The sequence below is a fragment of the Episyrphus balteatus genome, chromosome 3 (assembly GCF_945859705.1).
Source record: "Episyrphus balteatus chromosome 3, idEpiBalt1.1, whole genome shotgun sequence".
NCBI classification, from domain to species: domain Eukaryota; kingdom Metazoa; phylum Arthropoda; class Insecta; order Diptera; family Syrphidae; genus Episyrphus; species Episyrphus balteatus.
The window spans coordinates 99,311,650-99,363,050 of record NC_079136.1 but is presented as its reverse complement, the minus strand read 5'-3'; the positions used below and the strand labels follow the sequence as shown (position 1 = coordinate 99,363,050).

Genomic DNA, 51,401 nt, shown 5'->3' with positions numbered 1-51,401 from the left:
AACTTTTACGAAAGCTGCTTGAAGAAGGGAAAACCTACTTGGAAATTCAAGGTTATATAAGGATGCTCCCCTACAATGGTAGCCAATGCAATAAACTCAACGAAAAACCCGAAACGTGCGGTAGAAAAAGAAAAAAGACCGTCGTAGATGACAGGCGTATTGTCCAGATGAGCCTTCTGCATCGTCGTTTCAAATCCAGAAGGCTTTAAGCCTGGATTGCAGTGCAGTGAACATTCGGAGGCGACTGTTAGAGACTAATTTGTACGCTTGAAGTTCACATAAAGTACCGCTGTTAACAAAGAAATATGTTAAAATACTAAAATTTTCGACCCTCCATGTTTAACTTTTTCCGTCGTATACTTTGGAACATATTCCGTATTGGGTGGACGTCGGACGTATTCTGGAGATCCAGTACCACCAAAGAGGACAAATTTGCTCGCATCAGTAAACAATATGTTACGCTATTACTTCGCTGGCCAGTTTATGTAATCTTTTACAAACTGGATACGCTTTTTAACATGTTTCACAGAACTTTTCGTGGACTTCAAGCGTACAAATTAGTCTCTAACAGTCGCCTCCGAATGTTCACTGCACTGCAATCCAGGCTTAAAGCCTTCTGGATTCGAAACGACGATGCTGAAGGCTCAGCTTTGCTCATCTGGACAGTACGCCTGTCATCTACGACGGTCTTTTTTCTTTTTCTACCGCGCGTTTGGGGTTTTTCGTTGAGTTTATTGCATTGGCTACCATTGCAGGGGAGCATCCTCATAAGACCTTGAATTTCCAAGTAGGTTTTCCCTTCTTCAAGCAGCTTTCGTAAAAGTTTCCGCTATCCGAACTGAAGTGTTTTGCACTTCGAACTTTAAATAGATTAAAACCGAAACAAATCGTTTTTTGTTGAAAAATTGTTCCTATTATATGAGTACTTACTTTTAAACCAAAAATAAATATTCTATGTTATAAACCGCTTTTAAATTCTTCAAAAATAACTTTAACTACTATTATTTTGAACAGGTCAAATTAGAAAGAACAACCAAAAGTCAATGAAAAATTATTTGGAACCTTCTTTTTCATTTTAAAACTATGATACATTTATTAGTAATTGACCGTTACAAACTTTGACATCAAAGAAACTAAATTTTTAACCGTAGAAGCACCGTAATTATAAAAAATGTTATTTTGATGCAGGCACTACTATTATTTTGAACACAGCTGTACATCTTTATCATTTTTGTATATCTATTGAATATGCTGAAAATGGTCATTAATATCTTTTCAAATACTTTCAGTAAATAAGGACATTAGTGACGATAAAGACAAACTTTTTACTTGATGATAATGGTCATTCTCATTATCATTAATAATCTCTTAAGATTGTCTCATTTTCAGTAATTAGAGGCATTTTTTAAAGAAACAAACTTTCTCTTCAAGAAAATTATTAATAACAGGTTTTTATTTAACGTCGTCGATGAAAGTTTTTATTTAAAAAAAAATTCTTCTGAATTTAATTTAGCTTACCTATTATTATTTGAAATTCATTAATAATTTTATCAATAGTTTCTGATAAAATATAATTCCAATCTAATTTATTTCGACTTAATAACGAAGAAAAAATAACAAAAATAATAAATAATTTTACTAGATTCTCTCATATGCAAAAATATATTTAATGTCTTTTGTATCGATTTAGTAGCTTCTCTTTAATACCATCTTCTAATCTTCATTAACTGGAATACTGGAAACCTAATTAACCAATTAATTTGACACAGCCTATACACCCAAAAACCAAAGAGACCATACAAAACAGAAAATAAATAAAAATTATGCTAAGGATTATGGGGGAATACATAATAATCCAATGAAATTCCTTATTTATCTAAAAAAGTTTATTACCCCGTAATAATCTTGTAATTATATGGACTCTTTGAGTTTGGGGTCATTTAGATCTTAATGATATTCATCAGCAAATTATTTTTTTTTATTTTAAGGATTATTATTAAATTGTGTGTTATTTGACATAGGTTAAGAGAAGTGGCTGTTAGGAAAAAAAATTAGTGAGATTATTTGAATCAGCGAATTTAAAAAAGTACAAGTACAAATTCTTAATTTTGGGAAAAGCGAAAAAATACTGTTTTACAGAGAATTTATTCAAGTTTTGTATAATAATGTATGGAAGGAAATCCCTCAATATTTTTGTGAAAATAAATTAAATTGTATTGGGTTTAAAAGCCTAAAAGGCGGTCTTTGTACCGTTCTCACTCTTAATCGACAATGAGATATTAAAATTCGTATTAAATCCCAAGTGTGGCGCCCTGTTGAAGCTTAATAAAAAAAATAATACTGTAGAACTCCAGTCTTCTAGATAAGCAGTCAGTCACTACATAAATGCACTGTAGTGATGAACCCATAAGAAATTCAAATTGATTCACGCCTCTTTATTACCTACCAACTTTAAAATCGCACTTATTAATAGAGATAGAATTATATAATTTCTAAACGGCCCTAAGCTTGACACCTTGTTGACTCTTTCCTAACTTCTTGATTTATATGTTTTTGTTATGCCAACATTCATTTGTTGTAAATATATTTCTAAAAGCTGAAATGGTACCTCTTAAATGTCTAAGGAAGTCGTCAATAAAATGTTTCCATTTTAAATGAATCAAAATGTAATGGTTAATATTTTAAATAAATACGAGTATCAAGTGGAAACATAAAAATAAATAACCTTAAGTAAAGGAAGGCACTGTAATAATTGACCATAAGACCATATCCTTTCAGAGAGTTTGAACATCAGGGAGGGCGGATAAAAGGCAATAAAATTATTAAGAACTAGTCTCTTGATAAAAACATTTCAACCAGGGCTGCCACCTAACTCCTTTAGCAGTAGATCTACTGCATTTAAGACCAAATGAATATCTACTGCGCAGCAAAACGAATCTACTCCCCTATTAAAAATTTTAATAGTACCTAACCAAAGTTTGATTGTTGTCCATTTCAAAATTTTAAATACTGAACCACGTTCACTCACTCTAAATGTATTCTCTAAAAAATTCAAATGCAGCCCTATCGTGAGTTTTACGTGAACAAAATTCCAAACGAAAAATTTAATTTCACTTGTTACTTGTGAGTTCCGGACGAAAAGCTGTTCATGTTCGGGAAACTAGCCGTATTTTCAAATCTTTTCAGGTAATTTGAGAAGTTACCGATATCTTTTTGCTCAGTTTTATTTTGGCTACTGGTGAAAAGTGCAACTCGCAATATTTGTTAAGATTTCGGGCGAACAAAATGATGTGAAATGACGTGGAACCGAAGATAAAGCTGTTTTGTATTTTTTACTGTTGAGCTAATTTTTTAATTTGTGTTGAAGTAAAGTATATATCTGTGATTTGAATGTTGTTTGTATATTTAAAAATCTACTGCGGTATATTGCAATCTACTGCGCTTTTTCTTAAAATATACTGCGCTCAATTATCTTTGGGGTGGCAGCACTGATTTCAACGCTTGATATGAATAAATTCATCCATCGCTATCGCCCTTCTATAATTCGAAACACGCGAATATCATTATGTTTATCTTTTATGGACTAAATTGTCATTAAATTAACTTCCGCATTGTAATAAACTTAGTAGTCCATCAAGGAATTGGCTATTCACCGTGAAATAAAAATTCCTGCGGGCATTTCCCTTACATTGTAAATTACGTGTGCGGATGAAATTTCATTTTTATAAAGATAAAGTAAGAAAGAAAAAAAATTTAATGCATAAAGTAATTGGTTTTAAGAAGAAGTTTGCTGATTAGTGATGTCCTGCAGAACATTAAGATATTTGAAGAAATGTTAAGGTGAAGAAACATTTAGTGAACATAAGAATCGTCTGGGAGTTCAGCAAATACAAAAATCTAATCAATCTTAAAAAATCTAGTAGACAAAATTTTTTTTTGTAGAAAATGAGTTGATGTACAAAATTTGCACATTAACAACATTTTCAGCATTTTTAGCGGTTTAAATTTTCAACAGTTTACGTTTTTTTTTTGAAAAAATTATATCTCCTAAATAAACACTCTCAGGTTCATTTACATGTTTAATTGTATGATCTACAAGTTTTGTAAATGATACTTTTCGATAGTTTTTACCGTTTGAATGTTATTCGCTAAAAATCGATATTTTCGACATTTTACATTGAATAACCATATTTCAAAAACCTTCACTCTGATTTATTCCTAACTTTATCTTTTTTTTATAAATTTTGCTTGGACTACTCACTACCACACAAAGTAGCTTTTTCACTAATAGGCAAGCTTTTATAAGTGCAAAATATCAATCATCTTAAAGGAGAAACAGTCGAGAAGCATGTTTCCATGTTTATTCTGTTGCATACTTATGGGATCGATCTGCAAATATAGAAACTCTCATGGTTTTTTTTTAGTTTGAAATTCGTCTTGAAGAAATTTATCAAGCATAATTTTATGCTAAAAATGTATGAATATTAAATAGAGTTGGATTTTAGCTGACATTTAAGTTCTTAAATTTAGGTACCGTTTTCAACAGAATGCATGTCTTCTAGGCTTAATATTGTTAATTTTTAACCGAATAGATAAGTTTGAATAGTAAAAATAAAAGATCTTTCATGGTCACTGTAGCATACAAGTGTTTTTTTTTATTAATGCATTTAAACGTATAATTATAGTTAACGTTTAAAGAATTATTGAGTTCTGTAAATGGTAGTAAGAAAACTTTCAGTTCAACATAATCACAAAAGCTGACATCTGAAAATTCGAAAATGAAATTTTAAATATGTATTTAAATGAACCAATGAAAAAAGTAAAAGTCGTCGTCTCGGACCCACTGAATAAAAAAAAATGGAATCTTCTGGATAATCCAAAAACTTCAGCATTAATAAAAATCAAACTTACAAAAAAGAATACAAGTTAATTTGAATTTTATTGTATTTATTTAAATAAAAAGAAAAATTATAATATTTATACTCGGCTTGTATGTTTTGCTTGTACTTTTGAATTAAATAGAAGGAAATTGAGGTAATAAAACAAACCTAAGAAAGGAAATAAAACTATTTTCTAATTCCCATAAAGTAAAATTACTGACTGTAGATAAAAATTAACATGCTGTTGCAATAACAGTTGTCCGCTGCAATATTTGTAGAAATATAAGATTGTGTGTCTGTTGTTGCTTGTATGGGTGTTGTTAGTAACAACTTGTTACTGCTAATCTTTCTGTGTAAGTAGATCAGCCATAAGTTGTTGAAGGTTTAACAGGCGTTGTTGAAGTGTATCGAGTTGTTGGATAGTCTGAGGTTTCTGCGACTGTTCAAGCGAAGGTAGACGGTTTAATAGTTCTTGAACTTGTACCATGTGTTGTTCCAGAGTCTGTTGAACTGTTGGTGTGTTCGCTCTTTCCTCTGTTGTTGTATCATCAGTTGACGGCTCAGCGTCTGGAGTTGTTGGAATTTCTGTTGTTGGTGGAACTGTTGTAACGACAGTAGATGGTGTGTCTGCTGTTGCCACAATTGAATCATTTATTTGCAAAACATGATAAGTCCACTTTTTTTCAAAATTCGTTTCTTTGACTAAATTTGTACTCCAGGGATAACCACGTCTGTCTTTAAAATATGAAGTATCTACTCCATCTATATCCGATTTTACAGCTACGCGAAATATTTTTTTAGTATCAAAAACAGTATAAGTCCCGGACTTATCATCTTTTGAAAATAAACAACAGCTTCTTTTTGTGTAAATGGTATATTAGATTAATGGCTGAAAATCTTAAGTTTAAAGCTACTTTAAAGTTAAATAAGCAGTCCGGACATTGTATTTTATTCTCAAATACAATTGTTTGATAGATTGGAGCTAAAAGCAAAATTGCATATCCATTTAAAAACTAATTTCACATCCGTTTATTTTCAAAGTATGATAAGTCCAAAAGCGTTTTTATTTTTTATCTTTTGAGCTATCGATCCAAAAATTAAAAACGAAACGGTTTTTGTAGCTAGGCAAGAGTTCTACAGAATATATTTTTTATAAATTTTTCTAGGCATATTGAAAGAAAATAGAACGTTTTTTTCTTCTCCTGAAAAATTTAAAATCATGGACTTATCATGTTTTGCAAATAAATGATTCAATTGTTGTAGTATAAGTTGAGGGTTCCGTAGTTGTCGTAGTAGTTGGAACAGGAGTTGTTGCAGTGTCTGGAGTTGTTGGAATTTTTGTTGTTGGTGCAACTGTTGTAGCGGCAGTTGATGAGGTGTCTGTTTTTGTCACAATTGTTGTAGCATCAGTAGGCAGTTCCGTAGTTGTTGAAATTGGAACAGTTGTTGTCGCAGCATCTGGAGTTGTTGGAATTTCTGTTGTTGGTGCAACTGTTGTAGCGGCAGTAGATGGTGTGTCTGTTTTTGCCAAAATTGTTGTAGCATCAGTAGGCAGTTCCGTAGTTGTTGAAATTGGAACAGTTGTTGTCGCAGCATCTGGAGTTGTTAGAATTTCTGTTGTTGGTGCAACTGTTGTAGCGGCAGTTGATGAGGTGTCTGTTGTTGCCACAATTGTTGTAGCATCAGTAGGCGGTTCCGTAGTTGTTGAAATTGGAACAGTTGTTGTCGCAGCATCTGGAGTTGTTAGAATTTCTGTTGTTGGTGCAACTGTTGTAGCGGCAGTTGATGAGGTGTCTGTTGTTGCCACAATTGTTGTAGCATCAGTTGAGGGTTCCGTAGTTATTGTAGTTGGAACAGGAGTTGTTGCAGTGTCTGGAGTTGTTGGAATTTTTGTTGTTGGTGCAACTGTTGTAGCGGCAGTTGATGAGGTGTCTGTTTTTGCCACAATTGTTGTAGCATCAGTAGGCAGTTCCGTAGTTGTTGAAATTGGAACAGTTGTTGTCGCAGCATCTGGAGTTGTTGGAATTTCTGTTGTTGGTGCAACTGTTGTAGCGGCAGTTGATGAGGTGTCTGTTTTTGCCACAATTGTTGTAGCATCAGTAGGCAGTTCCGTAGTTGTTGAAATTGGAACAGTTGTTGTCGCAGCATCTGGAGTTGTTGGAATTTCTGTTGTTGGTGCAACTGTTGTAGCGGCAGTTGATGAGGTGTCTGTTTTTGCCACAATTGTTGTAGCATCAGTAGGCAGCTCCGTAGTTGTTGAAATTGGAACAGTTGTTGTCGCAGCATCTGGAGTTGTTGGAATTTCTGTTGTTGGTGCAACTGTTGTAGCGGCAGTAGATGGTGTGTCTGTTGTTGCCACAATTGTTGTAACATCAGTTGAGGGTTCCGTAGTTGTCGTAGTTGGAACAGGAGTTGTTGCAGTGTCGGGAGTTGTTGGAATTTTTGTTGTTGGTGACACTGTTGTAGCGGCAGCTGATGGTGTGTCTGATGTTGCCACAATTGTTGTAGCATCAGTTGAGGGTTCCGTTGTTGTCGTGGTTGGAACAGGAGTTGTTGCAGTGTCTGGAGTTGTTGGAATTTCTGTTGTTGGTGCAACTGTTGTAGCGGCAGTTGATGAGGTGTCTGTTGTTGCCATAATTTCTGTAGCATCAGAAGGCGGTTCCGTAGTTGTTGAAATTGGAACAGTTGTTGTCGCAGCATCTGGAGTTGTTGGAATTTCTGTTGTTGGTGCAACTGTTGTAGCGGCAGTTGATGAGGTGTCTGTTGTTGCCACAATTGTTGTAGCATCAGTAGGCGGTTCCGTAGTTGTTGAAATTGGAACAGTTGTTGTCGCAGCATCTGGAGTTGTTAGAATTTCTGTTGTTGGTGCAACTGTTGTAGCGGCAGTTGATGAGGTGTCTGTTGTTGCCACAATTGTTGTAGCATCAGTTGAGGGTTCCGTAGTTGTTGTAGTTGGAACAGGAGTTGTTGCAGTGTCTGGAGTTGTTGGAATTTTTGTTGTTGGTGCAACTGTTGTAGCGGCAGTTGATGAGGTGTCTGTTTTTGCCACAATTGTTGTAGCATCAGTAGGCAGTTCCGTAGTTGTTGAAATTGGAACAGTTGTTGTCGCAGCATCTGGAGTTGTTGGAATTTCTGTTGTTGGTGCAACTGTTGTAGCGGCAGTTGATGAGGTGTCTGTTTTTGCCACAATTGTTGTAGCATCAGTAGGCAGCTCCGTAGTTGTTGAAATTGGAACAGTTGTTGTCGCAGCATCTGGAGTTGTTGGAATTTCTGTTGTTGGTGCAACTGTTGTAGCGGCAGTTGATGAGGTGTCTGTTGTTGCCACAATTGTTGTAGCATCAGAAGGCGGTTCCGTAGTTGTTGAAATTGGAACAGTTGTTGTCGCAGCATCTGGAGTTGTTGGAATTTCTGTTGTTGGTGCAACTGTTGTAGCGGCAGTTGATGAGGTGTCTGTTTTTGCCACAATTGTTGTAGCATCAGTAGGCGGTTCCGTAGTTGTTGAAATTGGAACAGTTGTTGTCGCAGCATCTGGAGTTGTTGGAATTTCTGTTGTTGGTGCAACTGTTGTAGCGGCAGGAGTTGGTGTGTCTGTTGTTGCCACAATTGTTGTAACATCAGTTGAGGGTTCCGTAGCTGTCGTAGTTGGAACAGGAGTTGTTGCAGTGTCTGGAGTTGTTGGAATTTCTGTTGTTGGTGCAACTGTTGTAGCGGCAGTTGATGAGGTGTCTGTTGTTGCCACAATTGTTGTAGCATCAGAAGGCGGTTCCGTAGTTGTTGAAATTGGAACAGTTGTTGTCGCAGCATCGGGAGTTGTTGGAATTTCTGTTGTTGGTGCAACTGTTGTAGCGGCAGTTGATGAGGTGTCTGTTTTTGCCACAATTGTTGTAGCATCAGTAGGCGGTTCCGTAGTTGTTGAAATTGGAACAGTTGTTGTCGCAGCATCTGGAGTTGTTGGAATTTCTGTTGTTGGTGCAACTGTTGTAGCGGCAGTAGATGAGGTGTCTGTTGTTGCCACAATTGTTGTAACATCAGTTGATGGTTCCGTAGTTGTCGTAGTTGGAACAGGAGTTGTTGCAGTGTCTGGAGTTGTTGGAATTTCTGTTGTTGGTGCAACTGTTGTAGCGGCAGTTGATGAGGTGTCTGTTGTTGCCACAATTGTTGTAGCATCAGTAGGCGGTTCCGTAGTTGTTGAAATTGGAACAGTTGTTGTCGCAGCATCTGGAGTTGTTAGAATTTCTCTTGTTGGTGCAACTGTTGTAGCGGCAGTTGATGAGGTGTCTGTTGCTGCCACAATTGTTGTAGCATCAGTTGAGGGTTCCGTAGTTGTTGTAGTTGGAACAGGAGTTGTTGCAGTGTCTGGAGTTGTTGGAATTTTTGTTGTTGGTGCAACTGTTGTAGCAGCAGTTGATGAGGTGTCTGTTTTTGCCACAATTGTTGTAGCATCAGTAGGCAGTTCCGTAGTTGTTGAAATTGGAACAGTTGTTGTCGCAGCATCTGGAGTTGTTGGAATTTCTGTTGTTGGTGCAACTGTTGTAGCGGCAGTTGATGAGGTGTCTGTTTTTGATACAATTGTTGTAGCATCAGTAGGCAGTTCCGTAGTTGTTGAAATTGGAACAGTTGTTGTCGCAGCATCGGGAGTTGTTGGAATTTCTGTTGTTAGTGCAACTGTTGTAGCGGCAGTTGATGAGGTGTCTGTTTTTGCCACAATTGTTGTAGCATCAGTAGGCAGTTCCGTAGTTGTTGAAATTGGAACAGTTGTTGTCGCAGCATCTGGAGTTGTTGGAATTTCTGTTGTTGGTGCAACTGTTGTAGCGGCAGTTGATGAGGTGTCTGTTTTTGCCACAATTGTTGTAGCATCAGTAGGCAGTTCCGTAGTTGTTGAAATTGGAACAGTTGTTGTCGCAGCATCTGGAGTTGTTGGAATTTCTGTTGTTGGTGCAACTGTTGTAGCGGCAGTTGATGAGGTGTCTGTTTTTGCCACAATTGTTGTAGCATCAGTAGGCAGCTCCGTAGTTGTTGAAATTGGAACAGTTGTTGTCGCAGCATCTGGAGTTGTTGGAATTTCTGTTGTTGGTGCAACTGTTGTAGCGGCAGTAGATGGTGTGTCTGTTGTTGCCACAATTGTTGTAACATCAGTTGAGGGTTCCGTAGTTGTCGTAGTTGAAACAGGAGTTGTTGCAGTGTCGGGAGTTGTTGGAATTTTTGTTGTTGGTGACACTGTTGTAGCGGCAGCTGATGGTGTGTCTGATGTTGCCACAATTGTTGTAGCATCAGTTGAGGGTTCCGTTGTTGTCGTGGTTGGAACAGGAGTTGTTGCAGTGTCTGGAGTTGTTGGAATTTTTGTTGTTGGTGCAACTGTTGTAGCAGCAGTTGATGAGGTGTCTGTTGTTGCCACAATTGTTGTAGCATCAGTTGAGGGTTCCGTAGTTGTTGTAGTTGTAACAGGAGTTGTTGCAGTGTCTGGAGTTGTTGGAATTTTTGTTGTTGGTGCAACTGTTGTAGCAGCAGTTGATGAGGTGTCTGTTTTTGCCACAATTGTTGTAGCATCAGTAGGCAGTTCCGTAGTTGTTGAAATTTGAACAGTTGTTGTCGCAGCATCGGGAGTTGTTGGAATTTCTGTTGTTGGTGCAACTGTTGTAGCGGCAGTTGATGAGGTGTCTGTTTTTGCCACAATTGTTGTAGCATCAGTAGGCAGTTCCGTAGTTGTTGAAATTGGAACAGTTGTTGTCGCAGCATCTGGAGTTGTTGGAATTTCTGTTGTTGGTGCAACTGTTGTAGCGGCAGTTGATGAGGTGTCTGTTTTTGCCACAATTGTTGTAGCATCAGTAGGCAGTTCCGTAGTTGTTGAAATTGGAACAGTTGTTGTCGCAGCATCTGGAGTTGTTGGAATTTCTGTTGTTGGTGCAACTGTTGTAGCGGCAGTTGATGAGGTGTCTGTTTTTGCCACATTTGTTGTAGCATCAGTAGGCAGCTCCGTAGTTGTTGAAATTGGAACAGTTGTTGTCGCAGCATCTGGAGTTGTTGGAATTTCTGTTGTTGGTGCAACTGTTGTAGCGGCAGTTGATGGTGTGTCTGTTGTTGCCACAATTGTTGTAACATCAGTTGAATGTTCCGTAGTTGTCGTAGTTGGAACAGGAGTTGTTGCAGTGTCGGGAGTTGTTGGAATTTTTGTTGTTGGTGACACTGTTGTAGCGGCAGCTGATGGTGTGTCTGATGTTGCCACAATTGTTGTAGCATCAGTTGAGGGTTCCGTTGTTGTCGTGGTTGGAACAGGAGTTGTTGCAGTGTCTGGAGTTGTTGGAATTTTTGTTGTTGGTGCAACTGTTGTAGCAGCAGTTGATGAGGTGTCTGTTGTTGCCACAATTGTTGTAGCATCAGTTGAGGGTTCCGTAGTTGTTGTAGTTGGAACAGGAGTTGTTGCAGTGTCTGGAGTTGTTGGAATTTTTGTTGTTGGTGCAACTGTTGTAGCGGCAGTTGATGAGGTGTCTGTTTTTGCCACAATTGTTGTAGCATCAGTAGGCAGTTCCGTAGTTGTTGAAATTGGAACAGTTGTTGTCGCAGCATCTGGAGTTGTTAGAATTTCTGTTGTTGGTGCAACTGTTGTAGCGGCAGTTGATGAGGTGTCTGTTGTTGCCACAATTGTTGTAGCATCAGTAGGCGGTTCCGTAGTTGTTGAAATTGGAACAGTTGTTGTCGCAGCATCTGGAGTTGTTAGAATTTCTGTTGTTGGTGCAACTGTTGTAGCGGCAGTTGATGGTGTGTCTGTTGTTGCCACAATTGTCGATTCATCAGTAGGCGGTTCCGTAGTTGTTGAAATTGGAACAGTTGTTGTCGCAGCATCTGGAGTTGTTAGAATTTCTGTTGTTGGTGCAACTGTTGTAGCGGCAGTTGATGGTGTGTCTGTTGTTGCCGAAATTGTCGAGGCATCAGTAGGCGGTTCCGTAGTTGTTGAAATTGGAACAGTTGTTGTCGCAGCATCTGGAGTTGTTAGAATTTCTGTTGTTGGTGCAACTGTTGTAGCGGCAGTTGATGAGGTGTCTGTTGTTGCCACAATTGTTGTAGCATCAGTAGGCGGTTCCGTAGTTGTTGAAATTGGAACAGTTGTTGTCGCAGCATCTGGAGTTGTTAGAATTTCTGTTGTTGGTGCAACTGTTGTAGCGGCAGTTGATGAGGTGTCTGTTGTTGCCACAATTGTTGTAGCATCAGTAGGCGGTTCCGTAGTTGTTGAAATTGGAACAGTTGTTGTCGCAGCATCTGGAGTTGTTAGAATTTCTGTTGTTGGTGCAACTGTTGTAGCGGCAGTTGATGAGGTGTCTGTTGTTGCCACAATTGTTGTAGCATCAGTAGGCGGTTCCGTAGTTGTTGAAATTGGAACAGTTGTTGTCGCAGCATCTGGAGTTGTTAGAATTTCTGTTGTTGGTGCAACTTTTGTAGCGGCAGTTGATGGTGTGTCTGTTGTTGCCGAAATTGTCGAGGCATCAGTAGGCGGTTCCGTAGTTGTTGAAATTGGAACAGTTGTTGTCGCAGCATCTGGAGTTGTTAGAATTTCTGTTGTTGGTGCAACTGTTGTAGCGGCAGTTGATGAGGTGTCTGTTGTTGCCACAATTGTTGTAGCATCAGTAGGCGGTTCCGTAGTTGTTGAAATTGGAACAGTTGTTGTCGCAGCATCTGGAGTTGTTAGAATTTCTGTTGTTGGTGCAACTGTTGTAGCGGCAGTTGATGGTGTGTCTGTTGTTGCCACAATTGTCGATTCATCAGTAGGCGGTTCCGTAGTTGTTGAAATTGGAACAGTTGTTGTCGCAGCATCTGGAGTTGTTAGAATTTCTGTTGTTGGTGCAACTGTTGTAGCGGCAGTTGATGAGGTGTCTGTTGTTGCCACAATTGTTGTACCATCAGTAGGCGGTTCCGTAGTTGTTGAAATTGGAACAGTTGTTGTCGCAGCATCTGGAGTTGTTAGAATTTCTGTTGTTGGTGCAACTGTTGTAGCGGCAGTTGATGGTGTGTCTGTTGTTGCCACAATTGTCGAGGCATCAGTAGGCGGTTCCGTAGTTGTTGAAATTGGAACAGTTGTTGTCGCAGCATCTGGAGTTGTTGGAATTTCTGTTGTTGGTACAACTGTTGTAGCGGCAGTAGATGTTGTGCCGGCTATTGTAACAATTGTGGTAGGCTCAGTTGGTGGTTCAGTTGTTGTCAAAAGTGAAACCGTTTTTGTTGGAGAGTTATTAGCTGTTGAATCTGTTTTTTGTGACTCTGGTACAATGGAAGGGATTGAATTCACCATCGTTTCTATTGTTGTTGTGACTTTTTTGTCGACAGTTGATGAATATTCATGTTGGTTACGACCTTGTGTGGGATAATGTTCTTGCCATGGGTAGTGGTTTTTGTCTGGTGTGCTTTTTGACTCTCGGGATTCATTTTTTTTAGGATGTGAGCCATCTTGATGTTTACGACGTCCACGTCTACCTCGTTGATTTTTACCTCGTGATGAGTTTGGTTTTCTTGGCTTCTCAATCTTCTGCCATGGATATTGTGGCCTCTCTAGATGTTTTCTTTCTTCTTTAAAATCACTTCTGTCATTACGTTCTAGTTTCTTTGATACTGGCTTCCGTTTTTTAATGCCTCTTTCTTGGTCACCTCTTTCCTTCCTGTATTCATCTTTGTCAGAATTTCTTTTGTCATGCTTTTGTGAAGAAACAACAACTGCAATGATCAGTAGAAAAATTATTATTCGAAACACGTTTATGGACATTTATCTGTTGACTGCAATAATTTGCATTCACGGCAGCCAATTTCTATCTTTTTATACATTTTTACAAGTAAACAGAATTTATTCAAACTCATTTTTACATTTTATTATTTTGCAATCAAATATTGATACAACTGAAGTTAAGATTTATCAATTAAGAAATTTTAATTTGTTAAAATTGTATAGATGCTTACGATTCAAATGCGCCAATATTTGCTTTTAGGGTTCAAGGGTGTTAGGGGTTGAACGTCTTAAAAATTTTGTTTTTCTTTAAGAAACAAAAGCCTTTAGAGTTTGGATTTTGAGTTCTGCTTATGATTTCTTTAGACTGGAGATTCAGCTGCTACTAACACTTTTAAAGGTCATGGTTTAATTTATTACCTTTAAACAGGGTGATTTGTCTAAGGTGTAAACAAAGTCGTGTAGAAGGAAACGAGCTTTTTCTCCTTATTTAGAAGGGATGATCCATTTTTTTTTTTGTTTTTAATTGTTTCATGATTCATGAATGGTGTTTTGAAAGAACATTTACCTTTTTTTCGGTGTTTTACCTGTTTTTTTTTTTTTATTTTCAAAATTTTACTTTAGTTTTGTTAAACTTTTGTTTAAAATTAAATTCTGTTTCAAAAAAAGGTGTATCACAATTTCGTAGTTTTAGTTTTCCACTTCTAGTCAAATATATATTTTTTTTTCTTGTTTCGGCCCTACTTAAACCCTCAAGTTTTTTGTCAAACCTTATGCGACACACCCTATATAGATGAAATAAAATCTTCAAATATTCAATTTTTATTATAAAAACATGTTTTCTTAATATATTATAAGCAATATTTAAACAATAACTCAATAACAAAAATTAAATTTTAATTGGGTATTGTTTAATATTTACAAAAAAGGTCATTTCAAAATCCAAGCTACGTTTCAGTTCATACCTTATGTTTGAGTTAAAGCTAAAACGAAAAATTATTTAAACTTAATACATTTATCAATTCTTAATTTGATCGAACAAGGAAAAAAATTATAGAGCAAATGTTTATAAATTCATCCCAACACAAAACGCCAAAGATGCTAAACTTATACCGATGTCTTACTATCTTAGCTGGAAGCTAGAAGGAGTACTTGAACTTGTGGGCAAGGAATTGATAACGGTATACAATCTATTTTTTACTACAAGAGGGGATTATTATCCTCCCAGGAGAGGCAACTTTATAAAAAAAAATTACTTAAAATTAAAAAAAAATATTAATTAACAACGGCAACAGAAATGAATAGAACCGTTTTCAAAAGCCAAAACCGAAAACCGTAGGCATATTGTAACCAAGTTAATTCAATAAAATTTTTGAAAACATAAAAATTTAACCCTTAGATGCAAAATAAATTGCACGTTGTTTTGCATTTTCAGCAGTAAGATTTATTAATCGATTGTTTTTTTTTTTTTAATTTTTTTTACTCATCAATACTGTTTGACAGACCTAAGTTACTGATGTAAATAGTTGTTTTTGAGGATGTTATTGTCAAAAGATTTTCAGTTTATCTTGATGTCCAAGGAGCTTCAGTTGATGTTGATGTCCAAAAAGCTTCAGTTGATGTTGAAGTCCATGGAGCTTCAGTTGATGTCGATGTTGAAGTCCAAGGAGCTTCAGTTGATGTTGAAGTCCATGGAGCTTCGGTTGATGTCGATGTTGAAGTCCAGGGAGCTTCAGTTGATGTTGAGGTCCAAGGAGCTTCAGTTGATGTTGAAGTCCAAGGAGCTTCAGTTGATGTCGATGTTGAAATCCAAGGAGCTTCAGTTGATGTTGAAGTCCATGGAGCTTCAGTTGATGTCGATGTTGACGTCCAAGGAGCTTCAGTTGATGTCGATGTTGAAGTCCAAGGAGCTTCAGTTGATGTTGACGTCCAAGGAGCTTCAGTTGATGTTGAAGTCCATGGAGCTTCAGTTGATGTCGATGTTGAAATCCAAGGAGCTTCAGTTGATGTTGACGTCCAAGGAGCTTCAGTTGATGTTGAAGTCCATGGAGCTTCAGTTGATGTCGATGTTGAAATCCAAGGAGCTTCAGTTGATGTTGACGTCCAAGGAGCTTCAGTTGATGTTGACGTCCAAGGAGCTTCAGTTGATGTTGAAGTCCAAGGAGCTTCAGTTGATGTTGACGTCCAAGGAGCTTCAGTTGATGTTGAAGTCCAAGGAGCTTCAGTTGATGTCGATGTTGAAATCCAAGGAGCTTCAGTTGATGTTGACGTCCAAGGAGCTTCAGTTGATGTTGAAGTCCAAGGAGCTTCAGTTGACGTTGATGTTCTTGAACCGCAAGGTTGCGGGCCACAAGGTGGACGACCATTAGGTTGCTGACCGCCAAATTGTTGGCCACCAGGTTGTGGACCACCAAATTGTGGGCCACCAGGGAGACGACCACCAGATTGCTGACTGCCAAATTGTGGGCCACCAGGTTGTGGACCACCAAATTGTGGGCCACCAGGGAGACGACCACCAGATTGCTGACCGCCAAATTGTTGGCCACCAGGTTGTGGACCACTAAGTTGTGGGCCACCAGGGAGACGACCACCAGATTGCTGACCGCCAAATTGTGGGCCACCAGGTTGTGGACCACCAAATTGTGGGCCACCAGGGAGACGACCACCAGATTGCTGACCACCAAATTGTGGGCCACCAGGTTGTGGAACACCAACTTGTGGGCCACCAGGGAGACGACCACCAGATTGCTGACCACCAAATTGTGGGCCACCAGGCTGTGGAACACCAACTTGTGGGTCACTAGGAAGTCGACCACCAGGTGGCTGACCGCCAAATTGTGGGCCACCAGGCTGTGGACCGCCAACTTGAGGACCACCAAATTGTGAGCCACCAGGCGGACGACCACCAAATTGTGGACCACTGCTTGGTCGTTGCGAAGCAGAAATAACTGCCATTAGTACAACTAGCGCCAAAGTTAAAGTAAGTTTTGCTGCCATGTTCTACGTTTCAAAAGCAAACTGGTTATGTCAAACACATTCTAATATCCCCCTTTTATACTCTGCAAAACTTTGAAACTATGTTTACACTTTAAATTTTTTCAAATTAAATAAACATATATCCACTAAAAGGTGGTACACGGGTGATACCTAAAGGTAAGTATGTTGTTTTATAACATAACCATATTTGTAGATAAAATGCTGAAATGTTTGTTTTCGTAAAACAACTTAATAAAGTTTGTTGAACACGGGCTTCCTATAAAAATTGTATTTATGTTTTAAACTATATTGAAATAAGTATAACTATGTACATTAGGGTGGGTCAAAAAAATCGAAATTCTTTTTTTTGAATTGGTACTCCGAAAAATCGATTGCTAGACCCCTCTAGAATATACACACCAAATATGAGCTCTTTATATTAATGGGAAGGTCCTCCGCTTTGCAATTTTCCATTTTTACATCAAGCTTCTACTAAAAAAAAATAATTTTTTTATTAATTGACTTTTTAGCAAATTTCTTTTCATATTCTTGTAGGAAATTGAACGCTCTACAAAAAAGGCCTTATACACTTTTTTCGTTTATCTAACCGTTGAATAGATATTTGAGGTCCAAATATCGAGAAAATCTTTAAAAATTCGTTTTTTGTTCTTAATTTTGTAACAAATTGAAAAATTATAATGATTAAACGCGCAAGACATATTCTTGTTGGAAATTGATTGCTCCACAAAAAAGGTCTTATTAACTTTTTTCATTAATCTAACCATTCTAAAGATATTCGAGGTCAAAGTTAAAAAAAAATATAAAAACATTTTATATTTTTAAAAAATTTCTAATTCACTGAAACTTTATTATTTTCAAATTAGCAAGATATATTCTTGTAGGGGCTTAAACGTTCTACAAAAAATTCCTTGGAATGAAATTGATTGCTTTAACCGTTTAGAAGATATTCGTATCCAAACCAATGCTCACTGATTTCAATAGTTTTCTTATGACCCGTATGCATTGCGATTTGGATACGAATATCTTCTAAACGGTTAAAGCAATCAATTTCATTCCAAGGAATTTTTTGTAGAACGTTTAAGCCCCTACAAGAATATATCTTGCTAATTTTGAAAATAATAAAGTTTCAGTGAATTAGAAATTTTTTAAAAATATAAAATGTTTTTATATTTTTTTTTAACTTTGACCTCGAATATCTTTAGAATGGTTAGATTAATGAAAAAAGTTAATAAGACCTTTTTTGTGGAGCAATCAATTTCCAACAAGAATATGTCTTGCGCGTTTGATCATTATAATTTTTCAATTTGTTACAAAATTAAGAACAAAAAACGAATTTTTAAAGATTTTCTCGATATTTGGACCTCAAATATCTATTCAACGGTTAGATAAACGAAAAAAGTGTATAAGGCCTTTTTTGTAGAGCGTTCAATTTCCTACAAGAATATGAAAAGAAATTTGCTAAAAAGTCAATTAATAAAAAAATTATTTTTTTTTAGTAGAAGCTTGATGTAAAAATGGAAAATTGCAAAGCGGAGGACCTTCCCATTAATATAAAGAGCTCATATTTGGTGTGTTTATTCTAGAGGGGTCTAGCAATCGATTTTTCAGAGTACAAAATCAAAAAAAAAATTTTCGATTTTTTTGACCCACCCTAATGTACATGCATTGTGTATATTATGTTATGTATATTTTTTTTTTTTTTGAAAATCAACAAAAACATATAAATGTATAGTTTAATGTGTTTTTTTAAAACAAGGTCTTAGTTTTACTGAAAAACCTCCCAAATAAGATTTTACTTTTATTTCTAATTTCCTGCAAACGAGTTTTTCGATAGTAGCTATTTTTTGTTATATAAAAATGCTTTTGAGCAGTAATAAATTACTAAAGATTAAGTATTAAAGTAACCACATTCAAAACCCAAAACATAGCTGCAGGGGCGGATCCAGGATTTTTTTCTGGGGGGGGCACAAAGGACGGATTGGCAAAAAAAACAGCAATAACAGTTAGAAATAAAGTGAAGTACCATACGACTGACTAACAAGCAGAAAATTTTAACGACCCACAGTGGTCTAAAACCTGGCCAAAAATATTTAGGCACATTTCCCACATCAAATAGGTACCAAATGACCAAAAACTTATTCGGAAGGAAAAATTTTCATTTTCTTGTTACAGTAAAAGCCACTTAAGTGCTAACCCTCTTACTCCTGGATTAGCCGGAAGAAAAAAATATAAAAAATCAGAAAATGCACGTACAATTATTTATTTAATTTTTTGACTTAAGTTGTTTCACCAAATAGTTTTTGAGAAATTAAGTTTTAAAGATGAAATTTTGAAAAAATAATGTTTACGTTTTTTAATTGATTTTGTATAAAATTTTGCAATATTATGGACATAATTATACCATTAGTTAATGACCTAGTAGTTTTTAGTCAAATACTAAAGACTTCATTCTAATAAATATTAAAGTTCCTAAGAATAACAAAAAAAACTGAATCATACTTTTTTGCCGGGAAACCCAGTTTTGTTTTTTTTTATTTGCATTAACCTTTAGTAACCCAATGTCGTAAATTTAAAAATTAATAAGTCAATCGATTGGCCTTTATCTTTAATAAAACACGTATTTTTTAAAAATTCAATAAAGTCATTATTTACTTAGTTATTTCGATATTTTGGGAGTAAAAACAAAGTTTAAATAATTTATTTTTATATAAAAATGCAATAATTCAGGCAAAAAACTATCTAATATTAATTTTTAGGCACTTTCCTAAAATCCAAAAATAAAACCCCGTGGGGTTTACTAACAAAAACTATTTTTTTTCTGAATTTCGTAGTTTTTACACAAATTTGCTTATTTTCAAAAAAAGCCCAACTTTCAACATTAACTGTCAATTAAAAACTATTGGTGCTATTTATTAGAAATTTGAAGTACTATTTCGATAAAGCAATACTTAAAGATTATAATATTAGAAGCTTCAAAAGAAAAAAAAAATAGTTTGTAGAGCTTTTATGCAATCTTTTTCGGTTTGTTACAGAAATGTCACATGGGGCTACAAGGGGTTAAATTGTTTTATACCTCAAGAATATTGTGTTCAAATTGTAGGTCTCTTGGAGTCAAATTGACCAAGTTATGAGTATTTTAATACTTCCCTTAGGAACGTTTTAGTCTTTTAGTCCAGAGTTCAAAACTTTAAATCGTTATCCCCACAACTAATGTTTTCAACGCCGGTCCTCCTCATAACTTCAAAACTACTGCACCGATTTTTTTGAAATTTGGAACACTATTTTTTTTTACATATTTTTAGAGGTATACCTGGAGAAATTTTCTCAATAAAATAATATTTATAAAAATCTATAAGTAAGGGTCGCTTTTGAGGAGTTTTTTTCAAGGGGTCTTTATTTTCGGGGTGCAAACTTGGGCAAACTTCTGAAATGCAAGTTTGTTCTACATATCCAGCAGTTCTATAATATATAGTTTATGCAATTTTGTGACGTGTTCCGCTATTTTAAAAACACTAATGTTAAAAAAAAAACAACGAAAAAAGTGCAAATTTTTTGACCCCTCTGTATGAAAAAATAGAGTTGCATATACAATTATTTTTTTTATATCATTCAATGTCATTCGATGTCCATATCAAAATTTTTCACCAAAATCACTTTGAAAATTCACTTTTTTTTAAATCGAAAAAAAAAATTCGTGTGTACCCAACAAATAGCCGTTTATTTATTTGTGAGGTGGAGCTTTTCATGGGAAAGGAATGCAACAATCAACAAAATTCGCATTTTCAGCCAGAAATAGACAAGAGTTTCACTCAAGTTCTTTCTGTTATTATTCATATATTTTTAAAACTCTTATAGTTTGATTTCCTTTAAGTATGAACTTTAAGTTCTGGGGGGGGGGGGGGCACGTGCCCCCGTGCCCCCCCCCCCCTGGATCCGCCTATGCATAGCTGTATTAAACCAAAAAATGTTTTTAAGTGTAAATTTTCACCCGCTTTAAGGCTAGATATTTAAAAATCTAATACTAAACAATTTTTGGAAGTTCTTAGCCCTTTTTGAAAGAAAACACACCCAAAATACTTTTTTATAAACCTACTAGCTACATAAATGAAAAAAAAAACATATTGTTCTCTATATTAACACAAAGTCATTAATCGATTGTTGCGTTAACAAGTTTTTTTATTCATCAAAATAATTATTATTCTTACAGAGACTTATCGGGATACTGCGCGGCAGTAGTTGATGTTATTATTATGTTAGTTCAGGAAGCAGGAGCAGCAGTCGATGTTGATGATTTTGGTCTGGGACTACCGCGTCCCTTTGGGCCACCTGTCCGGCGAGTAGTTCTTGGTCGCCGAGATGGACTACCTTTTGCTGGTTCCGAGGACGCAAAAACAGCCATTAATACTATTAGTGCCAAAATTAAAATAAATGTAACTTTCATGTTGATCGTTTCAAAGTAAACTGGTTATGTCGAAAGAATTCCACATGCATCCCTTTTATACTCTGATCAGTATTCACATAAGGTATATATTTCAATATTATGCTTAAAGCTGTTTAAATTGTTTTTGTTTTTGGAAAAACCAACAGAAAAATAATTTGTGTGTTTACTTTATAGGTACTTTGGATTACAAGGTACAGAGAACAGAACATTCTTAGACTTTAATGCGTGTCAGCAAAAATTTTGGCGTTTATGGAAATTGCTAAATATTATTCTTTGAGTTTATTTAAAACATGCTATTAGATTGGTATGCGTATGCGAACATTGTTCTTGAGAAACAAAAATTAAGTTATAAAATCACACTTTTCATTTCTCTCGAAAAAAAAACACCTTTTCACCTGAGATATTCGAATAAACTCTTTTTGTTCTTGGTTATCATACCAACTGCAATAGTTTTACCGAATTCCACAGGTATTGGTATATATTTTTTTTTTTTTTTACAAAGTTGAAACTACTAGTTGACCAGTGTCGAAATATTCTCAGGTCCCTTAGCACAACGAACACAGTTAACCTTCGATGGGTCCCAAGACATCGTGATATACAGGGGAATGAAAGGGCAGGTATGGGTACTTATGCCAATGGAGCACGAAAAAAGCAGACTAAAGCAAAGCTTTTTAAACTCTGCAAATGACAGATGGTCAACTCTTGAAACCTGTCAAGTTTCAAGAAATCTGTGGCCGATCCTTTTTAAGAACAAAACTGAAACCATACTTAAGCTAAGCAGGCCTTAAGTGTCCCTTTTGGTCGGTATCCTTACAGGACGCAACTCAATGGGAACCCACATGACACATGAGTAGAATGGGTATTGTCTCATCAGACTTATTTAAAGGATGTCAAGACGAAGAGGCAGAAGGGGGCTCATACCACTTCCTTTGCGAATGCCTTAGTTTAGCAGAAAGCAGTAAAACAAGTCTTGTCGGATTATCACCCCGTTCAACCTAACCTAACCTAACCTAACCTAACCTAACCTAACCTAACCTAACCTAACCTAACCTAACCTAACCTAACCTAACCTAACCTAACCTAACCTAACCTAACCTAACCTAACCTAACCTAACCTAACCTAACCTGACCTAACCTAACCTAACCTAACCTAACCTAACCTAACCTAACCTAACCTAACCTAACCTAACCTAACCTAACCTAACCTAACCTAACCTAACCTAACCTAACCTAACCTAACCTAACCTAACCTAACCTAACCTAACCTAACCTAACCTAACCTAACCTAACCTAACCTAACCTAACCTAACCTAACCTAACCTAACCTAACCTAACCTAACCTAACCTAACCTAACCTAACCTAACCTAACCTAACCTAACCTAACAGGTATTGGACTTTATTCACAGGGTGTTTCGGTACTAGTTCCAAGCCCTCTTGTTTCCATCACTATATTATTTACTCACGTAAAGAATTTAAAATAGACTTTTTGATTCTTTATTTGTATGACCACAATTTTTTTAGCGTAGCATTGCGCCATGTTCATAGACACTGCCTAAGCAGCTTCTTATAAAGACTGGAGTAGGAGTTTATTCTATTCAATCAAATAAAATTGGATAAACCCTAGTCTAAGATAAACTGGGGTCTAAAAATGACTATGAATTTGTCCTATTGTTTTTAACACGTTTTTCGCTTATCCATATTTTACTTCTTTTCCAAAAGATTTCATCTTTTTATAAAAAATAATTTTTTGGGTTTTATGTGTCACATTCACATCCATTAACATAAATTTTCGAACTGATCAACCATCATTTCCTCGCCTGCACTTTCACTTTAAAAGAAGGGGAAAAGGAGAATTTTGGCGACTTTGAAAAATAACCTGCTATAGAGGGTGAAATAAGGCGTCCATACTCATGACATGAACTTTTTAATTTTGAGATCTTACGATGAAAACGTTTTTTAAGCGGAACTTTTATACGATTGAATATGGAAAAAAAAATTTTCGAAATTTTTCCGGTTGTTTTTTTTTTTTTTAGTGCAGTTTTTTTAAACGACAATGAATCCGGGCAGAGAACAAATTTCTTTTTAATAGCCAACTTTTTTTTTTTTTTTTTTTTTGACGGGAGGAAATCTTCAAAAGACACTTGGCAGTATTCGACACCAAGTAGTGTGGGACTCTTAACCACTAAAACCACCTCTTTATCAGGACCAATCTTGAGAGATCGACATCAGATTTTTCTTTCTTAACTTTGTAAAATCACTTTGGGGGAAGTTTAAACTTTTAATACTTTCCCATGTTTTTTTAGACCATAAGCTCATGAGGCTTGGTTCTTCTTAATCTCCGAACATGGTTTCTGGTATTCAAGACGGACACCATTTCAGAATTGGTATGACATTGCAGTCTCTGATTATGGGATACAGCGTATTTTTTAACAACTTCCTAACCGTTTCTATTTGTAAGTCACGATGTAGATCGCTATTTCTTATGTACCAAGGTGCATTAATTATTCCACGAAGGACTTTGTTTTGGAATTTTTGGATGATTTCGGTATTTGTTTTCTTTGTACAGCCCCATAATTGGATACCATAGGTCCAAACAGGCTTTAGTAGGTACTTGATTATACATACAGCATTATTTTGTTTTGGGTTGATAAATCAGAGTTGTTACCAAGTAACCAGTACATTTTTCTATATTTCAAGTTTAGTTCTTCTCTTTTCTTTTTGATGTGCTCTTTCCACTTTAGCTTTGCATCCAAAGTCATTCCAAGGTATTTGGCCGTATTGGCGTAAGGTACAGCTTGATTATTAATGAATATTGGAATATTGTTTATCTTTTTATTTGTAAAGTTTATATGTGAAGATTTTGTTTCATTGAGTTTGATACGCCATTTTTCGGTCCAATCTCTGACTGTGTCGACGGCATATTGCAGCTTTACTGCTCCCCTAGAGACACATTTGTCGGGTACCAAAATTGCGGTATCATCTGCAAAAGTAGCCATTATGGTGTGATTCCCAACTGGGATATCCCTTGTGTATAGTAAATACAGGGTAGGACCTAGGATGCTATTAATAATGCTTGTCAAAATTTTCCTAAAACTTGACTCAAGCGACTTAAATACCTTCGTTTAGTTGTTCCAAAGATACTATTTCCACTACGTAAACACAATTCTTCGTGTATCCTTATGCATAAACAAAAAATACCAAGACTGGAAACTCGGCGGTCAACTGACGTTTGCCTACAAGCTGCGAGGTGTGGTGAATGTCGTGAACCTATCGTTGTGTTCGTGTCCGATGTGTAGTGAATGTCGTGAATCTAAAAATGTGTGCGTGTTAACGTCATTTACCAACGTGGTGGCTTTCACATGTATTCACAGACAACACAGTTCACAAAAGGGTTTTGGGAGGAAAGACGTACGAAAGTTTCCAGTCTTGGTATTTTTTGTTTATGTCCTTATGCTTAAAAATCTATCCGATGCAACGGTCATCTTTTAGCCGGTTTCTTACTGTTAAAATGTAGTGTACTGGAGCACCATCTTGCTGGTTTTTTTCAATTATCTGCCATGGCCAAGGGAACGTTGTTCATCAAATCGTACAAAAGGTCTCGTAGGAACTCCATGTATAAATCTAAATTAATAGTGAATTTCAAAAACCGGGGTCGGATTACGGTTTTTATGATCTATTTTGTTTATTGTTGTGTGGATTGGTAGTATTCCTATAATGCTAAATGTGGAAACAGTGCTTCATCTGTCTGGAATATCCTTTCAAAATAGTTTTGTTCAGCGGCATCTGTAAGTAGTAACGTTTGACAAAAATCTTCTCTCAATACCTTATGTCAATTGAGATACATAAGTTTCTGAAAAGGTGTTAAGTGGTACGGCGCAGGGGCGGCGTACGGGTGTAAGCTTTCGGTAGGAAGCACACGAAGCACTCTCCCTACTCTAGATTGATACTTTCAAAGTATAGAAGCTACCCTCCTTGCACTATGGGAGTGATTGAACCGCAGTTATCACGAAATAAACATCAAAATCACTCCCGTTTTCCCCTCAATTTTTTTTTTTTTCTTTAAGCCTAGGTCGCTGCTGATCCGGCACGAAAATAAATATACAAAAATAGCACAACGAAATCGTATAAACGACGAGCAGTGCGCTGCCTCTCACAGTAATTTTGTTGGACGAAAAAGAACGGTACTTTTCATATACCACTTTTAGAAATGTTTAATTTCCCAAAAACGATTTTGATTAAAATGGTACTAAAATTTGATCGTCAAATTTGACACCACTAATTTTTTAACAATATTTGCCCATTTTCCGACAAGAAGCACCAACAAAATTTGTTACGTATATTAAACTATCTGACGATACTTGAAAGGCACTTACTTATAAATTTAAACACAGTGGAATTTCTATAAGTCGAAGTCGAACTCTCAAAATGGAAGAAGAAAAATTCGAGTTAGAGAAACTTCGACATAAAGAAATGAAAATATCTATAAACTATTTTATACGCAAAGTGCTCAAAAAAACTTCGACTTATAGAGACTTCGAATTAAGGAAGTTCGAGTTATGGAAGTATGTAATGTATTTCAATGTTTAATGTTGTTCTTGAGCCAACTTGTTAGCAAATAAATCCAAAACATTTTTAGATACAAATTTTATTTTTTTTATTTTAAAACAGAGTGATTAATCAATTGTTTCGTATTACTAGTTTTTCTTATCAATCAAAATTTATGGAGAGGCAGTCGTTGTTGATGTTGTTGTATCAGGAACTGCAGTTGTTGTTGATGTTGTTGTATCAGGAGCTGCAGTTGTTGTTGTTGTTGTTGTCTTAGGAGCTGCAGTTGAAGTTTTTGGTTTCCTGGGTGGAGGTGGAGATGAACCACCGATTCCACGTAGAGGGCCACCGGATACAGGGGTACCACCGGGTCCACGTTGCGGACTACCAGATCCAGGGGGACCACCGGGTCCACTTTGCAAACCTGGGGGTCCTGATTGGGCACCTCCAGGTCGTGGACCTGCGGGCGCACCCGGTGGTTGAACACCAGGTGGTCCACCACCAGCTTGTGGGATACTAGCTCAAGTAGCACAAAAGTCTAAAATACACCAAAATATTTGGAGTATTTTTTGCACTTTCGTGATATGCATTTTGAATATAAAAAATATACCATTATCTCGTATATAATAAACTCCGCTGGTTAAAAAATTAAACCGATTTTGGTATATAAATAGAGCTAGTGGTATAAAAAATGAACTGGTTTTTTGTGAAAAATTATTCCTTTGAAATTGAAAAATACACAATAAATCTATGGATAAAATACACCATTTAAATTATTCTGATTTATAATTTGAACCAAAGTTTATTTTTTAACCTTAAATAGTTTGATGAATTAAAATGTACACTATTTCTTATGAAATAAATGAAAATAAATTATTCTCTATCACAATACAATTAACTAATGATTAAATATGAATTTGAGTGCCTAATTTAAGAACGAAACGAATTCCATCTACTGATTTTAGATACTACCCCGTCTAAAAATCGAGCGCCTCAAAAATTTCAATGAATTAATGATTTTTTTTTTCGATTTTAAAAATCAGTTTTTCAAAAATAATAATTTTTGTTGTTGTTTTTACATTTTTTTTAGAAGCGTTCTCTTATTATAATATAAACGAATCGAAAAAAAAGTAAGAATGCGGGATAATTAGGCCAATATAGTACTATTATAGTAAAATAATTAATCGCTGTCTTCATTATTTAATAGCGGCCATGGAAAAATATGACGTCTCCCACTTATGCAGTCTGGTGAATTTTATGTCCACAGGGTGTACTTCCTACACCAAAGAGAGTGTACAAAATATACCGTTTCGGTTCATTTGAGAAGCTAATAATTTTATGCACCAATAATGGTGTATTATAAAAACAATTGAATATCGGCGTATTTTTTGCACGGAATCTTAAAAGAAATGTTGAAATTTTGCACAGAAAAGATGATGGTAAAATTTGTATACCATCTTTTTTGATAAATACACCATTTTATTCAAATTTCTCAATTTTACACAAAAACTAATGAATTTACACCAATTAATACACCAGTGTGCTACTTGAGAGGTGGACCACCACTAGGTGGACCAGATCGTTGCGAAGAAGCAACCACTGCCATTAGAACTACTACCACCAAAGTTAAAGTAAGTTTTGCTGCCATGTTCGTGTCACCAGTTAACTCGTTATGTCAAAACATTCAAATTTCCTCCCTTTTATACTCTGCAAAACTTTATGTTCACATTTGTATATATTTTTTTTTTTTAATTAAATAAACATTGTTAGGTACACACTTACAGGTGATACCTACAAGGTAAACATGTTTTTAAACAACATAACTAAACTATATAGGAAGTCGCAGATAAAAAGTAAAAATGTCTATTTTCTTAAAACAGTTTAATGAAACTTATACATAAAACCTGAACTATATTTCTTTATCTTAGAAAAATAAACAAACAAAAAATAGCGTGTGCTTACATTTCTTTTATAGGTTCATACTTCGGAATATAATACAAAACAACAGTAGGTATTTAAAATGTTCATGTCCTACTTAAATCATGTCAACGTTGAGTTTTTTAAGCTTTTAAGCATTTTTTAAGTTTTTGAGAATAACTGCTATTCTGTATGAAAAACAGTTTTTAAAATATTGCTCTAATTAAAGTCAAATTTCTCGAAATTTAATATGTATTTTGTTTTTCTAAGAGGAACCGAAAGACATATTTCAGACTAAGCTGGGAACCGGTCAACCGGCCCGTTTAGATGATTTTCGTTTTTCAAGCGAAACTTTTCGTTGATGGTTGGTTTAACAAGAACTGCTAATTTAGGCTATTGAATACAGTTAAAAAGTTCTTATTACATACATGTTCTTCTTTGCAATAGACCAAGTCTAATGGCTGTCCGTCTATCCATTCGATCCATATTTTAAAAAATACACTTACACAAAATTGCACACAAGGCCATCAGGATGCAATTAATCCTTTTTTTGTCATACTTAGTTTATATACAGGTATAATCAATCCTGTTTGCTTTAAAAATCTAAAACTAATCAATTATTAACTTTTTATCGATTTTAAAGTCTTGCTAATTTTTGAAAAGGAAGGTACACTTCTGTCGTTTCTTAATAAAAAAAAAATAACAGTTGTATGTTTCAAAGGATTTCTTTGAACCATTTTAAATTCGAGTTTTCGAGTTAAATTTTAAAAAAATGAAAACCGACCAGTGTTGCCGTTTTCTCAGAAATGCACCAATCGACTTAGTAGCAGTGTTGCCAGGACCGGCTATTTATAGCCAAACCGGCTCCTTCAAGTTTTCTCCGGCTCCTTCAAATTCTGATTTCCGATTTATCAAAATTTGGCTCCTTAAGTTTTCAATTTGGCGATTTTTGGCTCTTTCAAAATTAACTTTTATAATAAAAGAACTTGATCTATTTTTATTTTATTATGATCACACCTTCGAAGTAGAATCTGACATCTTGCTGAATAGCGCAATTGAGAATTTACATACTTCCATATTATTCCACGGGCAATATTCTTTTTGGGTGCACGAATTTAATCAAATTCCCCTAAAATAATATAGTTTACAGTGACTGTAAAATATACAAATGTTGGTAATCATCAACTACAAATACAAACAGAACATCAAATTGAAATTATTTCATAAAGTCCATAAAACAAAAACAAATTCTTGTTTACGTTTTCCTTTTCTTCTTATTATTCATATATTTTGTTTCCACTTTTCCACAATCCCCGTCATCGAGTTATTATAAAAAAATGTTTGAGCTCATCAATTATAACACCGATTTTTAGTTTAAAAAAATTTTAAGATCTGTGAACTAACAAAACATTTTGAAATGGCTCATACAAAAGAACGGTGCTTTACAACTCGAACTATGTCGTATATTCAATATGTTACCTATCAGACGAATCAAATCTTTTGTACTTAATATTTTTGAGACGTATACTCAAAGAAACAAATTTAATGAATCTAATGTTTCAAAAAGAAAATTTAGATTTAACTAAAGTAGGTATATTATGACAAAGTCCTATTTATAAAATGGATATTTGAGTCAATTCAATGACGAAACATGCAATAGTTGTGTTTTATTTTACAACAAATGGAAGATTTTGTTTTCTTACTGTTTCGCAAATAAATACAATGATCTGATCTGGATCACGAGGAAAATTAAACACAGCTAGTATTCTAAATATTATTGATCATGATGGGAAAAATGCGTTTATTCCATTAAACCTTATAGTTTTTGTTTATATTATCATAAAATAATTTAATTTAAAGTTTAAAAAAAAAAAAAAAATTGAAAAAAAATTTTTAAAAATGGTACAAAATACATATAAGTTTTTAAAAACAATTTTTGAAATTGGCGATTTTTGGCTCCAAGATTTCTTTAATATGGCTCCTTGCCTCTAAAACTCTCTGGCAACACTGCTTAGTAGCATTTTTGTAAAATAACCTCATCAATGAGTTGGAATTTAGTAACAAAAAATTTCTAAATTCTGCTAGATTTTTTTTTATTCAAGAAAAGTATCATCCAAATTATGTATTTAATTTTTAGAAGTATTTATCATTTTTTTACAAGATTGTTGTAGATACTTATTTTGTGGCTGGAGCTTCAGATGTTGAAGTTATTTCTGGAGCTTCAGTTGATGTTGATGTTATTTCTGGAGCTGCAGTTGATGTTGATGTTATTTCTGGAGCTGCAGTTGATGATACAACCTCAGCTGCTGCAGTTGATGATACTGCTGGAGCTGCAGTTGATGATACAACCTCAGCTGCTGCAGTTGATGATACTGCTGGAGCTGCAGTTGATGTTGCTGTCGCTGTCTCAGGTGCTGCAGTTGTTGATGGTTTAGGTTTTGGTCCATTGGGGCCACCAGGTCCACGTCCGGGGGGAGGTGGTGGTCCTCGTGCTCCACCGGGTCCACCCTGAGGTCCACCCTGTGGTGGTCCACGCTGTGGTGGTCCACCCTGTGGTGGTCCACCCTGTGGTGGTCCACGCTGTGGAGGTCCACCCTGTGGTGGTCCGCCCTGTGGTGGTCCACCCTGAGGTCTACCCTGAGGTCTACCCTGAGGAGGTCCACGTCCAGGAGGTCCTTGAGAAGCAGCAATAACTGCCATAAGCACTACAAGTACTAAAGTTAAAGTAAGTTTTCCAGCCATGTTCTTCGTAGTCAAATCAACTGATTATGTCGAAACAGATCCAATTTCTGTCCTTTTATACTCTGCAAATCTCTAAAATATTGTTTGCATTGTACATTTCAAACCCATGTGATCAAAAATAAATATGTTTTGAACTACATTGTTTGCATTCGTAAGATTTAAAAAAAAAGTAAAAAAAATTAAAATATAATAATGAAAACTGTTTAAATAACAGTCTTGGAGCAAACAAAATAACGGAAATAGATACGAGTTTAAAATATAAAAAAATAAAGTATAGCAAGTCTTCAGACCAAAAAGACATGTGGGGGAATTGTCTGGATCTGTTGGGAAAACCTAAAACCATGAAAAGAAAAGAACTGAAAGACTGTGACGTGCCACCGAAAGTGATGCAACTTATGTGATTAATTTCATAACAAAGTATAAAATAATAAAATAACATCATCAATAGGTATGTACAGAACATCTACGGAATATAGCTTCGAAGTTAACAGACTTTTTCTATCTTATAAAAAAATCATAAGAGCACTTCTTGCTTAAACCAATCCAGTAAAACATTTGTCTCCTACCAATAATCATTTTTAGCAAAAAAACAAAACCGACTTCCATGGATCAAAACTGGGTTTTATGGTTTTTAAAATAGTTCCTATGGCTAAAAGTGAACTAAATTGAAATGGGACCACACTGCAGCCACCAGCTTTCCAATACTAAAAGAATTATCAAAATTGGTTCACTCAGTCCAAAGTTATGCGGTAACAAACATAAAAAAAAAAAAAAAAAAAAAAAAAATACAGTCGAATTGAATACCTCCACCTTTTTGGAAGTCGGTAAAAATCGGTGCTGAATATTGAGTCGCTGGCAAAAAAGTTCACAAAACATTTCTTACATTAGGTAAGATCTTGAAAAAAAACCCCGGAACATGAAGTCTATACGCATAGATACACATTTTCATCAATTTCAAGATTGCAAGAACAAAGTTCTCCTAAAAAAAGGACACCCAAAATTAACGAGAGAGAGGAGAAGATTAAGATACCAACAAATTGTACGTACGGGTTGTACCAGGAAGGACACTTACCTTGCAAAGTTAGTTGAGAAATACCACTTCTAAGATGGCGCATGCAAGTGAAAGGCCATCGCAACCAACTTTGTAAGTGGAGGCAGCTTGCTAAGAATAGAACTGTATGGAAAACCACAATGGTTTGTTGCTCGGTGCCACTTAACGGTTCTAGGCACCTTAAGTAAGTAAAAAAGCGTTCTTCCGAAAAAATTGTGTTCTGAAATTTTTGATCGATTTAAGTTCTGACTGAATATTGGAAGTGCTACGGTGACATACAAAAAGTGAAGACCAAAACATGCAAAGTTTTGAATTCTTTCAAGGTTTCCATTGCTTAACAAAAGAAATTTTGAATCGCTTCAATTTCGAAAAAAAACATGGCAAAATAGGAGAAAGAACAAAGTAAATGGCACAATTTCAACAATTTTCTCCAGAAACTTAATAATTCTCAGTTTTTTAAATAAATCGGAAAATATAACAAAAACATTTCATATATTTCGTTTTTTTGTATCACCGGATTAAGTACTTATAATTCTTTTTTACCTTTTTGTTTTAGTTCTTAAAGTCCATTAAAAACGCATTTTGTTATTTTTATATAATCTATAGGTTAGGTATATTTCGAGAGCCTTTTTTGCAAAATTTTGCATAGATATAGTCCTGTCTATTATCTATCTACAGTATAAATTTCATTCATTTATCTGTTGAAGAAAAAAAAACATGATAAAAAGTGCCTTTTTAAACTTTAAATTGGAATAGAAAATGACTGAGAGGAGGTCCAAAATTTTGAGCAACAAATTTTGTTTTGTAAAGCTACAATTTCTTAAAAAGAAAAAAAATTTAAAAATTCAACTTTTTTGAAAATTTTGACCGTTACATACACCGAAAAAAAAAACAATATCAATTTAACATTTTTTAAATATCAAATTAACATTTTATAAATATCAGCAAAAAATGCTCTATAAAATGTGTTTTATGATAATTAAAATATCAAAATAATATTTTTATTATCAGGATGACATTTAAATATCACATTTTTGAAAATTTTTATTTTATTATCAATTTTTCATATCAATTTCTCGTTCCAAATTATTGAAAAATATTAAATAAAAAGCTCTTAATGTGTACTAATTTAAAGGCGCTTTGTGTTTTTTCGAAGTAAAATGTATGATTCACTGATAAAATTTGATCGGCAATAAGATTTTACTTCACATATTTATGTAGTTTTGGAGAAAATAACAAAACAATTATATCACCTCTATAATAAAAAAAATAATATCACTTTCAGTAATGTTTTGTTTGATTTGAAAGAAAAAAGAAAGAAAATACTTAAAAAATAAAAATAATAAAAAAGAAAAAGAAAGTAATATCATCATAATCATAATAAACTAAAACGTAAAATCTAGTCAACATTGATATTTTAATTGCCAAAGTGAAATTTTCACTATCCGCCTAAAATTAAAAAAATGTCAAAATGATATTTTTATTGTCAAAAGTCAAAGTGAAATTTTCACTATATACCTAAAATTAAAAAATGTCAAATTGATATAATAATCATATCAAAATTGATGTTTTAAATGTTGGACCACATTTGTCACTGAAAAATGTTAATTTGATAGCTGTTATTAAAAAATTTTTGTTTCGGTGTATGAAATTGAGTCTTATTTTAGCGGAATATTGACTAATAAAAAAACTAATCGAGCTACAAATTGAAATTTTTTGGATTTCGTCTTAGTCTAGGTTACTTCAAATTTCCACAAAAAAAATTTTGAATTTCGCATTTTTTTGGATTTTTAAAGGTTAATTTTGAGCTATCTTTTTAAAACAAAATCTTGAATATTTTAAAAATGGTTTGAGCTAAAAAATTAGGCTTTATATCAAAAATAATGTAATCAAAAGCTACAATTAATGACAAAAGAAAAAATCATAAAAAAGTGATTTTTTCTTTAAATGTCTCCATTGGCCTGGTCAAACCGTAAATGCGCTTCTGAAACTTTAAGTTGAAATAAAAAATGACTGGGTTGAGCTACAAAATTAATTTTTGCGAAAGAAATTAGCATTTATTTTTTTAATTTTGCGCAACAAATTAGCATTTAATTACGCTAACTTCAATCTTATTTTAGCGCAATTTTGAATATGAAAAAAAACTGTTGAGGCTACAAAAATCAAGTTTATGGAATTGAAAAGAATTTAAATAGCTACAAATTTGGAAGTCAACTTAACTCATTAATTTTAATCATTTCAGATTTTGTCCGCTAACTTCAGACTTATTTTAGCGGACAATTCAATAATTCTAAAACTAAACTATGCGAGCTACAAATTTTTGGTTTGCGCTACAAATTAGCATTTAATAAGTTAAAATTAATGAGATTAATTTTGTTTGATTCCGTCACAAAATTTCCGCAAGTAAGGGACGTCAAAATGGGAGTGGTTCAAATTTGTTAGTCACAAAATAATCACCCATTTCTCGACTTATTCAGTCTACAATTGCTTTTTAACTTAAAAGTACATTGCCTGCCCCGCTTCCCTGGTTCTCAGGCTTTTAACTCCCTTCTCTGGAGTTTCCAGAACATCTCTTTTAAAGAGAACATGTTCTCTTTTTCAACTCAGATCTTTTTTACACTCTCTTTTTTCATAAAATTCTTTTTTGTTATCTATTTTTCAAATGTCCTCTTTTAAGTATCTTTTTTTATTTTAGTCCATATTTTGTTTAAGATTGTTATGATTATCTGTCTCCTACCCTAAAAATTTGTTTCAACTCTGCCCACTCACAGTTAAAGTGTTCATCGCATTGAAATTTAAAAAAGATGTTCTCTTTTTCGTTTTCACATATTTTATAATTTGTTTTTCTATACACGGATCTCAGTTTGTTCTTATTGTCTTTAAGCTCGATTTTTTTTATTTCAATTTTTTTATCTATTTTTTTTTAATAAATTGTGGCTTGTTTAAAAGCTGATAGACAACTTTGAATATATTTATGCAAATATATACTAATTAGTATATGTCCCAAATGGACACCCTAGTTAAGGGTATGTTAAGACATAAATGTAAAGCACAACACTGCGAAGTGATTCTTAATTGTTGCCAGTCCAAAAGTCAAACAAAAAAAAAATCTGACCGCCATCCATTTGGTATTAATAGCTTTGGCTTGTAATAACTTTGCTATTTCATATCTTGGACGGTCTCTGTTGCGCATTTCTGTAGGTAATAATATATTCATAACTAGGTCGGTTTCCCTTTCCATAACTAAACAAAGTAATTTCCTCTTCCTTTTTAGGAAGAATTCTCAAGAATTCGAATGCCCGTTCATGCAATGGTTATCGAGTTTTCAATATAGCCTTTTTTCTGCATAAAGGCTTGGCCACACCGGAGGGTACATGCGGTAGCGGTACGGGTAATTGTATGAAAAAAATTCCACATCTGAACGTTGATGTGTCAGTTTGGAATTTTTTTCATACAATTACCCGTACCGCTACCGCATGTACCCTCCGGTGTGGCCAAGCCTTAATATCCAACGACACCTATATCAATGCGACGACATATCATATCAGCACTATGCCCGCCAGATGTATAATATTTTATTTCTGAGGACATTTTGATACAAAGGCATTAGGCATATTTCTTTTGACATTTTTATTACAAAAGAAAAATCGCCTAAGTAGTGTGAAGAATAATTTTCATTAAGTGCGTTTTCAGTTTTTACTTGATCAAGTATTGGTTTCGTGTCAAAAAAAATTTGAGGTTTTAATCAAAACTAACATTACGATGATGGAGAAGTCCGAAAAAGTGGTTTTCGTCCTGACGTCCGTCGGTCTCTGCGTCGTCAAAAAAAGCTGTACATAAAGCTGCAACTTAAACGGGTGGACGGATTTTCTAGAAATTTGGTACAGATGATTTTTTCGTAATTTCCAGGTTAGTTTTTTTTTTTGTTTTTTAATATCTCGCTTAGAACGTATACCTCCCATACAAAGTTTTGCGAGTTATTGCAATTTTCTCGAAAACGGCTATAACGATTTTGATTAAATTTAACACACGTAATGCTGTACGTAGTTCTAACATAACTGCGTTTTTAGTTTTTCTCAAAAAATGCAGATAGTGAAAATATGACATTATTTTTTTTTATTGGCTGATGTCGGCTCTTCTTAATGAGTTATTTCAGTTTTCTCGTAAACGACTCTAACGATGTCGATTAAATTTTACACACGTAATGTTATACGTACATCTTACATAACTGCATTTTTAGTTTTTCTCTATAAATACGGATAATGGAAATATGATATTAATTTTATTTTTAAATCGCTGATGTCGGCTCTTCCCGTACACCGTTAATGAGTTATTTAAAATTTCTCGAAAACGACTCTAACGATTTGGATTAGATTTGACATACATAGCTGTAGGTGATTTTAGTATAATTGCTTTTTTTGTTTTTGTAAAAAAATACGGGTAATGGAAATATGGCGTAAGAAATTATAAAAAAAAATTTACATATTTTTGCATTTCTTATGAAATTAAAAAATCAAATTTCAACTAATTCAAAATATTTTTCCTTAAAAGCTTTGAGATATCATAAGAGCAAGTACGTTCGACCCCAGTCGTGCATTTTATTTGGTTTTGGAATACAAAAATAAAATCCCATACAAAAATACACAAAAAATATGAAAGAACCGCATTTACATGAGCATGGTAGGTATTATAACCATAATGACAAGCTAAAGCTTTTCAGAAATCAAACGGTACGGAGCCTAAAGTTAAAAGCCAATGTCGATGTCGTAAAATTTTAAACGATTTAGAGCCAATTTTTCAATCTTCTAATAAACAGTCAGTTAAGAGTTCGAGGAATAAAGTTATTAGGCTCATAAACAATCAGATAAAAACATTGAATTTTTCAATCAAAAATAATTTATTCTACAGAATAACAAAAAAAATGTCAAATTCAAAAATATTAAAAATTAAACGTCAATTTTATTCATGATTGTTTTTGTTTTTTCAAAATTCTTTCAAAACAGCTTTGACAACTGACACAATATTTTTGTTGAGATTATTCTTTAGAAGAATTTTTATTCGTCTCTGAAAGAAGCAGATAGTTTTATTCATAGGAATAAGCTACATCTGCCTGTTGAAAAATTGATTTTTTCTCTATCCTTAGGAATAAGTATTAACTGACTGTTTAACTGACTATTGAAAAATTTGCCCCTTAGAGCCGATTTTTCAATCTTCTAATAAAAAGTTAGTTAACTGTTCGACGAATAAAGTTATTAGGCTCATAAACAATCAGATAACAACATTGAATTTTTCAATCAAGATTAATTTATTCTACAGAATAACTAAAAAAAAATTTCAAATTCAAAAATATTAAAAATTAAACGTCATGTTTATTCATAATTGTTTTTGTTTTCTTGTGTTCCTTTGTATTTTTTGTCAAAATTCTTTCAAAGCAGCTTTGACAATTGACATAATAATTTTGTTGAAATTATTCCTTAGAATAATTTTTATTCGTCTGTGAAAGAAGCAGTATAATTCGTTTTATTCCTAGGAATAAGCTATATCTGCCTATTGAAAAAATGATTTTTCCTCTATCAGGGGAATAAGTACTATCTAACTGTTTAACTGAATATTGAAAAATTGGGCCTTAGTAAAATACATAAGTTACTAAGTTAAAAACAGTCAGCTTTATTAAAACGGCCAATATTTTGAGTGATGTACAAAAAAAATATTTGTATTCAATTTAGATTTGAGAGAAAAAAAGCAATAAAATTCCCAAGGATTCACAAATAAATGTCTATTGTTTTGCATATTTGTTCTGGATCCAATAAATATTGTGAAAAAATCATACACTTCAACTGAGGAAACAAAAAAATACGAAACATAAGGGAAGATTGTTACAAAAATCGCTTAAAATCCCGTTAGGATAGCAGAAAACAACGGTTATGAAAAAAAACTTTGATGGACCGCAGAAAAAAAGGCTGTTCATTGCGGAAAAAAACTAGGTACATCGCAGAAAACCAACGGATCTTCGACTGCGGAAAATAGTGTACCAAAGTTTTTGGTGCAATGAAACACTAGTTTTTCTTACGGCAATTTGTACCCTGAGGAGGGACATGGGGGGTCGAAACACCACTACTTATCAATTTAAGTCTTTATAGGTATGCAGAATAGATGCAAAAATTTAGGTTTTACAGGTACGAGCAAAAGAGAGAGGCTTTTGGAGGCTAATACAACCCAAGTCGAATTGAACTTACTTTCAATTATGATAAGACTAAAAAGTAAAAAATAAAATATATGTATAGTTTAAAAACTATAAAATAATTTAATTGATTTATAGGATATATATAGTTTGATCCAAAAACGTATATCATATTTTTGTTGCGTGTACTTACTTTTATAAAGTTTGAATAAACCGCTCGACGTTTTTGATCTAACCACATACAAGATCCCATTTTAAAATTTTAGTGTAACCTTCTTGTTCATTTGACTTCAATTTTAACCTGTATCCTTACAAACTAAATAAATCGACGGTGGCCACTCGGACTAAATATATGCAAAAATATTCTTCATTAACAATGCAATTCCTAAGAATATCGAAGGACTTCAATAACTCGACTAATACATATCATAATAAAATGTTGAAAGGACATCGAAATAGAATGTTTGGGTTTAAAGGCCTACTTAACTTTAAATTTAACTCACACTCAAGAAACCGCACTGTAACTCTTTAATTAGTAAGGTTACAGGAAAGAAAAAAGAATTTATAAAATAATGAGTTGGAGTTGAGTTACAAGAAATTTCAAAATTTTGCAAGTTTTATTTATTGAAGATAAGTACAAACTATATATTTCATTTTAAGGAGTACATATATCGCTTGAAACAAGATTGTTGTAGATACTTATTTTCAGGCTGGAGCTGCAGTTGTGGATGGTATATTAGGTTTTGGTCCATTAGGTCTCTGAGATCCTCGTGGAGGTGGTGAAGCTCCTCGTGGAGGTAGTGAAGATCCTCGTGGAGGTGGTGAAGATCCTCGTGGAGGTGGTGAAGATCCTCGTGGAGGTGGTGAAGATCCTCGTGGAGGTGGTGAAGGTCCTCGTGGACCTGGTCCACCGGGTTGTTGAGAAGCAACAATAACTGCCATTAGCACTACCAGTGCCAAAGTTAAAGTAAGTTTTCCTGCCATGATGTTCTTTGTAGTCAAATGAACTGATTATGTAGAAATAATTATAATTTCTGTCCTTTTATACCCCGAAAATCTCTAAAAATTTTTGTTTGCATTTATTATTTCGAAACCGCGTGTTCAAAAATTAATATGTTTTGGATACAATGTTTGCATTTGCAAGAATAATACAAAAAGTTAAAAAAAAAATATAAAAAAATAGCAAAAAACTGCTTAAATAGCAGTCTTTAAACAAACAAAATAACAGAAATACGTATGTTTTTATGTCAGTGCAGTGAAACTTAAAGCGTTTACCTGCTCTGTACCTAAAATATAAAGAAAAAAACATTTATGCAAATCTACAGGGTGTCCCAAAAGTAATGGATCAAACGAAGTATGCTGTTAGGGGATCATAAGGGCTCTCAGAATTTGGTAACTTGTTTATCCCAAATCCTTACGGTTTTCGATTTAATGCAATTCTTGTGAAATTTCGAAAAATCCCTACTTTGCAACAGTATTTTGCTTCCTGCTGCCATTATTGATTTTTGTTTTTTACAATTCTTTTACTAAAACATTGACAAATAATTAGGAACAATTAATTAGTCAAAATAGTTTTTATTCCATACGCCATTTCGCTGCAAATTAACTAACAGTTTCAAGTTTTATAAAAAATCAATTTTTAACTTTTATTTGAGAGCAACACCGCAAACAAAATTTGTATGGTTTGAGAATGGTTTATTATTTTAAAAAGTTGCCCAGTTATTGTAGTTTTCAAAAATGTATAAAAGTTTCCAAAGTTGCAGTTAGATCGCAAAATATTACAATTTTAATTCAACAAAACAGGGTTTTGTTGATTTGGGATGAACAAGTCACCAAATTCTGAGAGCCCTTAATATCTTCTATCAGCATACTTCGTTTGATCCATTACTTTTGGGACACCCTGTATAGTCCGAAAAGAAATGTTTAACCACTTGGGGAAATGTCTCAATCTGCTGGGAAAACCCACCGCCATATAAACAAAAAACAAGTAGGTACAATACTGTAAAGTGCCACCAAAAGTGATGCAACTTTGTGATTAATTTCATAACCTAAAATATCAAATTCGGTAATTATTGTTGGTTTTGCGCTAAAGCACAGAACTAGACCTATTTTGAGTAACTGCTGTCTTGTGAAGGAACCGAAGGTTGGCCTGATCAGAGTTAGTAGGGATACATGTTATTTTAATTGTGGGTATTTAGTTTATTGATAGGCTATTTTTAGTGGTCGTTTATAGAACATTTTTCCAACGTCTAGATTTAATATCAGTTTGGGCTTATGAAAAGAAAATCATTGAAGTCGTCTTTGACAACACTACTATCCAGTGCCGTGTCAAATTTTTACATCGGTGTCACTTTTTTTCTGTAGAATAACAATGGAAAAATGTTTCTGCTCCACCAACAGAAACTCAATGTTTTACTTCAAAAATTATATAAAATCGTTCTGGAAGGTATTCACAGAGAAAAATATGACCCGCTAAAAACTAACAGATTGCCATATTGTTTTACCGTCCATACATTTCATAAGGAAAACTTATTAAAATCAACGATTAATAAGGTTTTTTTAAGGAGATTTCTTATTATTTTTATAGAGAAAATCTTATTAAAATTTGACTGAAAAGTTGATTTTTTTTGCAACTTAGCACTAGAACAAAAATCGCGATTAATATTTTCATGGCAGGTTGGTTCAGGTGTTAAGGTGGGCGACTAAAGATTTGAAGTCTCCAGTTCGATTCCCAGCCTGGTCATCTTTTTTTTTATTTGTTTGCAGATTTTAAAACAATAAGGAAAACCCGATTGTTTTAATAAGGTTTCCTTCTTGGATGAAAACCATAGAGAAATCTTATTGTTTTTGTTCTATTTTATGTGGTCTATTTTTCTCTGTGTTGTGAGCAATTTAAAATTTAAGACCAGAAGTTTTCAAAACCTTTTAATTTCTTTTAACGAGCAGTGTAATTGCTAGTTTTGTCAATGAGAAGGCAAAAAAACTGAGAAAAGTGGGCTTTGTTCACATTAAAAATAAGATATTTATCAAAGTTAAAAAATCGATTTAAAAATGCTTACTTCTTTGTTCCTAATTCAAATTTTTCTTAAATTTTAAATATGACAGAAGAAAACACTCAAAACGTCAAATTGATACCCATCGATACACGATTATGAACAGAAACGAACAATGAGGTTTATGCTGTCCTCAAAAAAGGACACCCAACATTAACTTATTGGTCAAAATGTCGCTTCGGACAACCACAACTTCGAGTTAGTAAGGGCCGAAGGTGAATGAAAACACTTTGTATTTTTTTTTAGAGAAAAATTCTTTGGGCGAATTTTATACCTGCCTGCTTCTATTGTGACTGGACAAGAATATACACCAAATACCTTACTGTACACGAACACTAACCTAGTCAAGCGAGTTGAGAAAGACCACCTCTAAGGTAACGCATGCAAGTAATAGCAGATCTCAACCAACTTATCGTGCGTAGATGGAGACAGCTTTTTAAGAATAGAACAGTTAAGAGAAATCAATGGTTTGTAGCGCGGCTTGCTTTTCGTGCGATATTCAAAGTAATGGGTAGCTTTCGAAGTTTTAGTTGAAATTTAGAAATGCTTCAAATTTGTAGAAAATAATCCGCAACTATTTCTTGTCGAATTCATGAAAAATAGGAGACGGAACAATGTAGATGGAACAATTTCATAACAATTTTCTCCAGACTGTCAATAGCTACGTATACCACGATAAATAATTCTCTGGTTTTTAATAAATCGGGAAATATCACAACCAAATCTCAATTTATTTATTTTTATTGTTGCACAATGTTTTTTTTTTACCGTTAATTCGTCGGTTTACATAAATATGTAGTTTTTTTAGTAGATTTTAAAAAGATAATATTTTTAACATAATGCCTATGTTTACATTGATTTCTTTTGTTCCATCGGCCTGAACTTATGGGGCTGCTGTGGTTGATGTTGTTACATTAACAGCCGAATCTACTGATGGACCATCTGATGGAGGTATCCTATCCCGCGGCGGATTTTGGTCACGCGGTGGTTTTTTGTTACCTGGTAGGTTTCCTTCACCTTGTGGTTTTTCATCACCTGGTGGTTTTACGTCACCTGGTGGTTTTACGTCAAATGGGGGTTTTACGTCACCTGGTGGTTTTCCGCCACCTGGTGGTTTTACGTCACCTGTCGGTTTTCCTTTACCTGGTGGTTTTACGTCACCTGGTGGTTTTACGTCACCTGGAGGTTTAACGCCACCTGGTGGTTTTTCGACACCTGGTGGTTTTACGTCACCTGGTGGTTTTCCGCTACCTGGTGGTTTTACGTCACCTGGTGGTTTTCCGCTACCTGGTGGTTTTACGTCACCTGGAGGTTTTACGTCACCTGGTGGTTTTACGTCACCTGGAGGTTTAACGCCACCTGGTGGTTTTTCGACACCTGGTGGTTTTACGTCACCTGGTGGTTTTCCGCTACCTGGTGGTTTTACGTCACCTGGTGGTTTTACGTCACCTGGTGGTTTTATGTCACCTGGTGGTTTTCCGCCACCTGGTGGTTTTACGTCACCTGGTGGTTTTCCGCTACCTGGTGGTTTTACGTCACCTGGAGGTTTTACGTCACCTGGTGGTTTTACGTCACCTGGTGGTTTTCCGCTACCTGGTGGTTTTACGTCACCTGGTGGTTTTCCGCCACCTGGTGGTTTTACGTCACCTGGTGGTTTTCCGCTACCTGGTGGTTTTACGTCACCTGGAGGTTTTACGTCACCTGGTGGTTTTACGTCACCTGGAGGTTTAACGCCACCTGGTGGTTTTTCGACACCTGGTGTTTTTTCATCACCTGGTTGTTCTTCGTCACCCGGTGATTTTCCGCCACCTGGTGGTTTTATGCCGCCACTTGGCGGTTTTTCAGCACCTGGTGGTTTTCCTTCACGGGGACTTTGAGACGAAACAATTACGGCACATACAATTACTAGCGCCAGAGTCAAAAAAAGTGTTCTTGCCATGTTCTTTGTGGAGAAACAAGCTGGTTGTGTGTCGATAAAATTGCAATTTCCATCCTTTTATACTTTGAAAATCGTTGCACTCGTTGCTAAGGTTTTGGTTGTTTTCAAAGTCATGTGATCTGCAATAAATATAATTCTGAATGACAGAAAAATAAACTGCAATATTTGCATTTGAAATACAATAAAAAAAGCTGGCACAAATTAAACAAAAAAGATATCAAATATGTAATTAAAATGTTTAAATTCGTTCTTTGACAAAAAAAAAAAAAATAGAATAGAATCACAAAGATATATTATATTTTAGTCATAGATATTAACCTTGAACTCAAGATTAGATATTCAAAAGCTTGGAAAAAAAAATTTCAAGACCAAAATTATTGAAATACAATTTTATTTTATGGTAAAAATTTCACGCAGTGCAATCTAGGGTTAATATAGTTTTAAAATGTTTATAAAACAACTCGAAAAAGAAGATTTCATTTGCGTGGCGGTGCAAACAATAGTTTTAAGAGAGTTGGAGAGGATCTGCATTCTGTAATTCAGCTCCTAACATAGATATCTGTATGAAGAAAGAAATCGGTAAAGTTATTAAAAAATATGTTTTTTAAGTTATAAAATTAAACATGAAATCAAACTTTAAACGCAATGTTTTAAAGATTAAAATTATTAATAAACGCCGACCTATTGCCCATCTAAGAGGGGACAACAATTATTGAAATTTCAAAATATAAATAGGTATGTCTATATAATATTGCAATTAAAGTTTAATCCTTGGATAACATGCTTTGTAACCAGATCTTAAATAAAAATTACCTATCTTAAACTAAAAAACAAATTTTTAATTCTTAACCTCTAATGGCTAAAGCAAAAAAAAACATTTTTTAAGAGTTAACCTGGTGCAGTATTTTCCAAGTATCACACTTTGTTTAAAACATATTTATAGAAAAAACTTGGTCTCAAAGTTAAAAATTATCACGAGTAAGCAAAAATAAAGAGCCGTTAAAAATCAATACCTGAGCTATCAAGAAAGATATTAACGTTACAAAGAATAATATCACTGGTCAACAAGGTTTATGCCACAAGAACCAAAATATACTTTTCTAGTATCCGAATCTGAAGTCAGAAAAATTTGATTGGCCTTAGTTTTTGAAATATTACCGTTAGAAAATGTCAAAATACGTAATTTTGGCTGTTATGTTTTTATGTGGAGTAATTTATTATGAATAAATTTGTAACGGTGCCTATAAGAGCTAGTTTTATTCTTTCAAAAAATGTTTAAATCTTTCCGATATCTCTTTTATTGCCCGAGATATTTAAAATTTAAGTAGCGGTCTTTGAATATGAAACAACACTGGCCAACCAAATTTAACTTTTTTTGCCACAAGATTCAAAATATACTTTTCTGAAGGTTTTTGGGTTGCTGAACTCTATCAGAAAAACTTTATTAGTCTTCGTTCTTGAAATATTACCGTTATAAAATGCAAGAAAAGGGTTTTTTTTTTATAACGGTTATATTTCAAGAACGGAGGCTAATAGAATTTTTCCGATTGCGGATTTGAGTTCAGCAACTCGAAAACCTTCAGAAAAGTATATTTTGGTTCTTGTGGCAAAAAAAAAGTTAAATTTTGTTGACCAGTGTATTCCTCCTAAAAATCAAGATCTTAACGGAGTTTCTGTCATTAATATTAAGAGAGAAATTAACATTAATATGAGTAAAGGCTTACCAAAGTAATCCTACCAAAGTAAGTATACCCCTTCAATGCCAGCTATGTGAAGGTGGCATCCCCAAATGCTAATTTTTTTTTTCAAACCTGCCTTGTTTCGATTGCCCTAGGTCAGCCAGATTATCCCAACTTTTATTTTTGCTATCCTACGCTTAGTTTAAACATTATAGAAGCATTAGTTTTTATTCACCTCACTAAAAAAATAGTACGCATACACCACATTGACCTTTTTAGTTTATAATTTAGAAAAAGTAAATCCACTGGTGTGGGAACTGCCCCACAAATGCTATTTATTTGACTAAGAATTCTAACTTGGTTGAATGTTGTCATATAAAGCCCAGGAAAAATAGATTTTTTCAAGGAAAAAATTTGTAACAGGTTGATTTTTGGTATACAGCTTGTTGTTAGGGTGGTTTACAATCTGTGAAAAGTCCTGAAGTTTCATCTGTCCGCCAGTCCCATTATAAGGGGTCAAAGCTCACAACCATTTTTATTTTAAAAACGGTAGGTCCCTAGGTTTTAGACAAACATTATGGGGTACAAAATTGTAGTTGAGGTTATTTTACAAAAAATTGTCATACAGCTCAGCTACAATTATGTAGAAAATAATTTTTGTCTAAGACTTGCCGTTTTTAAAATAAAAAATGTTGTGACCTTTGACCCCTTATAATGGGACTAGCGGACAGAGGGAAACTTCAGGACTTTTCACAGATTGTAAACCACCCTAACACCAAGCTGTATACCAAAAATCAACCTGTTACAAGTTTTTTCCTTTCTTTGACAATTTTTCGTCTATTCTTACTGGATTTATAATAATTCTGTTAAAAAGCTTAAGTTGATTGGTTTCATTTCACCTTAAAAAAACACAAAATACAAATAAATAATTATTCAAGTGTAAAAATCATTGATATTTTTGGTTTGCCATATTAGCACGAATTGTTCTTTTTACACTTTTTCTCAATTAACCATTGTAACTCCAACAAATAACATGACTTTTTTTTGCTAGCCCACCCTTAGTTCCAAAAATTATGACAAAAAACTAAACTTTTTTCAAATTACCAACCTCTTAAAAATCAAAATTTGTTTTTTTTGCCAGTGGGCTAACGAAAAAAAATCTTGGGTTATCCTTGTCTAACCCAAATTAGCATTTCGGGATGCCAACTTCACATATCCCTTAATGCCCTTATCTTATTCTGGGACACCCTGTAATTTTAAAATAAGATTTTGTTAACCTCAACGTCACTTCCCTTTATATGTAACAGGTGTAACGTTCGAAAATCGATTCAGTCAATTTGGTGACTTCGGTGACTTGTAGAAGTCATATTGTAGATTTTTGAAAGCGAATCGTGGATATTGTATTTCAATAGGAATAAGCATTATATTTTGTATGTGTATTTGAAGAAAATTTATAAAAAAAATGTGTTTTTATGACAATTCAAAAATGTAACGGGTGTGACATTATTTTTTAACTGGTTTGAGATTGTATGAAAAAACGTATCGATTTGATTGTATATTGAATTTATCAACATTATTAAAAAAAGGGAGCGGGTCAAAATTCTGACTTCAAAATTCTGATTTACAAAATTCTGCTTTTTTCAAGAAAATTCTGTTTTTCAAAATTCTGCTTTTTTTCTATTCCGTCTTTTAAAATTCTGTTTTTCAGAATTCTGCCAGCATTTTTTTTAACAAAAAAATTCTGCTAATTCTGCTTTTTTTTATAGCATATGCGTTTACTATAACCAAAATACACTCATTAATGTTTTTTTTAGGTTGGTATTTTCTTCACTGCTTGCTGTTTAACCATCACAAATAAATTTTCAAACTGCTTAGAGTACTGACTTTCTTATAACACACATCTATACGAGTATAACGTTGAAAACAAATTATATAAAAAACGATGTTGTGTGATAAAGTATATTCCTTTTCTTATTTAATGTTTTGAATATCAATTTTTATTTGACCAATTAAATAATGTTCAATTATTATTTTTCGAATATATTTATCATTAAAAACCTTTTATCAATATTTTTAAATTTATTGATTTAAGAAAAAAATCTCAAATAGGCAGCAAATTTAGCTAGAAGATGATTTTACAAAATTCTGCCAAAAATTAAAATAAGGGTTTGGAAAATTATAAAAAGCGCGCGCTTTTTAACATTTTCCAAACCCTTTTTTTAATTTTTGGCAGATTTTGTAAAACAGCATTATGAAAAGCAGAATTTTGAAAAACAGAATTTTAAAAAGCAGAATTTTAAAAAGCAGAATTTTGAAAGCAGAACTTTGAAAAGCAGAATTTTGACAAAAGAATTTTGACCCCGGCAGAATTTTGACCCCAACCCTTAAAAAAAATTGTTGCTAATAAAGGTCGTTCGGTCAGTTACCCATATAAAACATTAAATTCCCACAAGTTGGATTACTTGCTATAAATTCCCACAGTTTGGATTACTTGCTTGTGCATACATATGACACCGCTTCCATCGATTGCATATGCCATCGCTTATGCCATCGCTTGCATAGTGCTAGGTGTAACGACCCTTATTCGCTGATGCCAAAAGTCATTGATTTCTGAAATATGAAATCGCTGACTAATAGAAATAAGTTTCAACTAGAAATAAGTTACTAAGTCAAATCCCATATCTGGGCGGGTGCTCCTAAGACCCACTTGAGTTATTTGGACCGAATCCAAAATAGAGCTTTTAAAATGATAGGTGATAGGTCCATTACAGATACAATCCTATCTCTCGAGCACCGCCGGAATGTATCATGCCTGTCCTTATTTTATAGGTATTTTTTTTTTTTTTTAATATTCAAACGAAATAGCTAGTTGCATTACTCCCCTTAAGCAATTTAACCGTGATACTCGTACTTCAAGGAATGCCCATCAGTTTACACTAGAGCCCAATTTCGGACGTACCGTCAAATTTAGAGATTCCTTCTTTAGCCGTACTACGAGAATGTGGAATGCATTACCCGCCTCAGTTTTTCCCTCCCATTTTAATGTTCAGAACTTTAAAACCAATGTGCATCGGCATCTCCTTTTAAATCCTTTTCACTTTCCCTAAAGCTCGTACTATGTTTATATACATATTAAGGGTACCCAAAAAAAAAAAAAAAAAATATCCAACCAAATCATTATTGTTTGGTCTTTAAAACGAATAAGGTGTTTTCTTTACAATATTTATCAAGGGGCACGGTAGTGCCCAGCCAAGTTCTCTAGCAACTTTGGCACTACACCCTTATTTACAGGAAACAACTCAGGCCATTTTCGACCCCCCTCTAACTTCCACACCAAAGATGCTAGAAATTTCACACTCACTACATTTGTTGAGCTCTTCAAAACCAAACACCTCACAAAATTTCAGCCTCCTACGATGAGTAGTTTCTGAGATATAGGGCTTCAAAAATCGCAAAAACCGTAACTGACTCACTGACTCACTGACTCACTGACTAACTGACAGATCATCAAAATTATGGAGAACTTCCCGATATCGTAGAAACTTGAAATTTTACACGGTGATAGGACTTGTGGTGTATACAAAGGAAAAAATCGAAAATTTGAGATTTTCAATTCAGGGGGCGTGGCAACCGCCCATTTCCGCTGAATTTTCATAAATTATTAATTATTATAGAGCACTTCTGATTGTCGTAGAATCTTGAAATTTGGTAGAATGGTGGTGCTGGTAGTTTACACAAAGGAAAAAATTTAAAATTTGAGAATTTCAGCCAGGGGGCGTGGCAACCGCCCATTTCCGCTGAATTTTCATCATATATTATAGAGCACTTCTGATTATTGTAGAATCTTGAAATTTGGTAGAATAGTAGAGCTGGTAGTTTACACAAAGGAAAAAATTTAAAATTTGAGAATTTCAGCCAAGGGGCGTGGCAACCACCCATTTCCGCTGAATTTTCATCAAATATTATAGAGCACTTCTGTATTTCGTAGAATCTTGAAATTTGGTAGAATGGTGGAGCTGGTAGTTTACACAAAGGAAAGAATATAAAATTTGAGAATTTCAGCCAGTCGGCGTGGCAACTGCCCATTTCCGCTGAATTTTCATCAAATATTATAGAGCACTTCTGTATGTGGTAGAATCTTGAAATTTGGTAGAATGGTGGAGCTGGTAGTTTACACAAAGGAAAAAATTTAAAGTTTGAGAATTTCAGGCAGGGGGCGTGGCAACCACCCATTTTCACTGAATTTTCATCAAATAAAGAGATTTTATATTCTACAGCCATACCAAAAAGTAGTGAAATCACAACAAAAACATTACTGTTAAAAAAAGAGCCAAGTTATCCTATGTTGAAATTATGCTGGCACAAAAAGTACTGAAATGTAAAAGTGTACCAAGTTGATTGTTTACTTGGCAATTTTTGAAATAACTTTAAAAATCGATGGTCAAGAAAAATTGTCAAGAGAACAATCAAAATTTTATTGATACGAATTTGAACCCAAACTTTAGAACTTGGTACACTTTTACATTTCAGTACTTTTTGTGCCAGCATAATTTTAACATAGGATAACTTGGCTCTTTTTTTAACAGTAATGTTTTTGTTGTGATCAATATTTACAAAATTAATAAATAAACATTGTTAGTTTTTTGCTTTTTTTTTGTGGAAAAATAGTAAATTATCGAATATTAAGTTATTTTAGTTATCAAAAAGTAATAACCACTAATATCTTCAAAAACAAGTTTTGTGACAAAAAATAGGTAGGTACATCAAAATTTATGTTCAAATCCCTTGTTTTAGGCAGCTAGGCAGTGGAAGTTCAACCACTGAAAAAATGTACATTGGGATTCTAGCTCGGGTAAATTTTTGAGAGAATTTTGTATGGGAGCTAAAATTTAGCTTGATCTGCATACTAAGCTTAAGCACAAAAAAATTGTAGGTGCCTTTTTTATACCGGACATTCTATACAGAGAACAATACCACCTAAAATTAAGAGCATTTCTGCATGGTTTTTTGCCAAGATGACTTCCGTTTCAAATTAAGCTTAATTTAAGATGCAAATCTTTTTATCATAAAAAATAAAAATTATAATAAAAAAAACATTAAACACAAGGGAAAACCGTAACAAAAATCGATAAAATCTACCCCTGCATCGTAGAAAACCACGGTTAAATATGAAAAAAACTTTGGTGGATCGCAGAAAAAAAGGATTGCAGAAAATAAAATCAAAGTACATCGCAGAAAACCACAGATCATCGACTGCGAAAAATAGTGTAATACGGTTTTTGTTGCAATGAACCAAGAGTTTTTGTGCGGTAATTAATGGTGTTCCGCGGGTATATGGCACTGAAAGATCATAAAATTTATCATTTTCTATTGGATTTTTTCTAAATTATATAACTGGTTTGCATTGAGACATGTATGCTAAGTAGGTACTTACCTATTTGTTTTTTGCGCTCTACATTTTTATTAAAATATGAGAACTTAGCTGAAATTTGATTTTAACCTCTGTTAGATATGTTTCTTTTTTTTTTGTTTTCCAATCTATATTTTTACTGTTATTTTACCTTTCAGCAAGGTTACCATATTGGTAGGTCTACATTCCTCAAATTTTTCCATCATTTCAATCATAAGCTGTTGTTTAGTATTACTACGAAACTACGAAGTTATCAACATTTTGTGTATTAATGTAAAAATTTCGTTCGTTTATAAATAGGGTTGCCACAAAGAAAATCCCATATTAAAATTTTAGTATCAACTTCTGCATAATCAGAGCCGTTTCGAAGGATCTCGAAGGACTTCATTGACTCGACGAATATCAAACTTATATGCACATATGTTCAAAGGATATAGAAATAGAATGTTTGGATTTAAAGGCTTACCGAACTCTAAATTTTACTCACTCTGAGGAAACTGCACTGTAACCTTTTAATTAGTTAGGTTTCAGGAATGACGAAAGAATTCATAAAATAACCGCCTCAATGAGTTGGAGTTGCGTTACAAGAAATGTCTAAATTTTGCAAATTTTATTTATTGAAGATAAGTATCGTACAAATTATGTATTTGATTTTTATAGGAGTACGTATTTATCATTTGTTACATAATTGTTATAGATACCTACTTATTTTGAGGCTGGAGCTTCAGATGTTGATGTTATTTCTGGAGCTGCGGTTGATGATGCTGCCTCAGGAACTTCACTTGAAGATACTTCTGGAGCAGCAGTTGATGATACAACCTCAGGAGCTGCAGTTGATGATACAATCTCTATAGCTGCAGTTGATGATACTTCCTCAGGAGCTGCAGTTGATGATGCTTCCTCAGGAGCGCCAGTTGATGATACAACCTCTGGAGCTGCAGTTGATGATACAATCTCAGGAGCTGCAGTTGATGATACTTCCTCAGGAGCTGCACTTGATGATACTACTGGAGCTGCAGTTGATGATATAACCTCAGGAGCTGCAGTTGATGATGCTGGATTAGGTTTTGGTCCATTGGGTTTTGGTCCCTTGGGGCCACCAGGTCCACGTCCAGGGCCACCAGGTCCACGTCCAGGTCCACGTTCACCTGATCCACGAGGGCCACCCGGTGCAGGGCGGGCATCAATTTCATCAGAGCCATCACTTTCATCGGAGCCATCACTTTCATCTGAGCTAACAGGTCTTGGTCCATTAGGTCTTTGTCCACCAGGTCCACCAGGTCCACCAGGTCCACCAGGTCCACCAGGTCTACCAGGTCCACCAGGTCCACGCCCACCGGATCCACGTCCACCAGGGGGTCCTTGAGAAGCAGCAATAACTGCCATTAGCACTACTAATGCCAAAGTTAAAGTTAGTTTTCCTGCCATGTTCTTCGTAGTCAAATGAACTGATTGTGTCTTAACAAATCCAATTTCTGTCCTTTTATACTCTGCAAATCTCTAAATTTTTGTTTGCATTGTTAATTTCGAAACCATGTGATCAAAACTAAGTATGTTTTGAAATACAATGTTTGCATTCGCTAGACATAACACAAAAAAAAAAAAATATATACCTAATAAAATAATAAAAAATAAATGTTTGAATAGCAGTCTTGGAGCAAACAAAATAACCGAAATTTGTATACCTATTCTTTCACTATCTCTGTATGTCGGAGATAGTGAAACTTAAAGCGTTAACTTAAAATAGAAAAATAAAAACAAAAAATATTAATTAAAGAAATGATTCATTGGACTTAAACGTCTGAAAAATTATTCTGGTATTTCTTCTATGGTCATTCCGCTTTCAGGTACCTGTTCT

The 51,401-nt window shown here is 34.3% G+C and overlaps 6 protein-coding genes across 6 annotated transcripts; all 6 read right to left on the bottom strand.

Annotated features, from left to right (window-relative positions):
- Nucleotides 1-5,220: 5,220 nt before the first annotated feature.
- LOC129915165 (mucin-2-like) lies at nt 5,221-13,629 on the bottom strand. Its single transcript, XM_055994634.1, has 2 exons — nt 6,120-13,629; nt 5,221-5,510 (listed from the first exon to the last, which is right to left on the bottom strand). Exons 1-2 carry the CDS (start codon nt 13,627-13,629, stop codon nt 5,221-5,223), a joined length of 7,800 nt encoding a protein of 2,599 aa, XP_055850609.1.
- A 1,521-nt stretch (nt 13,630-15,150) lies between these two features.
- LOC129915164 (mucin-2-like) lies at nt 15,151-16,584 on the bottom strand. Its single transcript, XM_055994633.1, has one exon. The coding sequence runs from the start codon at nt 16,582-16,584 to the stop codon at nt 15,151-15,153; it is 1,434 nt and encodes a 477-aa protein (XP_055850608.1).
- Nucleotides 16,585-25,744: 9,160 nt separating this feature from the next.
- On the bottom strand, nt 25,745-27,219 carry LOC129915163 (basic salivary proline-rich protein 1-like). The gene is made up of 2 exons (XM_055994632.1): nt 27,119-27,219; nt 25,745-26,087 (listed from the first exon to the last, which is right to left on the bottom strand). The coding sequence occupies exons 1-2, from the start codon at nt 27,217-27,219 to the stop codon at nt 25,745-25,747; spliced, it is 444 nt and encodes a 147-aa protein (XP_055850607.1).
- Nucleotides 27,220-29,663: 2,444 nt separating this feature from the next.
- On the bottom strand, nt 29,664-30,230 carry LOC129915162 (proline-rich protein HaeIII subfamily 1-like). The gene has a single exon (XM_055994631.1). It carries the CDS (start codon nt 30,228-30,230, stop codon nt 29,664-29,666), a length of 567 nt encoding a protein of 188 aa, XP_055850606.1.
- A 7,937-nt stretch (nt 30,231-38,167) lies between these two features.
- LOC129915161 (proline-rich protein HaeIII subfamily 1-like) lies at nt 38,168-38,446 on the bottom strand. Its single transcript, XM_055994629.1, has one exon. It carries the CDS (start codon nt 38,444-38,446, stop codon nt 38,168-38,170), a length of 279 nt encoding a protein of 92 aa, XP_055850604.1.
- Nucleotides 38,447-41,398: 2,952 nt separating this feature from the next.
- Nucleotides 41,399-42,454, bottom strand: LOC129915160 (neurofilament heavy polypeptide-like). Its single transcript, XM_055994628.1, has one exon. It carries the CDS (start codon nt 42,452-42,454, stop codon nt 41,399-41,401), a length of 1,056 nt encoding a protein of 351 aa, XP_055850603.1.
- Between the last annotated feature and the right edge of the window lie 8,947 nt (nt 42,455-51,401).

What these genes read in the sequence shown, in the direction of transcription:
- LOC129915165 (XM_055994634.1), bottom strand. Translation starts at nt 13,629, where the DNA reads ATGTCCATAAACGTGTTTCGAATAATAATTTTTCTACTGATCATTGCA. An exon ending in AACAATTGAATCATTTATTT is followed by an intron (nt 5,511 to 6,119) that starts GCAAAACATGAT and finishes TTGTGGCAACAG; the next exon opens with CAGACACACCATCTACTGTC.
- LOC129915164 (XM_055994633.1), bottom strand. Translation starts at nt 16,584, where the DNA reads ATGGCAGCAAAACTTACTTTAACTTTGGCGCTAGTTGTACTAATGGCA.
- LOC129915163 (XM_055994632.1), bottom strand. Translation starts at nt 27,219, where the DNA reads ATGGCAGCAAAACTTACTTTAACTTTGGTGGTAGTAGTTCTAATGGCA. An exon ending in AGTGGTGGTCCACCTCTCAA is followed by an intron (nt 26,088 to 27,118) that starts GTAGCACACTGG and finishes TACTTGAGCTAG; the next exon opens with TATCCCACAAGCTGGTGGTG.
- LOC129915162 (XM_055994631.1), bottom strand. Translation starts at nt 30,230, where the DNA reads ATGGCTGGAAAACTTACTTTAACTTTAGTACTTGTAGTGCTTATGGCA.
- LOC129915161 (XM_055994629.1), bottom strand. Translation starts at nt 38,446, where the DNA reads ATGGCAGGAAAACTTACTTTAACTTTGGCACTGGTAGTGCTAATGGCA.
- LOC129915160 (XM_055994628.1), bottom strand. Translation starts at nt 42,454, where the DNA reads ATGGCAAGAACACTTTTTTTGACTCTGGCGCTAGTAATTGTATGTGCC.